Source organism: Neoarius graeffei, chromosome 20, assembly GCF_027579695.1.
Source record: "Neoarius graeffei isolate fNeoGra1 chromosome 20, fNeoGra1.pri, whole genome shotgun sequence".
Classification (NCBI taxonomy): domain Eukaryota; kingdom Metazoa; phylum Chordata; class Actinopteri; order Siluriformes; family Ariidae; genus Neoarius; species Neoarius graeffei.
In genome coordinates this window covers 3,048,886-3,120,974 of record NC_083588.1, presented here as the reverse complement: position 1 = coordinate 3,120,974, position 72,089 = coordinate 3,048,886, and the positions used below count along the sequence as shown (strand labels likewise).

Here is a 72,089-nt window from a genome sequence, read left to right as displayed (position 1 = left end):
CTGTCACTTAGAGCAATGCTCTCAGCGTGTCTGACTGCATCGGATCACGGCTTACTAATGCAGTCCATCTTCTGAAGATGGAAATCCCACACGGAGGGTTTAGTGTGTCGCAAGCAGCCGGGTGTGCATCAGCGCTCGCTTCACAACGCTGCAGAACTCTAATCTGTGCCATGTATATTGTCATGAATTAAATAACAATGCACTTTTCTGACATATTCATGACTCCATGGAAAGGCAGTTTTACAAGCTTCAGCTCTGCTGTAACAGTGACAGTTTACTGAAGAGGAAGTCAGATGACTGCGAGTGTGTTTCCGGTCTGAGCGTCGCAGCAGCCGTAGATTCACTTCTTGTTTTCACTTGCAGGTGAAATCTCATATCCTCTTGTAATTCTTTCTGCTGGTTTAGATCTTCTCTTTACTGAACATGACTGCCTAGCAACCAGATGACCTTTCACCTGCCGAGGACTCCCTCGAGGGGACCAAAAACTAAATCTGAAGGACGTCCGCAATCCTTCATCTGCCCCCCACCACCACCACCTCAGGTTCAAAGCAGTCCACAGGGGTGCATGATTGATTTGTGGTGCATGACTCCACCCACACGTGACTTGCTGGTATGGGATTGGTCTCCTGAAGAATGACATCATCCCTCCAGAGCACTCATTAAAATGCACCGTTGCGCTGCTGGGTTCTGTCGGACTCAGGTCGGACCCAGCGCCATCGCAAGAGCTGGAAACTGGTTCATGTCTGGTGCGTGTGTGTGTTGATGCAAATCAGGGTACATAAGGGAGTGAAGCCAGAGGTCCACCACCAAGACAGTGATCAGACACTAAGACAGGATTTTATTCATAAGACGCAAGAAAGAAAGTAAAATTGCTTCCAATATTTCAAGATTAAGTCATCAAAATATATTCAACCTCCACCATCAATATTACAAGATCTTTCATTGATTTTTCAATAATATTTTGTACATTTGTTATATATTTTCTGAAAATATTTTGATGTCGGCAAAATATTCTCAATTCTTATCCATAGAGGAGACTTTTTCCATGGAATAAAAACACGCGTTCTATTCCCTTCTCGCGGGTTTATTGATAGCATGCAATATCGTTAGCATATCGCTTATCCTACGTGTATTACGTCACTCTACCCAATGGAAAATGAGCGTTGAAGATGGTTTACGATATTGCATGGTTGTCAAGACAACATGACGTCACACGTCGGCGCTGATGCGAATATCCAGTGAGAAAGTTTTCTGCTGCGCATGCGCACAAGCATTTCTTTGTTCGCCGGGAAAGAGAAAGACGCGTTGAACACTCAAAAGGCTACTAAAATTTCATTAGATATTCTTCACACAAATTTACAAGAGAAAAACATACCAACGGACATCAAAAAACAGGAAAAGAGACACGTCGGAGACGTAAAACGTCCGTGCTGTGACAATTTGTAAACAAACATGGCTGCCAGGTTTGCTTCGTTAAATACGGAAGATTTTGAGAGAATTTTGAAAGAGAAAGGTGCGTTCAACGCCTGAAAGGAATGTGTATGCATAATAATAATAATAATAATAATAATAATAATAATAATATTGGCTGGCTTTTTTCGTGGTCTATCAGATATATTCCATTCAGATACTCGTCTTCGACTTGTTCATGCGAGCTGAATGGAATATATCTGATATACCACTCGACGCCAGCCAATATTATTTAAATATACTAACTACCAACATAGCCTTTTTTATTCATTAAAATACATCTTTTCTTTTATTTTATCCAAAACTCAGACAGAACTGTATTATTCTCGGACTTTGATTTCATTCATCTCTCTGAATATCCATTTTTCAAATTCTTTGAAGAAAAGTTGTGGCAAATTGTCCAAGTTTATGACATGGATAATTATAATACAAAGGTTTCGAGGTAACTCATATCTCCAGTGGTTTCAGGTTGAATTGATGATCTTGTACATATACAGTAATTATATCCCTCGCTGAGGTGTTCATTCTAGAATCAAGTCTTTCTCACCTGTTAAATCCATCGTGATGGGTCCAGGAGCTTGATCACATATCAGCGACAGTCTCGTCACCTGAACATTAGGAACACTGGGATCTGAGACGGAAAGAAAAAAAAAACAAACCATGTCTAATCGTGAATCACTCTTCAGCCACTGATCAGCAACATTCATGATGTCGCGATACTAAAGGAATACTCCAGTGATTTTTCACCTTATCTCACAGCATATGAAGCAGATGTGAGGACCACATTCATGAAGTCCTTTGGCAAAAAAAAAAAATCATAATAATCTGTTTACTCCAAAAATCACCAACAATGGAAGTCCAAGGTTGGCGCTTGAATTTCGTTAAAGCATTTCTTTGGAATAGTTTCCTGAATTTTTAAGTCGAAAATATTTGTGTACACTGTAAAATATAATAAGTTGACTTTACTTTAAAAAAATATGCAAAGTCGTTGCCTCAAAAAAAGTCATTTATGTTGATTTAGATAAATTAGATTGGGTTAACTTATTTTTTGTGAGTTTGCAGTACTCAAATTAACTTAGATTAGTTTGATTACATTAACTTATTTATTGTGAGTTTGCAGTACTCATCTTATATAATTTTGATTACATTAACTTATTTATTTTAAGTTTACAGGACTCAAATCAATGGCTTTCAGATATCTTTTTTCATAAATTTAACTTAATATTCATGAATTGTGAAAGCTTAATTCTCTAGTTTTACTCATCCTTCATATTGAGGCCAATTTAACTTTAATTTTCTTGACCAAAGAGTTTTGCGAAAGACAATAGGACACATGCTAATTTAATAAAAAAAAAAAAAAAAACACAATACAAGGTAATGAGCCCCCAAACAAAATGAATGGTGAACACATTGGATTTACTTTGCAATTAACATTTATTTTAAATGCTAAACAACGCATCATTTAAGGCTCTGGAAACATGTTCCACTTTTGTTAATCCTGGTGCATGTGCTGAAAAGACCGCGCGTAGATGGGGCAGGTCTGCGCATGTCTAAACACAACGCCCAAAGGACTCTGGGACAATAAATTATATTTTCTAATTTAACTGAAGTGGAGTACACTAAGTTAAGCGTGTTCTCCAACTTGAAATTAGCAGTTATTTATTTAATATTAGTGTTGACAACAGGTTGATGATTTCTAAGTTTGATTCACTAATCATTTCTAATTAATTTGAATATTTGCATTTACAGTGTACAAGTCTCCATCTGCGAATTTACACTTTGTTTAGTTGTGCGGCTGTGATCGTGTCCCAAGACTAAACCTTCAAGAAAGTGTAAAGTAACCTGAATCAACATTGACTCAAAAACTTGTAACCTGGCCTGTTCTGCCCCTCGGACCTGCTTGATCCATCCTGGTGCCCTGTGTCTGGTCGGAGTTTTATCGCACCGCTCCTGTGAAGGACGGCCCCATGAGGACAGTTGAGGGTTATACCTGTTAAAACTGTTAATATTATAGTCAGGCTGTCTGTTGTTGCCCAAATGAGGATGGGTTCCCTTTTGAGTCTGGTTCCTCTCGAGGTTTCTTCCTCATGTCGTCTGAGGGAGTTTTTCCTTGCCACCGTCGCCACAGGCTTCATCATTGGGGATAGATTAGGGATAAAATTAGCTCATGTTTTCGGTCGTTCAGATTCAGTAAAGCTGCTTTGCGACAATGTTTATTGTTAAAAGCGCTATACAAATAAACTTGATTTGATTTGTAACCATGTTCTCTCATTGATGTTGGCTGTGTTCTTCCAGTTTACTGCTATTACTTTCTTTGCACTCATTAATCCTATGGATATTGCTTTCTTCTTAAAGGGTGGCCATTGCATATTGTCCATGTAGTTAAAAATGCATAGCATGGGGTCTATGTTAATCTTCTCATTAGTAATTTTTGACAGGTTTAATATAACTTTTCCCCAGAATATTTGCAGTTGAGGGCATTCCCATATCATGTGGAAGTAAGTTCCTTTACCAATATTGCAATGCCAACATCTATCTTTATTTATAGGTATACCGTAGGTATCGCTTAGATACCACCAGAAATGGGACTGAGAGCTACAACACTTATTCAACCCTTGAAGCATATCTTGTTTTACAAACCTTTTTTTTTCTTTGATTGACCAAAGACTTAACTGAAGAAATCTGTATATATTGTGTGTTACCCCCGAGCAGAGAAAACTTAATAAAAAAAAAAGTAACCTGAATCACTTTTTACTTTATTGATCCAATTCTGGAACGTTCTATCAAAGTCGATAAGAACAAATTCTAAAAGTTTGTCTCATCCTCGCACCTTTTTTTTTTGTTCTTGTTTTAACAGCTATAAGTTTTGAACAGTCGCATATTTCATATCAGTTTAATCATTAAAATTCAACAATTGCCCTTCGACTTCCTTTTTTCAGTGCAGAGAAACATGCTGAGATTCTCATTTACAATAATCTCACACACACACACACACACACACCCCAGATCCAGCACAGAGAGTTCAGGTAGAAAAACAGCAGCGTATTCACTTCATGTTCTCAGAAATCACCGACCCATCTCTCAGGTCTAACAGGGACGGTGATAAAGCAACCGAGCACACAGATCTGTCCCACACATCACCCAGCTCACTCGGGTGTGTTTTTGCTGCAATGGGAGTTCCCTAAACGCCTTTATACATTCATCACATTGTTCTGAGAGCTGAGATAAGCCTCAAATGGAGTGTTTGTGGAACAGAGAAAGAATACACAGTGTTTCGGAGAGAGACGCGTTCATCATTACGGGCAACGCATGATCATTAATAACTTTTTGGTGCTTCACTGACAGAAATGGACTTCCAGTAATTTAATACCTGCACTTCACTTGTACTAATTTACACGAGCGAGGTCTGTTTCTTTTGTAAATAAAAAATTAATTAATCTGCAATTGAACCACCTTTAAAGCTGGACAGATTAATTTCTCTTCCCGTGTACAGAGCGTCCTGAGCCTGCAGAGCGAGTCCGTTTCTTTAATTGGCTACTTTGCAATGCTTTCCAGCTTATTATCGGATTATTTCTCTGCTTTCTACAGGGACCCGTGGTACACTTTAGCCAATATAACCTTCAGGAGGTTTAAACCTCTCATAATGAATGTATGGGCTCACACTGATGCTGCATTACTGATGTGAGCGATACTTAGAACCAGCCTTGGATGTGTTCACATGCAAAAACGAACTGCATCGGCCACCCACGATGATTTATTGCTCTGTCACAGTCCATATATTACTCCCAGGAAAATCGGGTGACAAATTAATAGACATCAAAAAGAGCTGTGGTGAATTTGCAGAGTCGTTGCTCATCGGGGAAATGACTGAGCGGAAACCCGGAGCGTCTGAGCTCTTTGGAGCAAGTTTTTTGGTTTCATATTTTATATATGTCATCAGATACTGATGACACAACTTTAGGCATTATTTGTTGGGCACTATAAATTTTTCATATCCTGGTTGTAACTGTCATCTTTGGATATCTTGGCTTTCCAATTTATCTTTAAAGGTCCCATGGCATGAAATTTTCACTTTCTGAGGTTTTTTAACGTTAAAATGAGTTCCCCTGACCTTCTTAAGTCACCCCAGTGGCTAGAAATTTCATAATGTGTAAACCAAACTATGCCCAACATTTGAGAATGGCGCATCAAAACGGCGCGTTGATAAGCTCTTCCCTTTACTACGTCAGCAAGGGAGATGATCCCCACGCCCCCCCTCTGGATTCCCACCCACTGTATGGATTGCCCCGCCCAGTTGTAGTGAGGAGACCATAGAGGACACAACAACATGGCATCACCTAAGCGAGCGAAACATGGAAGTTGCGCTGTACATGGATGTGACAACACAGAAAAGAGTCTGTTTTTACTGCCGACGGGAGAGCCCCTGAAGACGCAGTGGCTTAATTTTATTTACTTCAATAATACGCCGTCGAGTCTACCTAAGACGGTGTATGTTTGTCGGAAGCATTTTCCTGAGGAATGTTTCCACAACTTGGGACAGTACAGGGCAGGTTTTGCACATCAACTGTCACTGAAGCCTGGGTCCGTACCAAGCATCCCTGCCGCATCAGCAACAAACACCGAACAAGTAAGTGTATAACTGGTCGTTTTGCCATGATTTAAAATCGGTGCGTTAGCCTAGCAATGGCTACATTAGCTGTGCAGCTAACCGCTTCCTGCAGTTAGCCAGGTAATCTGCGCTACAAGACTAAAGAGCATGCAGCATGCTGTTAAACTGAGTTTAGTCTGGAAATTGACTGTAACTTATGAGCTTATGTTTGACTATTGCTCCGCAATGCATGTCTTCTGTTGGATAAGCGCTATGTTGCTGTAGTTGCTGCTTCTATCCTCTTTGGTTATGGAGTGCGTGTTCAAGCCTAGGGTATTATACGTTCGTAAACTACCACTCCGAACACTCTCACTCTCTGTTCTCTGTGTCACGTTGAGTTTACGAAAGGAGTCCGAGGGAGAACGGGGTTTTGTCTTAGCAGCATGGCTACAGGCGCTGATAGCAGCGAGTATGTGTGTGCGCTGCTTGGTCAAGCCCCTCCCCCTCCCCCCATGGCCCACCCCCACCCTCTACCCTTCCCCGCCTCCTGCTTCTCATTAGCAAAACGACGCACTGGGAAAAGCGCTGAAATGGGGCTTTCTCCCAGGAGGCTATATTTACGTGCTGAGGGTTCATTTCGAGAAAGGCTGCGGATATAACATCCGGAAACCTCCACGAGCCCGTTTAAAGCATCAACAAACCACCATGCCATGGGACCTTTAATGTCGACTCCTGGCTGAGGCTAAATGTGCAAAGATCCCAAGATTCCTTTTTTTTTTTTATCTGTGCAAAGATGGCAAATATTCTCTGTCCAATTTAGTTCTCTCTGAATACAATTGCAACAAACTGAAATGAATGAATAGGGGGAAATAATTCATCTCATCTCATCTCATTATCTCTAGCCGCTTTATCCTTCTACAGGGTCGCAGGCAAGCTGGATCCTATCCCAGCTGACTACGGGCGAAAGGCGGGGTACACCCTGGACAAGTCGCCAGGTCATCACAGGGCTGACACATAGACACAGACAACCATTCACACTCACATTCACACCTACGCTCAATTTAGAGTCACCAGTTAACCTAACCTGCATGTCTTTGGACTGTGGGGGAAACCGGAGCACCCGGAGGAAACCCACGCGGACACGGGGAGAACATGCAAACTCCACACAGAAAGGCCCTCACCGGCCACGGGGCTTGAACCCAGGACCTTCTTGCTGTGAGGCAACAGCGCTAACCACTACACCACCGTGCCGCCGGAAATAATTCAATAAAAATAATAATAATAAACTATTCCTGCTCACCTCTGTTGGACTCTTTAGACTCACGCAAAACAACTTCTGGACACCTTCAAGGTATTCTGCTCCTCACTTTGGGAATATGAGAACTGCTTTTTTCATCAATTTTTGTGTGACGTGAAGCTGTAACAAGTACTAAGTTTATTGTTGAGATGTTTACTGTTCGCTAATCGGTATGGGAAAATCTGCCTCTTATAACTCTGAGACTGAATTAAGTTCCATTCCAGCCATGGGTAAGATTTCTGCAGAGATTATTCTGTGATCTGGTCCTCTCTGAGTCAATTTAAAAAAAAAAAATTCCCAGTCTTTCTGAAGGCCTGATAGTTGCTGCGTCTTCCAATTGATTTTGAATTTGAACTCCTGGCTGGCTCACCAAACGTGAACGTGAACTCCTGGCTGGCTCACCAAAAATGTACAGCTGCTTCAAACCTGTCCCTACAGATTTATTCCAGGAATATCTGTACAAGAATTTCTACCATGAACTTTGGCACACTCAAGGTTTTCATCCCTCACAATGTGAGTGCAAATACATCTCATTTCATCAGTGTGTCTTATCAGTTTTCCTTAACAGACGCAAGACCGCTCCAGTTAACTCCAAAAAGCTCTGTACTGCAGCTTTAAAGAAAAAAATCAAAATCCCACACAAGATTTTTGCAATATCACAACAAGGGCATCCTTTGGGTACTACCGAAATGCTCAATTATGAAAAGAGGGAAGGAATGATTTAGAAATGGAGAGCTCAAAAGAAACATCATCCTTTGCCTGATCACTCATTATAACAAGCTTTTTCAGCGCAAACAAGCAAAACAACGAATCATCAAACAGAGACGAGCGCTGCGGTAAGCCACGGGTCATTCCACTGGATGAGCACTATTTTTAACCTGGCCTAGAAGAAACGTGTGAATCATTTATGAATCAGTCGAGCTGATGTGTAAATGCCCTTGATGCATAAGCTGCATTTGAGAAAACACACTGTGGAGCAATTGATAGCCTGGAAAAATTACACGGGACTTAATCAAGTGAGATGGATGCCTCGTGCCAACAAGAATATACAGTTCAAGTATTTATACTGTGGCTTTAGGTGATGAAGAAAAGCAGGCTCTCGGTCGTTCCTGAACAAATTGAAAGAAAGAGTGTATTTCCATCTGCTGGCACTCTTGATTTTTCAGATTACGAAAAATATTAACATTTATTTTAACAAGCAGAGCTTCATCCTTTCCGTGCGCGTGTGTTCGGAGACGGTCTCTGGAGAGCAGTTCTCCTGCTGTTCTTCTTAAATAGAACATACACCATCTGATCTGCCGTCAGAACAGAGAACGCTGGCTGCCTTCCTCTCGAACACGTCTACTGCATAAATGTAGGCGGTGAACGAGTGATCAGAGACAGAATGCAGGAGAAATAGAAAGAAAGAAGCATCTGGGAAGGATTAAGTGAGGTTTGAGGTAGAGACAAACAGAATGCTTACTCTATCATAAATCTAAGATGGATGGATGGATGGATGGATGGATGGATGGATGGATGGAGGGATGATTGTCGGATGAAATAGATGAATGAATAAAAGATCAATGTGCAGACAGATGGAAGATAATTTAATGAAATGGATGGAAGGATCAATAAATACACAACAGCAGAGATGGCAGAACAGCTAGATAGATAGATAAAATGACATACATATACACACACACGTGTATATATATATATATATATATATATATATATATATATATATATATATACACACACACACACACATACACAGAGAGAGAGACAGACAGACAGACAGACAGACAGACAGACGGACGCATGGATGGAAAGACCGATGGAATGACATACAGACATATATCTCACACACACACACATATATGAGAGAGAGAGACACACACAGATGCATGGATGGATGGATGATGAATGGAATGACAGACAGACAGACGCATGCATGGATGGATGGAAGGAATGAATGATGTATTAATGAACAGATGCTGGGATGAATGGGCGATGGGAATTATTAATATGCAGATGAATGGCGAGAAATTGGATAAAATGAACAGGGGAATAAGTGAGTGCATAGATTGCGCACTGTATGGACATGTATATGGATGGATAAATGGATGGATGGATCAAAGGGTGGATGTATGGATAAATAAACAGATGGTCAGTTGAATAAATAGTTTTAGATAGATAAACGAATGGATGGATGGATAGTTGGATGGAGGAAGCTGTCACACTCACCTGATACTACAGGTCCTGATCCCAGCAGAGTCTGCTTGTACTTGTTCAGACTTTCGTCATCCTTATCAAGCTCCTGGATCTCCTGCAGGCTCTTCTGAGCTGGAGGCTGGTAGTTCAGATCACGCTCATCCTCCTCCTCAGTCACAGGAACTGCGCACTCCTTATCCGCCATGAGGCCTGCAAGAAACCAACATGTTATTGAACAAAGACAAAACACGTGTAATTGTTGATATAGTGGAGTTTTCTGCTCAGTTTCTCCCCAAAACTCGCCACTTTCGCAGATTCGTTGATTTTCATACCCAGAGCCAGGAGTCCTAATTCTCTCAGAGGGACACATTATCCATCTTTAACCATATCAGATGCTTATTTCCGTCCAGTTCATTTGGGAAATGATCCGTGAACAAAAGTGGCCAATGTTTATCTCGGTGCCACAGAGAGACACAATCATGTCTGGCTTTATAAATACTGTAGTGTGAGAAATAGCTCACGATTACTGTGAACAATCCCCAGCTGCTGGATATAACAACTCACAGTTTGATAATCATGTTACACTATGACAGTTTACACTGCTCTCTCGAGAAAAACAGGAATGAAGACGCAGCAAACTGCTTAGGGCGTAATGGCCCAGAACAGTGTTCATTTGTCATATCAATTAACACAAATCCAAGTGCGTGACATTCTGGATAACAGCTGCACACTCGGTGCATGTGGAGCACCATTCCAGATTTACATTTGGTTTTAATAAGGACCAGGAGTTGCACATTTACACACCATGATAAATCTGTTTTCTGGAAATCATTTCAAAACATCAGACTGCCTCCGGTTTCCCCCACAGTCCAAAGACATGCAGGTTAGGTTAACTGGTGACTCTAAATTGAGCGTAGGTGTGAATGTGAGTGTGAATGGTTGTCTGTGTCTATGTGTCAGCCCTGTGATGACCTGGCGACTTGTCCAGGGTGTACCCCGCCTTTCGCCCGTAGTCAGCTGGGATAGGATCCAGCTCGCCTGCGACCCTGTAGAAGGATAAAGCGGCTACAGATAATGAGATGAGATGAACAAATTAAATTTTTTTTTTTTACAAAATAGTCATCATAATCATTAAAAAAACCAAAACAAACAAAAAAAGCTGTCGCAATTTACTTCAGATGTGTTCATGATGCTTCATAAGCCCTTCATAACAACTGCCGCAAATCTACATCCTCGATACAGTGACTGGATAAAGCTGTATTATAAAGCCAAGCAGGCAGACCTGTCACCATGGTGACGGGGAAAACCACGCCTACTGTCAAACTTACTCTTGCTAATCAAGAAAAATATCTTGAATAGAGGTGAAAGTGATTTTTTTTTCTTAAGGCATGATGCTAAAACAATTATTAAACCTGTTTTTAGATTGCCTTTGTCATTTTTAAGCACTTTCAATTCTTTTTAAAATATATTTGGACGATATTAAAAAAACATCGACCTTTCATCATTTTATATTTATTTGATTGTAATAACTTCATGAGAAAACTAAATTTGCCTTTAATTGAGATTTTTCTTCACTGAATAAGGTCTGAATTTTTGCCAGTTGAAAACAGTTCAGAAAAGAAACCTTTTTCAATGCTTTCTCCTTCCTCTGTGTCCGAAAATGAGAAAGTCTTTCAACATTAAGACCGACTGAGTGAAGACAGAAAATCCAGCCTGGTAATGCAAAGCCAAAAGTAGTAATGGAAGGCCAGTGCGGTAAAATATGATCTGCCTCAATCGATACAAGCTTTTTTTTTTTTTTAGCAGACACGAATCTTACTCTCAAGCTCAACTTCCTTCCGCTGGGTCCAAACTCCTGAGCAGACACACTGCTGCAGAGGGAAATCAGCCTGAAAATTTCATATGTTGGAAAGTATCTTAACCGAAACCAGAGAAGTTAATAAACTTAAAATGAACCTGTGGGTTCTGTTTGAATCACACAGAATGCGGTGCCATTTTGGGTTTTCGAAAACATAAGGAATTTAAAATAATAATAATAATAATAATAATAATAATCATACACCTCTGTGTTGTGCTGTAATAGAAAAGTAATCAACAACAGGGTGGTGCGATTACTATAGCAGAGCGACTGTTCCCTCCCTGAAGGTGATTATTTTACTGTCAAAGAATAATAATAAGCCTTTATTTGTCACATGCAGACTCGAGCACAGTGAAATTCATCCTCTGCATTTAACCCATCTGAAGCAGTGAGCGCGCGCACACACACACACACACACAGAGCAGTGGGCAGCTACGCTACAGCGCCCGGGGAGCAGTTGTGGGTTCAGTGCCTCGCTCAAGGGCACTTCAGCCCAAACTCAGGCCATGGCCACCCCATGTTAACCTAACTGCATGTCTTAAGTTTGAACTCTTCTCTTCTTCTTCTTAGCAGAGCTGCTGTTCCCTCCCTGAAGGTGATTATTTTACTATCTCAGTGCATCCTGAAGTGGTTTATTCCTCTGATACCATGGCAGTTTGCATTCAGTTTTATTCATGAATCACACATTGTGCATTTTATCCATTTATGGTCACATTTGACGTTGTGGAACATCCAGGAAACAAGTTCGTTCCTCTTATCAATTGTGTTATTGCAGCTATAAACTCGAAACCATCATTTCCTCACAAGGCTCTCTGTTTTCTCTGTCTTGAAGTTAATTCGACACATTAAAGGAAAAAAAAACCCACCGCAAAGCATAAACTCCTCCATCCTGAATTTGTAAAAAAAAAATTACAGCTTTACTATGACAAAGCACTGACACTGCAGACTCCTTCCATGAGTCTTCAATAAACATCTCTGAACATTTCAATACTTTGAAAGAACATCTGCAGTACGAGTCGCTGTGAGCGAGCTGCTGCCGATCAGAACAAGGGCATTAATATAAACCTGTGATTTGTTAGTCTGGCTAACGCAACTTCAAAGCTCTGCGAGCATTGGTCTGGCATGGATATTAAGCCCAACCGTTTCCCAAAGGCGTGGTTGACCCGCCTCCCTGAAATGCCTCAGTTTGCTACTGGTCAAAGCCAGGAAAGGCTGTGACGAAGCTTAAACCAATCACATCACTCTTTCCTCTGACATATGTGACGCAACGGAAACTGCTTGAGTAACAGGCTGCTCTTTGCTCCATTTTCAATGAGAACTTCCCGTTGAATGCTTTCAATACAGCATCTACCGCTGTGTCAAAGGCTTGACGCTGCTCCATGTCCGTAATGTTTCTAGTGAATGAAGCGCTTCCGGCATAGATTCTGTAAACAATCTATGGCTTCCGGTCGCAGTTCTACTACGTCACTGCCTTGAACATGCCTCTACCCAGGGCCGTTGGAGATGCTCAAAGTTGATTGGCTCCCGATTTCTCGGGAGCTTGGAAGAGCTGGAGATAGCTTGCCTTGCCAGACTAAGTTCGCAACAGCCCCCAGTGTTGCGTCACACTTAGGATGGGCGGGCCCAGGCTAGTGATTTGTAGCCGCACTACGGTCAAGAAAATTCATCAACATCTTCTGACCAATCAGGATCCAGAACTCAGCAGCGCTGTGCAATCAATCAAGAGGTTAAACCGAAGACGATCTCTCACATGCACTTATACACGAGAAATTATTCATGATTTGATGTTGAAATGTCCAGAAGATTGTCAAACAAATCATCCTAAAGCACCGCACTCATTACCGAAACGTGCTAATGAGAGAAGTGATCCGAGCTGTTATAAAATTCACGATCAATCACTTGCAGCCGCTCAGCTCGACCCCAAGGACGTGAATTAAGCACAGGGGTGGAACATGTCATCCAGGCAAGGCCTTATGATGCATCCAAAACGGATACTCTCCACATCATTAGGCAATTTTGTTAATTATCCGTACAAAAGGGGAAAAAAAAAACACACAACTGTACAACACACAAACATATTCTCAGACAATCAAATCCCCTACAGACGTGAACTATATGAGATGAACTGCTTCATCTCCTCCTGAGTCAACTTTTGGGATAATTGGGCAATTTGGAGAGAATTCGAAAGCATTTTTCTCCCCTCACCGAGTTCCTAACAAGGCGCACTGTCACAAATTACAACGCGCACGACAGGTTGTGCAAATTTACAGAGAGAACACGTCGGTTCTGCACAGCAGAAAGCTTCTGATGTGTGGAGTAACAAGAACACCGTCGTCTGCTAGTTACTGTACAAGCTGTTTGAAGGCTTTCAGAACAAAGGGACTGATGCTACCATCGTCTAGCATCCCCCCCCCCACCCCACACACAGAGGTCATTAATGAAGCATCATCTTTATTAATGAGGAAGTAAGCAACATAAATGATGCAGGATCTGCCAAGTTAAATCACAATACTGATTTATTTCAGGATCTGCACCGCATTTTGAATATCTGGGCTATGATCTTCAAAGGAGTCTCCAGACATCACGATTATTATGATTATTATCCTGTTATTTTTTACACTTCGAGACTCCCAAGTGAAATCATTTACATACTGCAGTGTTGCAGAGGTTCATTCTGCATTCATCATGAACAAGTAGTGTACAAAAGTTTGTACACGCACTTTTTTTTTCTCTTTTCTCAAAAAAGAAATGCAAAATCTGCCTCTGGCGCAACCAATCAACAGAATGTTCGGAATGAAAAGTGGGTGTGTCGGGCGACAGGACCACAATCAAGAGCATGACGCAAAATCGACAGACAAATAATCAGAAACGAGGTTTTATAAAGAGCTTCTCGGACACTATTTGACGATCTTTGAAACTTAATACACTCGCTCATGCACAAAGATTCATTTCGCACACACAACCTGAAAATAAATCACTTCTCGAACAGATAATATGTGTGAATTAATACGAACGACGGGCAGGTAATAAACGTGTGGAAACCAGTTCATTTTCTTTTCTCAGTCTGATTTCTGAATATCCCAGCTGCACTCGTGAGGTCAGTTTCATTTGATATCTTCACTGCAAATTTACTCCTTTCATCACAGTCGTGTTTAAGGAGCCTGTTTAAGGGGCTGCTTTTATACCTGATGCTTAATTGGGCATAAATGTTGCGTCTTTGTGATCCAAACTCGTCACACCCAAAAAACTATCGAAATATTATTTTCAGTTATGATTTATCCAAGGGCGGCACGGTGGTGTAGTGGTTAGCGCTGTCGCCTCACAGCAAGAAGGTCCGGGTTCTGTGTGGAGTTTGCATGTTGTCCGCGTGGGTTTCCTCCGGGTGCTCCGGTTTCCCCCACAGTCCAAAGACATGCAGGTTAGGTTAACTGGTGACTCTAAATTGAGCGTAGGTGTGAATGTGAGTGTGAATGGTTGTCTGTGTCTATGTGTCAGCCCTGTGATGACCTGGAGACTTGTCCAGGGTGTACCCCGCCTTTCGCCCGTAGTCAGCTGGGATAGGATCCAGCTCGCCTGCGACCCTGTAGAACAGGATAAAGTGGCTACAGATAATGAGATGAGATGAGGTTTCTTCACCTCTGGCCCTCACCATCTCGAGATCAGTCCCCTCGTGTCACCCAGACGTCTGGGGGTGAGTCGCAGAAAAAAGACAGGAACCCCACAAAGTAGTTCGCAATCTTTATTCGCAAGTCCCCCAATACAACGAGAGAATACAGGGATTTTATATGTGTCTTATCTGTGTGGATGAAATGACATCACTGTTTGATATCTGTCTATATGTGTATGTCTGTGTGGATATGCAGCTATGCTATGTGTGTGTGTATGTGAATGTGTGTGTTATGTGTGTGCATCGTAGGATGTCAGACTATGACAACAGTGACTAGGTCAGTAAACCTTGGACTGAGCAAAACACATCTTAATAAGCAATATATTTCATATCAACGGATGTTTTTTAACAACTCAGCAACTCAGCATTTACGCACGAGATGTTTTTTTTTTTACAACAATTTTAAACAAAGACATGTTTATGTCTAGTCTAGCAAAGAAGTGTGTGTCTTCTCCACCGGAGGAAGGTCACACAGTAACTTTACAGGAAATTATACAGGAATAGGATCTAAGAGGCTGAAATATTAAATTCATAAAGTCTTAACAATCCCAAATCACATTCTGCATTCTAAAACTACAAAACTAACTTAAATCACTTAATGCAGCTTTAAATCTAACATTAAATCTAACATTCAATCATTTCAATTTCAAATTCAACACTGGAGAGACTGGTTAAATCTAACAATCCTAAATCACGTTCTGCAGCTATAAAACTAACTTAAATCATGGCTTTAAATCCTAACAATATTTGTTTTTTTTAATTCATAGTCCATCAAGGCCTACGTTTTGCTCCGAAGAAAGAAAGCCTACACTATAATAATAACAAACCAAAAGTGATCCAAATTTCTGTCCGAGTGTGTTCGTGGAGTCTGATTTTCTGCATTTCTTGCACAATCAAATCTTGTAAATGTCTCCAAGTGGGCATTTCATTCAAAGGAAAGGGTAATGAGTCGACTGAGATGCCTCGAGTGTCATCTCCAAGCAGGTTTGTAGTACTCGAGTCCGACTTGTGCCCTGATTTTAAGGACTCGTGACTTGACTTGGACTTGAGCACTGATGACTCAGACTTGAACTCGGACTCGTGCATTAACTGCATTCGGACTCGTAAATTGGGGATGAGGACTCAGATTTTTTCCTCATTTTTTCTAACATGCCATAATAATTTGGCGCAAGATATTTATAATCTACATTAATTTTTGTACTAACTTCTTCTAAGTGTGTCACACCTGGGCACCTTGGCGTGTCCATCAGATAGACTCTCGGGCACACTCCAGACAGCACATGCACCAGACGGACTCTTGTGCACTCGCCATAAACGACTCGCACCTGCACAGGATTAAGGCGCAATCATTGCGAAGTATTGAGTTGCGTTGCTGACACGTTACCGAGCCTTATTTCCTTGCTTGGTTCCCTGATTTCCTGTTTCTCGTCTTTGATTCTGCCTGTTTGTGCCTCGCTCGACCTATTGCCTGGTTCACCATTTTACGATTTTGTCTGCCGTTCTGGATTCACTTGTATTAATAAACACACCTTCTGCACTTACACCCGTCTCCCAACCATCTCTGACAGAATACTTCACACTCCTTGATAAAGAGAAGCACATTCACCTGTTCATACGGCATGTTCAGGAACAAACTCGAGTTAACGGCGCTGAAACAGATACCGTCACATGGTGCGGTTGGAGTCTTGGCCTTGACTCAGATTAATAGTGGACTCGATTTGGAATTTTTTTAAATGACTCAGACTTGAACACTGGGGACTCGAGACTGGACTCGGACTCGAGGTCTAGTGACTCGACTACAACACTGTCTCCAAGATTCTTGGGAATTATTGTTGATGAAAGTTTGAGTTGGAGAGAACAAACAGACCGGGTTTGTAAAAAACTGAATAAATCGATTGGTATAAAAAGGAGGGTTAGTCCTCTTGTTTCTTATAAACTGTCTCCTTACACTTTACGACAGTTTAATTTATCGTTATCTTTTTACTGTAATATCGTTTGGGCAAGTACTTTTCCTACTACCCTTCACAAAATTCTGGTCCTGCAGAAACATTTTGTTCGAATCGCAACCCGATCAGAATCATATGTTGCATCTAATCCCTTCATTAAAAAACTGCAGGTACTTACGATTTATCTCATCAATATTTTCCAAACATGTTTTTATTGATGAGATTCATTCGAGCAAGGGGAATATCCCTGAGCAGTCTAAAGGGGTGTTCACACGACACATATTTGCATCGATGCTGCACCGATGTATTTTGTTGCGATATATCTTACACCGGTGTAAATTTTGTGGAGCGTTCACACGTCACAACCTGCTTACTAGAGAGAAGCGTGTTAGCACCGGTGCAGCTCCACTTGCATTCACACGGCAGTTTTTGCGACTGTGCTATACGATATTAATAATGCGGAAATGAAATATGCGCATGCGTGAAAATGTACTTCCTTTTCCCGGTTGTCATGGCATCACCAAGTGCCGGGAAAACAACGTGGATGAAGACACCAGTGTTGCCAGATACTGCTGACGTTTTCCAGCCCAAAATATGTTCAAATCCGCCAAAATGCACTTAAAACCAGCCAATCTGGCAACACTGGAAGACACGCAGTTCTGTTGTTGTTGTTGATATTCGCCATTTTGGAAGCGCAAAATACCAGGATGCAAATTATGCAATGCCCGTATGTAATCAACTCTCCTCACGCGTAGCGAGTCTACCCCTGTAGCGTTCAGACGTCCCGTTTTATATGGCTGCTGCCCCGCAAACTAGCATTTACTACGGAGTAAATTTCTTAAACCGCCTCCCGAGCAGGGTTAGATTTGCACCGGTTTAAGCAGCTTTCAGGGGCTACACCGCTATAACTTTGTACCGTGTGAACGCTCTACCGGGGCAGCCCCGGTGCTACACCGGAGTAAAAGTTGCCATGTGAACACCCCTTAAGAGCTGTTTTAAAGCTAATTCACTTGTTCATTCTTATTTAACTCGGCAGTCTACAGATCTTCATCCTTCTAAATTTCTCACCAGTAGAGGACCATTTTCCATCAGATTTACGGTTGCTGAGTTCTGGAACAGCATTTGCTATCTGGCAAAAAAAAAAAATGTTCCTCTATAAAAAGCTTCAAGAGATGTTTAGAAGATCATTTAACTGCTGTGTTGTAATTGATTTTTCTGACATATTTGTTCCCGGATGTATACATACCTGTCAACCCTCCCGTTTTTCCCGGGAAATCCCTTATTTTGACTTATTTCCCGCTGTCTTCCCGTTTTTTTATTTTCCCGAAAATATCCCGTATTTTGACATTATATAAAAGTCCCGTATTTTCACAATATAAAAAAGTCGGTAGGTCCAGAATTCATGACGCGCCTCTGACAGGAGTTTACAGCAGGAAGTCGGGCAATGAATTCACGTCCCCGCCCTCTCAGGCATCAGTAATTACAGAACTACGTCCGGAGGCGAGGCTGAACAAGTGATTAGGTCCAGTGTTGCCAGATTGGGCGGTTTCAAGTGCATTTTGGTGGGTTTTGAACATATTTTGGGCTGGAAAACGTCAGCAGTATCTAGCAACACTGATTAGGTCTGAGGTGAAGATGGCGATGCTAATAGCTAAGAAAAACATTAGCCTTTCTTTCTTTGATGATTTCAACAAGTGCGTGGCTGGAATGTTCCCAGACTCTTCCATCGCAAAGAAATTTTCCATGGGGAAAACGAAAGCCTCCCAAATAATCAAAGGTAAGCTACACATGTTTACATTAAGTATGTCCTGGCTAAGACCTCATAAATAGCCGAGTGTAAACTAATTGGTGTATTAACTGTTTTATCCACTCATTGTCTATTTTATTTTCTATCTGAAACTTACCCATTTTAAATCACTCTTGGTTTAATATCTATCTATCTATCTATCTATCTATCTATCTATCTATCTATCTAGTGTTCCGAGGCCATGACTATGGTAAAACCATAATAAATTGCAATGGAATTGAATTTATTGACTGGTTATATAATGACCTTTCTTATTTTAACATAAGATACGTATTTTAGCCCTTAATTTGGGAAATAACTGGTACCACTGAAAGCAAATCAAAATAAATGTATAGTTTATTCACAAATGCACTCTATAAACCATAAGCATATTGAGTTTGGGTCTTGGCTATCACCAACATGCACCAGAGTACAGGAAATCACAAATACTAGATAGAAAATTGCCCCCCATTCAACTACACACCCACTTTTGGTGAAGGGTATGACTTTCCGAAATTTTCCCTTATTTTGAGTTAAAAATCTGGGAAATATCCCTTTTTTTCAAACCTCAAAGTTGACAGGTATGGATGTATATACTGTACACGCATGTTCTTTTTGGTGATTGTTATTTTTTGCGACCAATGCTTTGCCATCACTATTATGAAGTTTATCTTCACTATTTTCAATACGTTAAAGTAAAATTTTGTAAAATGGAATGAGATTTTGTTCCAAGTGGAGCCTTCGAATGAGCCTGTCGGGGCTTTCTGCCTCTCCCTGCACTATGCTGCTTACTTTGGCTCATGTGCTTTTTAAATTATGCGAAATAAATACAAATGCTCGTCCGCTGGGTAAAGCTATACCGTAAGCCTGGTCTGACTGGAAACACTTCCTCTCCAACCCTGATGTTATATCGAGTGCTCCAGCATTGTGAACGATCCCTCACGATATGTTTCCGTCCAGGATACGATTCTGTTCATCTCCAGCGATCCATCAAACCGGATAAACGTTTAATATGCTGCATTATTGATGAATGGAGCGTTCTGGACTGCTCTGGAGGGTTTTTAACTGACTCTAGAGCCGTCAGTCAGAAAGACAAGACTGTGCTTATTTATTCGGGGGGGGGGGGGGGGGGCGAGGGAACAAGCTGGAATGAAACCCATGTCACTTCTTATTTGCAGAAAGTCTGCAACTTTTCATGGGAAATGGATTCTGGAACACGAAGCAGAAATTTCAGAGCAACTCTCGGATTTGAATTGAAGGTTGGAGGTTGAAGGTGAGGAGCGTCCATCATGTCAAATGGCGCTGTCAGACTGTACGCTTGGATCGCTTTCCCCTACGGGAGGAAGAACGCACCGTCTTTTCGAGCTCCCATTCTCTCCAACATGCCATTTAATTGATTTAGTCTCTTGAACGTGTGTCAGGCTTTGGAGGCTCAGTCATCCATCAACCAAGAATGGAGGAGGCGTGTTGGGGGGAATCGCCCTTCTGCCACCTGCAGCGCTCTTCCACACACACACACTCGTGCTCGCTGTCTAATAGACAACAAAATACACAGCCACTTACACCCAAATGCACGCAGGCAGTGATTTTTTTGCGCATCATTACCTCCCACACACAGTCGTTTCACACTGCAGGCATGAAAATGAGACCAGGAGGAGTGACAGAGCGAGAAGAGGGAGAGGTACGTCACGGTACAAGTCTGAATCCGAGCTTTTCGAGCGAGCCGAAGAAGCGTTGCAGAGTAAAGATCCGATCTAACGTGATTACAAGCGAGCAAGAGGCATGACGATGATGTCACCAGCTGCTGCTCGATCAATAAACTATCGATCAAGACACTTTTGCTTGCCTTAAACACTTTTTGAGAGGAAAAGGGAAAGGTCTCGATGCACAGAGGAAGTTGCCACTCACGACCGAAGCCTGCCATGACTATTTAAACCAGGTCATCTGAGAAAACAGGTGTGACCACGGGTCATAAGGTGCGCTCCGAGATGACAAATCAGGCGTTCGGACGTTTCTCCAAAGATCAAACGAGACACGATTGAGAGATTCTGGACATGCCCAAGAAATGAACAGATGCTCACCTCTGTAACACACTGTTAACCAGAGCAGCTCGAGAAACTGTCCACCGAACTCGCATACGTCCAAGCCCAACATCTCGCCAATGATCGTCTCGCAAGGTTTCCCCAGAAACGACAGCAACAATCGCAAAAAAAAAAAAAAGTGGAAAAAAGTGATCAAGAAAGGTGTCAAAAAATCAAGCAAGCATCCCTGGGTAGTGCCTCTGAACCTGAGCGTGACAGACTCCTCGTTTTGGGTGTGGAGGAGAGAGAGTGAGAAAGAAAGAGGAAGAAGAGGAAGAAGAAAGAGTGAGCAGATGCACGGATACACAAATGATCTGCTTGGTTGGTGAGAAAGAGGAAAGCAAACGTGCGAACGCCGTTCCCGTCTGCAGACTCTATCGATTCACCGGCAAACCCTCCACCACATCACTCATTAGACTGCGATGATCTCATCCTTTTTCTCTCTCTCCCTCCCTCCCTCCCTCCCTCTCACATACACACACACACCACGCACTCCTCCTCTCTCTGACATTCTTTAGCCCCAGGTCTGCTCCACCCTGCCTGCACATCTCTATTCTCCAGAGCCTGCTCCGTATGCCGTCTGCATTCTCTCAGATTTTATCGCATTTCAACCCATTCATCCAATTCAGCTTCCTATTGTCTCTTTATTCACGTCTTATTTCTTTGCATGTCCACTTCCAGTTACTCCTTTCCTTTTTCCTGTTTTTCTATCTTGCCATCTCTCTCTCTCTCTCCCTCCCTGAGGTACTGTGCGCAAGATAAACCGGACCTCTCCCTTCTTTTTCTTCTTCTGAAGCCCCACCCTGTGTCTTCTGTCACTCAGGGATTATCACCCTGTCAGAACCGCCTACTGGGGGGAACCATGGAAACGCCCCTCCTTTTGATCCGACCTTCATAACCTGCTTTGGGTGGTTTAAGGATTTAGTTTCGTCCTAACCATTTCTGGAACCCTCTGTTGGAGGAGACGACCTGAAAGGGTGAAGAAGGTTTCTGGTTGATGGAACCTTTTTTTTCTAAACCTAAAAAAAAGCGACGATGGACCAATCATTTTTTACGTACGTGATTTCGGATCAATCCTACAGCATGTGGTCCAATGTTTGTTCAATTCCCTGCTCACTACTTGAGTTCCTACCAAAATAAAACCTTATAATCATCTTACCTCGGGTGTGTGCGCGCACACATACGTACGGTAGCTAGTACAGTTAGCTTGTTTTGCTATTTGAATCGAAGAATGAAGTTCGGATGAAACCGAGTGCGTCAATCAAACAAACAGTTTTCAGAAATAAATACGATATATGATAAAACCTCTAGCTACTACTGCTTCTCATCAGAACTAAAAAAAAAATTAAAAATGCCGGACAGGCCACGCCCACATGAGACTTGTCACTCGCTAGTTTGAACGAGTAATCCAGAACACAAAGTCGCGCGAAGGTAAAAAGTGATTCCGATGCTCCAAAATGGCTGCCCTGATCACAATCCCATGTTCGTGTCTAGACACACTTGATTCTGTCCACATTCATTGGATATGAGCAATCGCGCGCTCTGATTGGCTACTCTAATCAGATACAAAGCTATCAGCTCATATATCGTGAGTAGAGAAAAACAAAATGGCGGCGCATGCTGCTGAACCAACAGAGGATGAACTATAAACTACTCGAAAACAAAACCCCCCAAAAAAGACAAAAAAATGGAATGAAAGTATTTGATGTTTGATTTGAACATATCTTTTTTTATTTTTCAATAATTATTCTTATCATTATTGTATTTTTCCACAAATTGCTCCTGTCATTTCACTGGTTTGTTTACATTTTTTTTCCTCCGTGCTCTCACGGAAGGCGGTTGCATTTCTCTGCTCTCCTCTCCTTTTTTTTCCTGCTTGTGCTCTTTGTTTCGTCTCGTCTGCCTATACTTTTTTTTTTGAGAGACTCTCTCCGCATTGAATTTCTAAACTAAAAAAGCATGGATTTGATAAACTGGTCTCCCAACGAAATTGACACAGTTTCTGGGTTCGGGGGAACCCACCTGTCCTGCCAGAACGTCTGTGGAGGACATTGAAGATATCTACCTATTTGTAACCATGATTACCGGACTTTTGCTGATTGGATTAGGCATTGCCCTGGTATATCGAGGAAATCAGACAATGGTGACAGCTGTTCAAAGCCCCACAAAGCTGCCCGATATGATTGGAGCGGTGGGCAAAGCTGTCGGCACTCAGACTGTGGCTATTAGAACTTGAACCACAACATGGTTGTCATCTCGGAGACGCTTTTGGCTTTGCAAGGAATAAGTATTTCGGAGACCAAATGGTATTGAATTGAACAGAATGGATGAAATGGACAGATATGGATGAGTGGCGTGGACGTGTAAAGACTGCGTCTATTCAAAAGACCAAACAGTCTCTATCTTATCGACATTCGGCTCCCTGAACAGCACTGGCCTCGATCAAGGCCGTTGCTGGGACAACATTTCCCCCAGAAGGTCACTGCTGGAAGACACTCTCGCATTCTTCGCATTCCTTCCCCAATTTTCCACGGTCACCGTTTTTCATCCCCAGTGTGACAAGCGGGTGCGTGACCAGCGCCCTCATGGCTGCAGGAACGGACGGCTGCTTGCTTGTGCTGGGTTACCTCTACCTCCTCCCCTCCCCTCCTACCCCCTACCCCTGATTGCCCCCTCCTTTCCCCCCCTCAAGTCCCGTGTTTTAAAGTGTACTTGTGTTATTGTGTGCTTGTGCAGAGGTTTTTAAATGCTCCCACACTGTACTCCTGATAGGAGCATGGTGGGGGGGGGGGGGGGGGGGGTATTTTTTTCCTCATGTTACTACTGTGTTTCTTTTTTATTTTATCCCTGTCTTCCTGTCCTGTTGCCCCTCTGTAAGGACAGAATGATGGTCAATTTCACTGGTAACAGTGATAATAAAGGGTTCATTCATTCATTCATTATAAGCAGAAATTATTTTGTCTGACATTTTGTATAAATTGATCAAATTTGCAAAAAAAAACAATAAAAATGCTCTGTTTCTCAAAATCCAGTGAATGTGAGGTCAATCTCGTTGTACAGGGTTTATCGCCGCGATCAGCTCATATACGACTCGGTTTTGTGGAAGAACTCTTCAATAGTCTTTCCGAATGCTGAAAATGCAACCGAATGAAAGTCAGAACAATTCTAACTGTGCATTTTTTTCAAAACATATATATATATATCATGAATGATAACAAGAAATGAATAAATGATTTCTCAGGTGTATTTATTTTTCAAGGAATTACTTTTCCAGAATATGTATCAGACACGGATGTGCCTGTCGAGGTGAACATCATCACCACCACCCTTGAAAAATTTCACACCAGTTCAGGATGCGTGTGCGTGCGAGCCGACTGAGATGAACACCACATCCTCCTGTGCAGTGAAGTCAGGTAGCTCGTGCTGCACATTAAAATGTCACGCTGTAAGCTCGAGCTCCACTGAGACCTGCTGTACACTGGGATTAAACTGGAGATTCCTGCTGACACACTGATAATCATCCAGCTCCAGACAGGTGGATTAGCACGACGCCATGAGATCTATAAAATCTGGAGTTGTTCGTGTTTGTATTCGAGCTGATATCTTGATCAATACAATAATGCATGCTTGCTTGACTTGGATGATCAAGACGTGCAAAGTGACCCGATAGTGATGGTGATTTTTAAGAAGCCACACCCCTTCCGTTTTTCAGAGCTTCTGCGCAACCTGGAACCTGACAGCTCCAGTTTAGTACGCGACTCCTTCCTGTTTCACGGCAGTCACACTTTGTGACACAACTCAGTACATTTTTCAAGAAGTTTCAAGCCGAGTGTTCAGAGATGAACTCGATATGAACCAGTTCCTCCACAAGGCCAGAGGTTATGAACAGCAGGTTGAGGACCAGCTCATGACCATAACACTCAAACGGCGCACAAGACAATAGCCTTTTAAACCGTATTGGTGTTAAATGAGCTTTCAGAAAACGATTTTCTTTGCATTACGAGGCTGTAATAAAGCCATAAACGCCTCTCACGCAGGGCGGGATGGGCCATGCATGCAAATATCAACCATCAAAGAAAATTTTCTTTCTCGAAAGAAAATTACATCTTAGAAATATGATCTCATATTCAACAGATTGAAATGCGATTCAGGAAATCGCAAATGTGTCGTCTCTGCTTGAACAAACGAAGCAGCCGGTGTTGCACCAATGCAGGTGATTCATCATAAACACATTTAAACCAAAGAGTCAGGAAAATAAAGACGCATCACAGATGCACGACGGATTCAATCCAAGACTCGGCAAAAAGGTCAGTGAGCAGACACACGACCAAAAATGTCAGTCTGCGATTAAAAAAAAGAACTGGATTTTCATTTTATTATTAATGAAACCCCATTCCAAATTATCATTAGTTTACTTAAAAAATAAGTTTTTAAAAGTGATAAACATTGCATGATTTAAAAAAAAAAAAAAAAAGTTGAATATATATAATCACTGTGACCAGGAAGTGTTATTGCATCACAAAATATATGCAACAATGGATTACTAGCAGAACTGCATTCGGAGAATTAGATATAAAAGTTTAATTAGATTAGTGAGGTAATAAAGAATATAACAATGATATTATCCAAGATATGGATTATGCAAGACTTTAGGAAACAGTGAAGGTTTTTTTTTTCAATATATATTCGGTTTCAACCAACGAGAAAGTATCATGATGAAATCTGTTCTTCAATTGTGAAACAGAATCAGGTCCAAAAGGATGCTCCTCATCAACATGTTTTTTCACCCCAATAAGTGTTTCTTGAACATTTTCTGGAAGGAGTCTCCAGTGTCAGTGCTTTGTCGCAGTCAGAGCTAAAGCTGGATCTTTACGTTTTCCAACACACAATTATTTCTCAGACGTTTCACAGCATTTCATGGAACTATCCATGGATAAAAACTTCAACATGTTGGTATGGCTTTAGTGTCTGAGACGTCGAGAAGCACCTCGGGATGCGCTTTTAATAATCACGCAAAGAATCAATCATCTGCTTCAACAATGATTCTTTATCTTTTAACAGGAAACACACTGGAGCGTTTTCCTGCTTTCAAATCGCTAAAAACGGTCTTCGTCTCAGCGACTGATGCAGTCGTTCTTTTATTCATCTGCTTTGAACGTTAAGAAGAAATGGCGCTACTTTTTTGTGTGTGTCAAAACAGGATCTCAGTCGTGCAATTTCAAAAGTATAAAGCGGATGTGGTTTGCTCTGGCATTCAGCAAAGACAGTTTCATCCTGCTGATTAAGAAGTACTTGAAACAGTTTAAAAAATATATATATGTACTGCTGAGTGTTAATATTATTCATAACAGATATAGGTTATGAATAATATTAACACTCAGCGGTACAAACTTTGTTACTGCATCATTATCAAGTGCAAAAGGTCCTGAGAACAGTCACACAGGTAGCACACATGAATGTTTAAGCTATTTATTAGCAATATTTTAAAAGTCAAGGTGGAAATTAAAACATTAAAGTTGAACGCGGGAAAAAAGAGGCATGATTATAAAAAGTGGAGGAGATGCATGCATGCGAGCACAAAGCCATGAGGATAATTCTTGACACTGAAACTGCCAGACAATGACTTTGAATGACCTTTAGAAATAAATAAATAAATAAATAAATAAATAACCTTCTCCTCTTCAGGCCTAAATAAATTTGCACCACACTAAACACATAATACTAGTGTTTCATGACTATTTTACATCCACACACACACACTTTCAAGACATCTTTGCATCAAATTAGACCCAAAATCTCTCACCTTCGTCCTGTAGAGACTTGCAGATCTCAAATAGCTCGAATAACAGAGTGACGGGTCTGTGCACAGCAGGAAGTCGTGTTTCTGTAACAGGGCGGAACAAAACTGCTGCTCAACTTCTGCTCCTGTTGCAAAACCCAATGACAGATTTGCATTTAATGCAAGAAAGGTTTACGTTTAGATCGAATCACATCATGCATGCAGATTCATGGTTTTCTATTTTCCTTTTGCTCATCTCATGTTTTTTTTTTCAATTAAATTTTATTTTCTGTATTTCTGCTCATGCATCTCATGTGTTGTTTTTTAAAATACTTTTTTTCTTCTCTCTCTCTTTAATCATGATACATATTCCCCTCTAATCTCCACAAATTGAAGCACTTACTCGTACAATATTTGGCTAATTCGTAACAGTAATAATGTTAATATTGCTCATGTGCATTGGCTCGTCTGTTTTTCCCTCCCAGAGCTCCATTTTCACACTTTACAACTGAACCACAAATAAAATAAAGCAAGAAAACATCACAGATTCAGCCACGATCATGATAAAATGCACCATTTATCTCTGCAGTGATACAGCGGAGTGTGTTGGTCCAAGGTCCCAGGTTTGATCCTGAGCTCAGGTTCTTGTGTGGGTTCTCATGGGGTTTCCTCTGGGTTCTTGGGTTTTCTCCTACGTCCCAAAAAACATGTTGACTGGCTCAAGTTGCGTGTGTGTGTGAGTGAGAGAACTGGTGTCCCAACCAGGGTGTCTTCAAGCCTCATATCCAGCGTTCCTGGGACAGACCCCAGAACCTTTAAAACCGTGATGAAGATAACAGAGGTGGACAGTAACGAAGTACATTTACTCGAGTACTGTACTTACAGCAAGTACACTTTTTGAGTATCTGTACTGTACTTGGGTTTTTTTTTGGAAACTTATGACTTTAACTTCACTATATTTGAAAGGCAAATATCGTACTTTTCACTCCACTACATTTCTATCAAGGTCCTCGTTACTCGTTACTACAAAGCAGCTTTGAAAGTGGATGTTTTTTCTTTTCTTTTCTAAAACGTGTTTGGTTTTTTCGCAGGTGACACTGAGAGCCTATCAGTAATCACTCGGGTCACGTCACGTCCATCGACTGTATAAAATCAAGTTCAGTGATTTCTCCGCAGCGTTATTTGAACACGATCAGTTGATGGCAGAATGGAAGGAGGCGGTTCTTCTGGGGAATGCACACACCCATGGCCATACCGAGACCCCATGTTTCAGTTTTCTGAAAGGATTAAAGATTCGTTTCATTTTAAACGTTTGCTTTGTTTACCGAAAACAAACCAGATCACGGGATACAAAAACTCACTGAAGTTGTCTGTGCTTTTAGAGCTAGCGATAATGTTGCAATAGCTGTGCAGTCTGGTTAGTCAAATGACTTTCTATGGATTTGCCCGCCAAGTTGCCGTAGCCTTGTCCATGGCTAACGTTTACACATAGCTCGTTAACTTGGACACTGTTAGTTAGCATGTAAAAACGGAGTTGCGCTAAGATGAATAACGTTAACTGACCTGAAGTTCTTTTAAAAATACCGTACGTTTGAGCAAAATCTTGCCAATTAAACAATGTAGAAATCTTTCTTTTCTCGTATGATTTCGAGTTTGAAAAGAGTTTGCTCGCATGCCAGGTGGAGTTTCACTGACTAGCTAGCTTAACGTTAAACCACCATGATGCACAGCATGTGTTCATTTTCTGAATTCACATTTCTGTCTTTGGTCACGGCGTTAGGTTTTGTAAGCGTTGTGGCAATAATACAAACAAACAATGCGTTGACAGAAAATGTACTCAAGTATTTTTAAAAGCAAGTACGTCAGTACCAAGGGAGTAACTTTGATTTTGACATTGGTGGGGACACAAAAGTGATCCAAGGCAGAGCTTCCGAAAGGTGCTTTTTTTCCGTTAGCAATCATAATTTCATGTCATACAGATCTTATAGGTTAACGAGGGCAGCCGTGGCCTAATGGTTAGGGAGTTGGTCTTTGGGTTGCAGGTTCAAATCCCACCCTTACCTCTCCCTACATCTCCATCCATGGCTGAAGTGCCCTTGAGCAAGGCACCTAACCCAACATTGCTCCAGGGACTGTAACCAATACCCTGTACCAAAATAGTAATAGTAAGTCGCTTTGGATAAAAGTGTCAGCTAAATGTAATGTAACGTCATGTAATGAAAGTCAAGGAGGCCACTTCAGAGTTCTCAGCTTTACTCATACAACATGTAAGTACACATAAATGAAATGTTACTGATACTCAAACATAAACACAAGCAAATTAGTTTACACTGGTTGCTCCTATTTGAAAGAACCAAACATGCTGCAGTTACCAATATTCGTCTGTAGGTGGCAGTAAAGGACCATGGATTTGTTGTATCTAGCCTAGTAGTAGAAAGAGGTCTCTGTAAAACGGTGAATGCAGCAGACTCGGCAGCTGTCACGCTGTTGATTCTGAAATGCAAGTTGCACATCTGCATGGCCATGCAGTAGCCTACATCTGACTACAGCCTTCTCCCCCCCAATCTGTCCCTCTGAGTTACATGTTGATCCTGGGATTGAGATGCTGGCCTCTTCTGCCCCTCGGACCTGCTTGATCCATCCTGGTGCCCTGTGTCTGGTCGGAGTTTTATCGCACCGCTCCTGTGAAGGACGGCCCCATGAGGACAGTTGAGGGTTATACCTGTTAAAACTGTTAATATTATAGTCAGGCTGTCTGTTGTTGCCCAAATGAGGATGGGTTCCCTTTTGAGTCTGGTTCCTCTCGAGGTTTCTTCCTCATGTCGTCTGAGGGAGTTTTTCCTTGCCACCGTCGCCACAGGCTTCATCATTGGGGATAGATTGGGGATAAAATTAGCTCATGTTTTAAGTCGTCCAAATTCTGTAAAGCTGCTTTGCGACAATGTTTATTGTTAAAAGCGCTATACAAATAAACTTGATTTGATTTGATCTGACTACTTACATTCTGTAAAACCGTTAGGTCTATAAATTTAACATTCATTCATCGAGGATATTATCTAACACCAAGTTACATTGCTCCAGCATTCCTTTTCTCTGCAGCTATGCAGTAGCCTAGCTCTGATGCGTCCTGTCACGTTGCTAAACCTGCCTAAGGAGCCGCAGCAATACTTTTATGAAGGGTTTCCATACATCAAAAGGATTTTGTTGAGTTTTTAAAGCTCGACGGAAACCCTGCACTTACATTCTTGACTTTGAAGAAGAATGAACGAATGTCTCGTTTCTTGGGAGGGGGGGCCGTCGTCCATGATACTCAAGTCAGCATGCGAGTCGTAGGGCAAGCATGCATGGACATCGAAGTCCAGCTCAATCTGTAGGCTGACGGAGAGTGGGGGGTGCGTGGGGTAGGTCAGGTGCGTACGTGTGAGATATGGGGGGTTGATGGGTGAGTAGTCACGGCTGCTGTGGGAAGTGTGCTGCTTTTACAGCAGATGGAGTGACAGCTGGGATAGCCAACCATGTAAGTTAGCGAGAAACCGGTAGCTAATCAGAGAATGATATCTACGTTAGAGGGGGGATTATTAGCAGTGTCATACATTAAACCCTTTGTGGGCCATATAATCATTGCTCAGGTTAGGACATCGGTTTTATTGATCGTGATTACACAGTAGCGGCTGAATATTGGTAGGGACACGTCCCTAGCGTCCCTACCCAAAATTACGCCCTAACTTAAGTAAAAATTTGACTGGACAACTTTCGTTTGTATCGGAGTCACATTTGACCAGCGGGATCTGGACTTTGACTTAAAGGACCCATGGCATGGTGGTTTGTTGATGCTTTAAACGGGCTCGTGGAGGCTTCCGGATGTTATATCCGCAGCCTTTCTCGAAATGAACCCTCGGCACGTAAATATAGCCTCCTGGGAGAAAGCCCCATTTCAGCGCTTTTCCCAGTGCGTCATTTTGCTAATGAGAAGCAGGAGGCGGGGAAGGGTAGAGGGTGGGCCATGGGGGGAGGGGGAGGGGCTTGACCAAGCTGCGCACACACATACTCGCTGCTATCAGCGCCTGTAGCCACGCTGCTAAGACAAAACCCCGTTCTCCCTCGGACTCCTTTCGTAAACTCAACGTGACACAGAGAACAGAGAGTGAGAGTGTTCGGAGTGGTAGTTTACGAACGTATAATACCCTAGGCTTGAACACGCACTCCATAACCAAAGAGGATAGAAACAGCAACATAGCGCTTATCCAACAGAAGACATGCATTGCGGAGCAATAGTCAAACATAAGCTCATAAGTTACAGTCAATTTCCAGACTAAACTCAGTTTAACAGAGTATGCTGCATGCTCTTTAGTTTTGTAGCGCAGATTACCTGGCTAACTGCAGGAAGCGGTTAGCTGCACAGCTAATGTAGCCATTGCTAGGCTAACGCACCGATTTTAAATCATGGCAAAACGAGCAGTTATACACTTACTTGTTCGGTGTTTGTTGCTGATGCGGCAGGGATGCTTGGTACGGACCCAGGCTTCAGTGACAGTTGATGTGCAAAACCTGCCCTGTACTGTCCCAAGTTGTGGAAACATTCATCAGGAAAATGCTTCCGACAAACATACACCGTCTTAGGTAGACTCGACGGCGTATTATTGAAGTAAATAAAATTAAGCCACTGCGTCTTCAGGGGCTCTCCCGTCGGCAGTAAAAACAGACTCTTTTCTGTGTTGTCACATCCATGTACAGCGCAATTTCCATGTTTCGCTCGCTTAGGTGATGCCATGTTGTTGTGTCCTCTATGGTCTCCTCACTACAACTGGGCGGGGCAATCCATACAGTGGGTGGGAATCCAGAGGGGGGGCGTGGGGATCATCTCCCTTGCTGACGTAGTAAAGGGAAGAGCTTATCAACGCGCCGTTTTGACGCGCCATTCTCAAATGTTGGGCATAGTTTGGTTTACACATTATGAAATTTCTAGCCACTGGGGTGACTTAAGAAGGTCAGAGGAACTCATTTTAACGTTAAAAAAAACCTCAGAAAGTGAAAATTTCATGCCATGGGACCTTTAAGTAATGAAGTTGGGTTCTTTGTCCACCTCTGGAAGATAAAGAGCTGAAGGAAAGTGAATGAGGGAGAGATCTGTCCATCTTCTCTTCATCCTGCTCCAAGTCCTGGACACTGTTTTAGAGCAGGTTTCTCAACAGGTGCTTGATGGGTTGCTGCCATCTAGTGGTCACATTAGTAAACGCCTCAAAATAAATTAATAAATAAATAAAATCTGATCTTAATATCGCCCTCAGCGATTTTTTTTTAAATCGAATCGTTTCACCTGTAATAAGTGTAGTTTCACATAAGCTCTACACCCGTCATGTAGTATAAATATGAGGAAAAGTATGAAGACATTCTGTAAAGTAGATTCGCCTTGAAAAATAATTCCCTGAAATATTTCTACACATAAAAATAAGTCGTAAACAGTAAAAAATAATATATATATATATATATATATATATATATATATATATATATATATATATAAAATAAATCAAGTATTTGCCTTTAAAAGTGCCTCAGGAACGTCGTCTGATTCCTTTTCCTCTCCATATTTGAGAGAATCTTCTGGAAGCTTTAGGTGTTTCACTCACTGCTGTTCCTGTGTGAGGAAAAACAAACAAACAAACAAACAAACAAACCCAGAGCTCATGATGTGTTTAGCTGGGGAAAAAAAGTGCTATCTAAATTACTATTAAACTATTATCGTCTACGAATACAGTATTTCTCTTTAAAATGTTATTTCTTTCGACAGTTACTTCAGTATTGTGCAGGTCCTGTGTGGTGTCGGCTACATGAGGCAAAATACAAGTGCATTTTTATAAAATGTACTTCTGGAATAAATCAATTCCAGAGCAAATATCCTTAGAAGAGTGAGCTGTAGATATAAAAAGACTTTTCAACTCACAATACACGCAAAAACAAAACAAATATTTATTAATAAGTGTAAAAAGATCATGCTAGCTCATTAGCAAGAAACTGATTAGCAGAAGTACTGTTAGTATTGCTGTGGTGACAGATAGAGTGCACAGCAGCTTCTGCTTTGAGCACATGTTTCTGGACCAAAATCTCATTAAACATCTCATCTCGTTATCTCTAGCCGCTTTATCCTTCTACAGGGTCGCAGGCAAGCTGGAGCCTATCCCAGCTGACTACGGGTGAAAGGCGGGGTTCACCCTGGACAAGTCGCCAGGTCATCACAGGGCTGACACACAGACACAGACAACCATTCACATTCACACCTACGCTCAATTTAGAGTCACCAGTTAACCTAACCTGCATGTCTTTGGACTGTGGGGGAAACCGGAGCACCCGGAGGAAACCCACGCGGACACGGGGAGAACATGCAAACTCCGCACAGAAAGGCCCTCGCCGGCCCCGGGGCTCGAACCCAGGACCTTCTTGCTGTGAGGCGACAGCGCTAACCACTACACCACCGTGCCACCCCCTCATTAAACATGTTTTATATATATATCACTTTTTTGGCCATGTCTAAGTGCAAAGGCTGATTTGAGGTCCTTCTTATCCTCCTCTTAGTATTAGAACAATAACAAAATGCATTTGTGGGTTATGAAATTGGGTCTTTCTATTTTTAGCTCCATGTGTGATGGTGAACAGGGGTGTAGTGGTAACAAAAAGAGGTGGGTAAACTATAAATTTTGGGATCGGGGGACCACGACGTTGTAAGGGCCAATTCACAGTCGACGCAAGCATGATGCAAGGATGCTACGATGCGTATTGTATGAAACAACTTTTCTGACACATAGGAGTGTGTGTGTGTGTGTGCATGACAGTGCATGTGTGTGTGTGTGTGTGTGTGTGTGTATATGACAGAGTGTTTGTGAATGTGCATGTGTGTGTACTTGTGTGTGTGAGTGCATGTATGTATGTGTGTGACAAGGGTTCCCTGAGGTCTCTACTCTATATCATTCATAAAACAAGATACACAATAAGTATGTTTGAGGTTTATTAAATCTTAATAAAGAGAAATATAATGTCAGTGTGAAAGAATGGCAAATTACACATACCAACAGTAGGCCATATGAAATCCATAAGCTGACAGATATATCACAGCAGTAGACCTTGCACTAGAAGAATGTTAACTTTTGTATGTGTGTGTATGAAAGTGTTTGTGTGTGTGTGTGTGTGTGTGTGTGTGTGTGTGAGTGTGAATGTGCATGTGTGTTTACTTGTGTGCATGTGTGAGTGAGTCCAAGCATTTGTGTGTGTGTGTGTGTGTGTGTGTGTGTGTGTGAGACACCAAGTAGAGTGGTGTTTATGAAATCTAAATAATCAATAAAGAGAGAAAAATAAAGACTGTGTGTAAGAATGGCAAATTACACATACTTTCAGTCCAGATGTGTGGATGGCATCTGATGCTTTCTGATACCGTCTCAGTTTCCTCTGCCTCCATTTCGTCTGTCTCTGCATCTTCTCTGTCTGATTCTCCTCCCTCATTTTCTCTTCCTTCTGTTCCGTCTATTTCTGTTTTTCTTCCTTCATTTTCTCCTCTCTCTGTTTCTCCCTCAGTTTCCTCTATCAAAGTTTCTCTTAAAGGCCTATGTGATTCTCCATCCATTTGCCTTCTCTCTTTTCCTCCCTTTTCTCCTCTTGTAGTTGATCCTGTTTCATCCTCTCTTTGCCCTATTTTCCTCCTCTCACTCTCTCCTCCTTCTGTCTCTCCTCCTGCTGTTTCTCCTGGCCCCGCAACACTGTCTGTCTCTCCACCACTATCTGTAAAATTAAATTAAAACGGCTAAGTACACCAATCATGTGGACAAGTATTTCTGCCCAATCTGAATGCTATAGCCTTCTTTAAAAAATAAACACCCACACACCGAGAAGGGCGGGGAGGAGTGACTTGCCTAACGTTACTTTAGGCTAAGTTCTCTATATTATGTCCGTGACATGAAGCTAGCATGCTGTCATCATGACTTCGAGATTAACATGAAATGACAACTATTTGTCTTACAATGCGCTACAAATACTGAATTTATGTTGATATAATAATTACCAAAAACTTTAGACTGCACTAACAACGTCATTTGTCTGCCAGAAAGGTAGGCTAATTTGTTGGCACAAGTTAACAACCTAACGTTAGTTAGTGGCATGGTTCACAAACCAAAACGATGGGGAGTTTATCCTAAAAACGTGAAGTTCAGGATTCTTTTTGGACTCACTGTGTCGAGACGTTTTGCTGGTATCAGCTGGAAGCGTGATGCTCCGACGCTTCAGAAATCGCCTAATATCCATTTCTTCACCATTTCTTCACACACGTAATCAGTGACTAATGAATCTCGCAGTCTGCTGGCTCCCGCAAGAGGGCGAGCGGTAGACAGACAATTACTACGCGTAGCCGCTACGCAGTGTTGATAAAACCCACAAGAACTTGTGCAGGATCTACTAGGTGTAGGCAATTGAAAAATAACGGAAAAGCTGTTTTAATATCTGTATAAAACAAGAGACATACGTGCGTAAACTGTATTTAGAGGTGGGTAAACTATGCTTGGACGTGCGTAAACTATATTTAGAGGTTCATAAACGCTATTTCCTAAAATCTGGAGGTGGGTAAACGGCGTTTATGTGCGTTTACGCACCACTACATCCCAGATGGTGAAGGTTTGTATTCATCAGGTCAAGCCATGATATCAGAAATTAAACACTTTGGGGTGTGTTGTGAGAAGAAAATCATCAACGATAAGATGGTATGACGAGGCAGAAAGAGCATCAGTGCCAAGCTCACCCCTGTGTTCTATTCCTCTTACACCACAGCAAGTTCTCAGATTACTTCTTTGATTTATTTATTACAATAAAGAAATCACATATTTTCAGTCTTACTTTTCTGCCCCAGCCTCTATTATCCCCTCTCTTGAAGTTAATAAAGGAGAAAAAAAAATACAGCTTATGTTAACAAGAAACCAGAAAAAGTAAACTCTTCTGTCGTGAAGATGGCAGAAGTTCCAGCTTTCCCTCTGACTGGGACAAAGTTCTGACACTGGAGACTCCTTCCAGAAAACGAGTTCCACCTTCTGACACGTATCTCTCTGAGCTGCTTGGAGAATGCACCACTTTAACATCAACCTATGATTTGTAGCTGCACTCATGTCAGAGCTGCTGTGAAAGAAAATTAATCAACAAGTCAAAAATACAACAAATAGTCAGGTTAAATTATTAAGGACCTGATAATAAGATAAGATAAGCCTTTATTATCTCTACTTGAGAGGAATTTGTTTGGGGCAAACAAGAGAGTGTGATTTTACAGAAACATAGAGCTGTGAAGGCCCTATAAACATAAGAATTGTGCACAACATGATAAAAGCATGAAACTTTCAGGGTTTGTTCTCCAGGGCATAACAATTAATTTAAGATCTGGAGGCGCTCTCAGTTTGACCTTGGAGGTCATTTAGAGGTCATCGACCCTTGTTATGTGCAATTTCAATGGACAGGATTAAAAATTGGGGCATTTTATCATATAAGTGTGACAAAAATTGTAATTACATGTGGATTTCCATTTTTCTAGGTCATGAGGGTCCATTTATAGTGATATTACACTTAGAAGTCAAGGTTAAGATGAAGGTCACTCTAAAATATATGTGTTATGTCAATTTCAATAACTTTTATGATTTTGTAGCATATTGCCAAGCAGTATATACTTTGTAATTGTAAAATGACTTCCAAATGAGTGATACAAGTGATACAGGCCTAATGTGAGTATTCTAATCATTGCAGTCTCCAGAACATGCACAAAGGGCAGTACACTTCAATTCTGCCTTTTTGCATTTGCAGTGACCACAACAGCCCTTTTTGCAACCACAATGCAAAAGCTCATAGCACGACTGTGAGGCCTCAGGTAGTGTTGTCCAAAGTGGCTGCCATCCATCGTCACTGTTAACCCATCCCCAGTCTGAAGGACTTGGCAACTGGGGCCTAATAACCAAGGCAAGGTTCCATACATGAGCCTGATACATGGCTCGTTTGATGTGTTGTCTCAAAGCAGCTTGTGTAGGGGGGATGTTTTCCAACGATCTTGACTTTCGTGTGAAAAGATGTTTCCGTGCCTCATTGACACCTACACATGCACTTGTTCTGTCATAAATGAGAACAACAAAGCGTTCCAGCTGTGGCAAAGACAGGTCACTCAGTTCTTGTGGCATTTGCAACGTTTCGTGAAAAGCCTCCGTGACTTCTGGGTACACAAGCCACGTGTCCCAAGCAGTCTTTTTACCACGGCCACAGAATGCTGATGTTGTATCACAGCCAGTGAAAGAATGAAATGCGAGCAAAGCATCGCTAGTGGAAGGACCAAGAGCAGCAACCACCTTGTGGATGCCAATATAGCGGAAAGTGCTACCAGTTCCAAAGGCTATCCACATTTCTTCAAGGTCAACTTTCTGAAATACAGGTACTGCCAAGACGACCACATCTGAATCCACTGTTCTACTGTAACTAACACATTCTTAAGTCCCTTTTTAGCAGCATCTGCCACATGAAGGAATAGCCTTGTGTCTGCCTCCTCTTGAGTGCATGGAACCAAATTACTTACATCACAGTCAACAGGAGAGCTGAGGACATTTTTTTCGTTTGTGGCATATACTTCTTTGCCAGGAGCTAATGCCATGGCAGCAATTTGAACAGAAAGTGGAACAATTCTGTTTTGTTTTCACTAACAGATAAGAAATCCTTCCAGTTTAATGATTAAATTTATGTAGTTTACCTGGGTATCTATCAGTTACAGTTCATCTGCCATTTCCCAATTTTACATTATCATCATTACGTTTTTTGTTTATTTCATTCATTTACCTCTATGGGTGTATATCTGTTTATGTTTATTTACTTGATTATGCCTTAATACATGCATATTTATACTTACTGTACATTTTTAGCAAAATTGCTCCCCAAAACACACCCATTTCAGCTCTCATGCATAGAAATGTCCTATTGATGACCTCAATGACCTCTAATTGACCTCCAAGGTCAAACTAAGAGCGCCTCCAGATCTTAAATTAATTGTTATGCCCTCAAGAACAAACCCTGAAAGTTTCATGCTTTTATCAGCTTGTGCACGATTCATCTGCTTATCTGCTCTACTAATAACATAAATGTAGTATACTAAACAAGTAACATGCAAACATAGATACAGCTGAGTTCATCTGCCTCCACACCAGGCCCGGCGCCATGGGGGGGAGAAAGGGGGCGTCGCCCCCTCGTGGCTACAGCCCCGCCCCCTCAACGGAGACTCAGATCACTTAATTGTTTTCTTATAATGAAAATATAATGTATTATAGACGTATTAATAATTTGCATTTTCAAATACGAATATTAAGTGGTTGCGCATTGCACAAAAATACATTTCACATAAATCACTACTAAAACTGGCACGGTAGAACAAATCTGATTGGTTGTTATGATTCTTACGTTGCAATCGTAGAATTCAACTGTTTTAAGGTAGGATTATTTCAAAAAGCCTGAATTTAATATTAACCCTGTTTTAGACATGTGTATCAATCCTAACTACTGGGGACTAGTTATTGTGGGTGTGTGTGTGAAATGCTGACACAGCCGCGCACACACAGACCTGTGATAAGGACAAGGGGAGGGGTCGTGCGGGCGGGCGGGCGGGGGTTTTACATGCACACTTATAAGTGCACTGTCTCCGCAATATCCTGTAATATGCAGTCAGTTTGCGGGAGTAGTCTTTCCCCTTCCGAATTAAACGAATTCAGTCACAATATTGTGAATCCATTTTCTTTCTTTGTAGGCTAAGTTTATCTCCGTTTATGTTGGTGTATGTGTTCATATATGGTCCGCTTTGTGCGCAAATAGCGTAAGAATATGCGTTGTTGACGTCACCCCCCATGCAGCGGGGGTGAAAATTCATCACTTCAGAGTGTTTAGTCCCCTACACGCCTAAACTGGGGTCGCGGATTAAGTGGTTCGCGTTGACTCGGTGCGAGTCAGGAAGGCTATTACTGGCGCAGCCGCGGGGTCTGTTGAGTTTTTTAAATTATGATTTTGGCCGCCGAGCCAAGTAAGGGAGACCGGGTATGGTTGTAACACATTTTTCTTCAGCACATAAAACTCTCATTTCTTTTTAAACTACAGTTGTAGAACTTTTAGGCAAAGTACCCACATTTGTCTTCTGCAGTTTGCAACCATTTAAATCTCCTCAACTACATCACAAAATTTGTCTGATTATGTCAAATACAGAGTGTACCTTTGTTACAACCTACCCCCACTACTGGGTAGGTTGCAACACGTATTGGGGTAGGTTGTAACAGGTAGTTAAAACACAGAAAAAAAACAACAGAAGTCCATTTCATATGCCGATTTATTGCATGAACATGGAAAATAGATTCACCAACTATGTTGTATGACATACAATCCACTCTCCATATTGAAAATTAAGATCATATTAATGTTATAAACGGTTTCTTGCCACTGCCCTTACAGATGTACCTTTCCTAATCTCTTCTGCTGCTCTTTTTAGTAGTTTAGCATCCACTCCACGAGTTGTTTTCCTCACCCATGTTCTAGGCATTCTGCAGAATTATCAAAATCACAAAAAAATCTTTTTTGTATGTAAGGGGATGGTTGTAACACTTTCAAAAAACTTGTTACAACCTACCCCACCACTGTCATCCATTGCTTAGCTAGCTGTATTAGCATGGTGCTTTGACATTAGCAGGGGATAAGTACACCATTCTTTACCTTAGAGACTGTACACTCACCGGCCACTTTATTAGGTACACCATGCTAGTAACGGGTTGGACCCCCTTTTGCCTTCAGAACTGCCTCAATTCTTCGTGGCATAGATTCAACAAGGTGCTGGAAGCATTCCTCAGAGAGTTTGGTCCATATTGACATGATGGCATCACACAGTTGGCGCAGATTTGTCGGCTGCACATCCATGATGCGAATCTCCCGTTCCACCACATCCCAAAGATGCTCTATTGGATTGAGATCTGGTGACTGTGGAGGCCATTTGAGTACAGTGAACTCATTGTCATGTTCAAGAAACCAGTCTGAGATGATTCCAGCTTTATGACATGGCGCATTATCCTGCTGAAAGTAGCCATCAGAAGTTGGGTACATTGTGGTCATAAAGGGATGGACATGGTCAGCAACAATACTCAGGTAGGCTGTGGCGTTGCAACGATGCTCAATTGGTACCAAGGGGCCCAAAGAGTGCCAAGAAAATATTCCCCACACCATTACACCACCACCACCAGCCTGAACCGTTGATACAAGGCAGGATGGATCCATGCTTTCATGTTGTTGACGCCAAATTCTGACCCTACCATTCGAATGTCGCAGCAGAAATCGAGACTCATCAGACCAGGCAACGTTTTTCCAATCTTCTATTGTCCAATTTCGAGGAGCTTGTGCAAATTGTAGCCTCAGTTTCTTGTTCTTAGCTGAAAGGAGTGGCACCCGGCGTGGTCTTCTGCTGCTGTAGCCCATCTGCCTCAAAGTTCGACGTACTGTGCGTTCAGAGATGCTCTTCTGCCTACCTTGGTTGTAACGGGTGGTTATTTGAGTCACTGTTGCCTTTCTATTAACTCGAACCAGTCTGGCCATTCTCCTCTGACCTCTGGCATCAACAAGGCATTTCCGCCCACAGAACTGCCGCTCACTGGATATTTTTTCTTTTTCGGACCATTCTCTGTAAACCCTAGAGATGGTTGTGCGTGAAAATCCCAGTAGATCAGCAGTTTCTGAAATACTCAGACCAGCCCTTCTGGCACCAACAACCATGCCACGTTCAAAGTCACTCAAATCACCTTTCTTCCCCATACTGATGCTCGGTTTGAACTGCAGGAGATTGTCTTGACCATGTCTACATGCCTAAATGCACTGAGTTGCCGCCATGTGATTGGCTGATTAGAAATTAAGTGTTAACGAGCAGTTGGACAGGTGTACCTAATAAAGTGGCTGGTGAGTGTAGTTTGACCTCATATAACTCATACAACGTTACCTACAATGTGTAAAGCACTAGGAAAAAAAATAATATAAAAAAAAAAAAGTTACTTTCTTACCTCAGACTTTGTTTTTTTCACTTCTCTCCGTGAGAACTTGCGCCAACGATTTCCAAATGTCCATGCGTGGTTGAAAAGGAACTATGAAGAGATTCTAATTGCCACATGACTTGTATCTTATCCCTGATTGGTGGAATTAGTGGCGTTACAACTCCCCCCGTGTTACAACCATACCTTAGACTTGCATTGACGTTTTTTCATGCCGCGGAGCTATTTGTATGTATTTTAAATGTAAAGGACTTGCCTGTAGGTTTGTGTGTGTGGTTTTATGTTTGGCATCTTTCCGGTTGTACCGCGTGTCTGTGAGAAAATTGGAGGGGAGGGTTAACAGGTGGGCACGGGGGCTGATAAAACTGCCCTGGTAATATGCCACATGATTTTCCCGGACTAAAGCAACCTTCGGGGCCGTGGTTTTGTGGTTGGCGCAGTTAATTGTTTGAAACACGTTGTCAGACCACCATCACTACTACACACTATATGAAAAAATATTTGCCCCCTTGCGATTTCTAATTGCCCCCTTAGTAAACTGTTCCTGGTGCCGGGCCTGCTCCACACCCCCCCAAACAGACAGTCCCTTGTATTGCAGTCCATAGGTATTGCACACAGCCATTTCCCTGAGCGACTCAGCACAAACATTGCTCAGAGAGATATTATAATAATAAATATTACACACAAAACAATGATTGCATAAAATTACACCACCTCAACATACTAACCCCCCCCCCCCCCACACACACACGCACACACACCATCACTCACACCACACTAAAACCTACTATTAAGTAGTTTAATTGACCAAGGAACCATTGAGAGTTTGAACCTATTTGTTTTACAGTTTGGGAGCCTATATCTCCTTCCTGAGGGTAGCATTTCATATTCGCCATGCAAAATATGTTCCTCATCCCCTGAGATTTTCAGTCCCTGTCTCCTTACTGCTTCATCAAATAAAGCTTGCAGTGATGTGGGAGGGGGCATGCCCATTATTTTTCCAGCTCTCTTAATAAGAGTATGCAGCTGAGCTTTCAGTTTACCAGACAGGTTCCCAAACCATATTATGATGCCGTATGTAATGATGGATTCAATGGAAGCCCTACAGAAGGCCATCATAATATCTTTCTCAACACCAAACACTCTCAATCTCCTCAGAAAATGAAGACGCTGACTGATCCTTGAACATAAAAAGTCAACATGCTGGCACCATTTTAGTTGAGAGTCAAATAAAACACCTAAATATTTATACGTGGATACCTGCTCCACTGCCCCCCCCCCCCATTTCTCATCTCCCTCATCTCATCATCTCTAGCCGCTTTATCCTTCTACAGGGTCGCAGGCAAGCTGGAGCCTATCCCAGCTGACTACGGGCGAAAGGCGGGGTACACCCTGGACAAGTCGCCAGGTCATCACAGGGCTGACACATAGACACAGACAACCATTCACACTCACATTCACACCTGCGCTCAATTTAGAGTCACCAGTTAACCTAACCTGCATGTCTTTGGACTGTGGGGGAAACCGGAGCACCCGGAGGAAACCCACGCGGACACGGGGAGAACATGCAAACTCCACACAGAAAGGCCCTCGCCGGCCACGGGGCTCGAACCCAGGACCTTCTTGCTGTGAGGCGACAGCGCTAACCACTACACCACCGTGCCGCCCCCCCCCCCCCCCCCCCCCCGCCCCCATTTAATGTCACCAAATTATGGTTACCTATGGATCTGGGGTCAAAGATGATTTGCTCACATTTAAGACCAAGTTATTTGACTCACACCACAACACAACCTTGTCTATTTCTGACTGATAAACAGATTCATCAGAATCCTGTGTCAACTGACTAAGAATGACTGTCATCTGAATACTTGATAATGTAATTGTTTGTGTGATGACTTCTACATATAATGAGGAACAGCAAGATATTAGTCAACTGATTTACAATGTTTATTAGTTCACAAATACATTTAAATTCTATAAAAACTCATCAATAAACCAAGGAAATTCTATTGTTTAAAACAAGCTGTGCATGAAAAGAAATGGTTAATTGTCCTTTGGTTTGGAGTACAGAACAGGAAATAATGGTGGACCGAGTGCTCATCACGTTCACGTCAGATGAAAATACAATAACTTAAAGTATATTTTAAAGGATAAGTCAAGAATTCAAATACTGCTTGAAATAAATCTGTTCAATATCAAGATCAAATTTTCACGATGCATCAAAGGCCTCAGTGGCAGATTCACTCGTGTTCATTTCTTTATTTTAGTGCAAAAAATCAAAAAAACAAAAACACTGCATCATCCAGTCAGTCATCCATGTGCTTTTCGTGAGCTTTCATGTGCAAAATAACTGAAGAACAAGTGGAATTAATCATAAAATGTTGTCGTGTGCAAAAACAACATGTCTTGTGATAGGCACAGAATGGACTGAAATGAATATGATTATCTTACGTGTGACGCTTTCCAATGAACAGAAAGGATTTGGAATGAAGGATACAATAGAGATCGACGACATTCAAAACGACTGACGTTTTAAACCACGGCTTTGTAGATTAAAAAAAAAAAGTGACGTGACATCGAATAAATCTTAAGGCCATTTGAGAGCCACCTGAATCCAAACCTTTGACGAAGATCCAGTCATCCTTGAAGGCACATTGAAATGAAGACGTAAAACACGACCAACATGGCGACATTCCTGTTAAATGGCACACTACCATGATGTCTAAATATTTATCCATCCATCTCTATATAAATAACATCCATTATGCTACAGTAGAATGCAGTTTGGGACGTGACCTACAAGATTTCAGCAAGTATTCCTGAAAACTATGCAATAAATAAAAGATATGATGACACGCAAACCAAACGCATGTGCTTTTTTGGTAAACATACAGGAAAGTATATTTCACGATCCAACCCCTTAGTTTAAGCACTGAATGATGCGAAAGACGAAGATACGTCAAGGAGGAGACATGACAATGTGCCAATCTGCTTCATCAAACACTGAAACGCATCATGAGGTTTCCTCAGCTCGTCACATCCGAGATTGTTCCAAGTCTAAAACTGAGTTCGGGGTTTATGTACTCTGACTTGAGACCCAGTCGATGTGATGGAGCTGCTTTTCCACCAGTAAAGCCAGACAGAACGTGAAGGTCACGGATGAGCCAGGGCCATCTCCTCCAGGCCATACTTGCCCAAGTGGTAACGAGCCAGATCTTTCCTGGTCACCAGACCCATGACCTTGAACACAAACAGTGCATGGTAAGAAAATCCACATTACATTACACACACAAAAAAAATTTAGATTGTATTTATGAAAGAACATGTCGCTTTTTATCCATTTATAGCTACATTTAATCTTGTGGAATTTTCTGTTCTGACTTGCGTTATAGTAGCTATTAACAATCTTTTTCTCTCTCCAAGAAAAAGAACACTGCAGCTTTTCATAAGAGAAAAAACGGCAAGTTTCAGCTTTACAAAATCAGGGACAACACAGGGCAAGTCTGTAAAAAAAAAAAAAAGGATCTTTGTGAACATTACAATTGCACGTCAGTAGTTCCATACCAACAGCATCAACAAGGAACAATAAGTAGCACATTCTATTCTGTACTTTTCCTGATCAGAGATCACAGCCGTCTTGTTTCAGATGGACTCCGTTTCCTCATCAAAGTTGAGCTCAAGTTACATTTTTCCAAGATAACATCAGTACAAAAGTGACTCACAGAAGAAGCAAATGTGTGTCTTTCACATCCCATGCCCTTTCCCCTTCGGTGAATTTTATTTCTATGACTCGCTGAAACAACGCATCTTCAACCTCAGTCTGCAGCTGGGGAGAGTGCCAACCCTCTGGAAGGCATCATGCATCATTCCAGCGAGCTGAACGACTTCCGACCAGTGGCACTCACTTCACATCTGATGAAGACGTTGGAGTGGCTCTTCCTCAGCCTCCTCAGATCCCAGGTGCAACATGCCCAGGACTGTCTGCAGTTTGCGTACCGGGCAGGTATCGGTGTGGAAGACGCCATCCTCTACCTGCTACACCGAACCCACTCGCATCTGGATAAGGGAAATGGCACAGTGAGGATCCTCTTCTTGGACTTCTCGAGTGCCTTTAACACCATCCAGCCCCTACTGCTTCAGGACAAACTGAACAGGATGCGAGTGGACCCCTGCCTGGTCACCTGGATCTCCAGTTACCTCACTGACAGGCCGCAGTACGTCAGGCCGAAGGACATCACGTCTGACACTGTAATTAGCAGCACCAGAGCACCCCAGGGCACGGTGCTGGCCCCTCTTCTCTTCACCCTGTACACCGTGGACTTCTGCTACAACTCGGAGCTGTGTCACGTTCAGAAGTTTGCCGATGACAGCCATTGTTGGGTGCATCAGTGATGACAGAGAGGAGGAGTATAGGAGCCTAGTGAGGGACTTGGCTGTGTGGTGCAACAGGAACCATCTGCAGCTCAACACCTCGGAGACCAAGGAGCTGGTCATTGACTTTCGAAGGGCCAGACCAAGGTCACAACCAGTTCTGATCGAGGGAGTCGAGGTGGAGGCTGTGGATTCCTACAAGTACCTCGGGCTGTGGCTGGACAGCAAGCTGGACTGGACTTGCAACACCAACCACCTGTACAGGAAGGGACAGAGCAGGCTGTACTTCCTTAGGAGGCTGCTGTCCTTTAACATCTGCAGGAAACTCCTGTGGATGTTCTATCAGTCTATGGTCGCCAGTGTCCTGTTTTACACCGTGGTGTGCTGGGGGGGGCAGCACATCCAAGAAGGACACATCCAGGCTGGACAAACTGATCAGGCGGGCCGGCTCTGTGGTCGGCATGAAGCTGGACTCTCTGGTGACGGTGGCAGAGGACTATGGACAAACTATTGAACATCATGGACGACGCCAGTCGCCCTCTGCACACCGTCATCAGCAACCAGAGGAGCCTGTTCAGTGACAGAATGCTCCTTCCCAAGTGCAGGACGAACAGACTCAAAAACTCCTTTGTCCCTCACGCCATCAGACAGTACAACTCCTCTCTGGGGGCGAGGAGGGGGAACAGGAGGACAGAGGACGGGAAGGAGCAGTAGCCTAGCCTGACAATAAGCAATAGCGGACAATGTGCAATATAGAAGTGCAATATCTTTCCTCCCCCCCCCCACACACACTTACCCTAACCCCACTTCTCCCCCCTCCCTCTCTTCCCCATATCATCATCATCTTTTATATTTGTATATGTAAATACTTAATTTATCTAGACGTTTTCTCTATTTCTTTTCTCTGTTTATCTGTAATGATGCTGCTGGAATCTGAATTTCCCTGAGGGAACCCTCCCAAAGGGATCAATAAAGTTTTATCTAATCTAAAAACAGGAGAAAGGATTTAAAAAAAAAAAAACCACCACAAAACAGCAAAGTCTAAATACTGTCTAAAACTGTAAATCTTGCCACCTCTGGAAAAACAATTCATTTTCTAAATGCACTACTTTCAGCCAAGTAACTGACGTAAACACATACAGTGGGGCAAAAAAGTATTTAGTCAGCCACCAATTGTACAAGTTTTCCCACTTAAAAAGATGAGAGAGCCCTGTAATTTTCATCATAGGTACACTTCAACTATGAGAGGCAGAATGGGGGGAAAGCATCCAGGAAATCACATTGTAGGATTTTTAATGAATTAATTGGTAAATTCCTCGGTAAAATAAGTATTTAGTCACCAACAAACAAGCAAGATTTCTGGCTCTCACAGACCTGTAACAACTTCTTTAAGAGGCTCCTCTGTCCTCCACTCGTTACCTGTATTAATGGCACCTGTTTGAACTCGTTATCAGTATAAAAGACACCTGTCCACAACCTCAAACAGTCACACTCCAAACTCCACTATGGCCAAGACCAAAGAGCTGTCAAAGGACACCAGAAACAAAATTGTAGACCTGCACCAGGCTGGGAAGACTGAATCTGCAATAGGTAAGCAGCTTGGTGTAAAGAAATCAACTGTGGGAGCAATTATTAGAAAATGGAAGACATACAAGACCACTGATAATCTCCCTTGATCTGGGGCTCCACGCAAGATCTCACCCCGTGGGGTCAAAATGATCACAAGAACAGTGAGCAAAAATCCCAGAACCACACGGGGGGACCTAGTGAATGACCTGCAGAGAGCTGGGACCAAAGTAACAAAGGCTACCATCAGTAACACACTACGCCGCCAGGGACTCAAATCCTGCAGTGCCAGACGTGTCCCCCTGCCTAAGCCAGTACATGTCCAGGCCCGTCTGAAGTTTGCTAGAGAGCATTTGGATGATCCAGAAGAGGATTGGGAGAATGTATGAAACCAAAATAGAACTTTTTGGTAAAAACTCAACTTGTCGTGTTTGGAGGAGAAAGAATGCTGAGTTGCATCCAAAGAACACCATACCTACTGTGAAGCATGGGGGTGGAAACATCATGCTTTGGGGCTGTTTTTCTGCAAAGGGACCAGGACGACTGATCCGTGTAAAGGAAAGAATGAATGGGGCCATGTATCGTGAGATTTTGAGTGAAAACCTCCTTCCATCAGCAAGGGCATTGAAGATGAAACGTGGCTGGGTCTTTCAGCATGACAATGATCCCAAACACACTGCCTGGGCAATGAAGAAGTGGCTTTGTAAGAAGCATTTTAAGGTCCTGGAGTGGCCTAGCCAGTCTCCAGATCTCAACCCCATAGAAAATCTTTGGAGGGAGTTGAAAGCCCGTGTTGCCCAGCGACAGCCCCAAAACATCACTGCTCTAGAGGAGATCTGCATGGAGGAATTGGCCAAAATACCAGCAACAGTGTGTGAAAACCTTGTGAAGACTTACAGAAAACGTTTGACCTCTGTCATTGCCAACAAAGGGTATATAACAAAGTATTGAGATGAACTTTTGTTATTGACCAAATACTTATTTTCCACCATAATTTGAAAATAAATTCTTTAAAAATCAGACAATGTGATTTCCTGGATGCTTTCCCCCCATTCTGTCTCTCATACTTGAAGTGTACCTATGATGAAAATTACAGGCCTCTCTCATATTTTTAAGTGGGAGAACTTGCACAATTTCTGGCTGACTAAATACTTTTTTGCCCCACTGTATGATCGGCCCCAACAAGCCAGAAGACAGAAATAAAACAGAAACCAGAGCAACAAAACGTCCTTATCTTTTCACATATTTATCACTTCTGTGACGACTTTTTTTTTTTTTTTTTAAGTGCTGGGAATTTCAGTCCGCCAAAATACTTTACTGGAAATCGCAGAGAAAATCGTCGAGAAAGGAAAGCAGAAATAAATCTGTCCTCGGTTCTGTGGTCCCATGGAGATTTTCTGGCTGTGAACACTTACTTCATTATAATTATTTGCAATTTTAACTGAGGACAGTGTTTGGTTTAGAGCATGGTGTGTACCCAGCGCTGAACTAGGTCAATTGCAACAAAAAACATGTGGTTGTAGATACAATACCATCCAGAATTATTCGCACCCATTGTGAAAAGGAGCACAAATTAATATGTAACAAGAACTGGACCGAGTTTCCCATAAACATCATAAAGTTAAGATCGCCTTAGTGAGGAGAGCGAGCGTGCGTTTGCGATGCTCTGCCACACAAAATGAGGTTTGTGTGGCGATGCTTTTGGGAAACTCGATCCTGTACAGAAAACATGCAACACTGACATACTGAGAAGTTCTTTTGTATTAGTGTATGCATTCAATTTTATTTTTGCTCTGTTTGGGCAGGCTGTTAATGAAGAAGAAAAAGTATACATGATGTATACACAGGTTTTGGACTTTATTTTTTATGTTTAAGGCCAAAAACAACAAATCCAATCCTGAGATTAATGTACCTTTATCACGAGGCACAATTAATTTCAACCGATCATTTAACTGCCAAAATTTTCACACTTAAATAAGGTTTCTAGTACTTGCATTTTGGAACTGATGTTTTACTGAAATTCAGAATTATCACCATTTATAATTCTAATTATTTAATAATCGTCAAACATTCAAGTTGACTCAATTATGTCGTCACTCAAAATTATCATTTTGAACTTAAATAACGAAGAATTTAGCCTAGTAAACTAGACCCACCCGCCTAGCGGCCAAAAATATTTTTGCCTACGAGTGGGTCTAGCCTCGCACCAGATAAACAAAAACACCCCGGGCATCAAATCGTGCCCGCCAATCACAACGCAAGGTTTTTGTTTGGATTCTTTGGGCGGGCTTTTGCAGGAGTGACGACAAGGCTGCGCGACGCTGGAGAAAGCACAGCAGGAAAGATGGCTACGGCTAGTAAACAGCGCGCGTTTGACTCCGCTTTGGAATCAGTTTTAGAAGAATTAGACTTGGAGTTTTGGTTGAAACATGAGCAGGAAGAGGCTCTCCGCTCATTCCTTTTCAAGAAGGACGTTTTCGCTGTTTTGCCGACCGGCTATGGCAAAAGTCTGATCTACCAGCTGGCTCCGCTCGTAGCCAAAAGGATGGGGCTAGTTTGTGCAGTACGAAGAATTAATAAACAGCTTTGAAACATTACTTTTTGATTGTTTCTTATTTTCCTGTTATTTTAAATTTAAGGGAAATTATTTCACCAAACACCACTAAATAAAAACTCTCAAAAACAGTTTAAGCAAACCCTTGAAAAACACTTGAAAAAAATAAGAGTGTATGTTAAGTATGTGGTACAGACTCCAAACTTGTGGTCATTATCTCCAAACTTCTTAATATCTAGAACCTGTTTATTAATTAATACGCATTTTGAAAAATTATTTATTTCAAGGCCTCCCCCACTGCTTTCTGTCGCTCTGACTACGTCACAGTCACTGTTGCGCTGATTGGTCAGAGTGTTGGCCTATACGCACAGAGACAGTTTGAAAGACAGCGGGTTGTTCCACCCACACCCTTCAGAAATGTCTACGGATCGAGGCCAGACTAAATATTCACATTTAGTCTGGCTTGCCAGGCTACGAAGAATTAACAATTATCAAATAATTTTCGGGAAAACTGTAAAACCACAAAAGATAAAAATGTCACTGATTGGGAGGGAATATTTCTGTGGTAACTTGATTGAGTTGATTTGGAAGAAGGGGGGGGGGGAACAAAAAGAAAGAGTATTTTCACATCGCTCGTTCCTTACCCTGTTATCTTTATCAACCACCACCAAGTGCCTGAGACCCAACGCCCGGAATAACTTAAACACACGAGGGAGGGATGTTTCCTGAAATAAATTTAAAAAAAAAATAAATCCATAAATCAATACAAATAATTATCATTAGTCTGATCATCTTTAAAACCGAAACGGCAACACTGATGACAGTGAAAGCAGAAATCAGACAGCAGACCTCGGGTATGGTATACGGGGTGGGGTTCATAAACTCCGTCAGGTCCATCATGCACTCTCTCTCATCCTGGGACACGTGGATGGACTGGATGGGAGGGAAACGAGGATACGCATCCCTGAAGTCCTTTAGCTGCAGTCGACGCTTGTAAAGTCGAGAGCGCTGCATCTCCACAAACACCTACACACACACACACACACACACATTCATGTTTCTTTCACTAAAGAATGCACCACCTCCTCCAAACCTTAAAATATATAACCAAAAGTAAATCTTTCAGCTCCTTCAGTATTTTTTTTTTCATAAAATCAGTTTTCAAACGCTCTCAAAATCCTGAGTATTGTCTCTCTCTCTCTCGCACACCTCATCATAGAAACATAGGGTCACAAGAGGAGTTTTGCCATCTCCAGACCTGAAAAAGGTATTTTGCACCTATTTTTAGTCCAAGTGCTCCATTTACAGCGCAGCGCTGTCAAATTCTGATTGGTCAGAAAGTGTTGATTAATTGTTGAGAAGAGCAGCTCTGATAATAGGGCAGCTTCAAACTGCAGGGTTATATTCAGTATATTACATGCATTTGTGATTTTACTGAAATTCTATCCACCCAAGTGTTACGGCAGTCTGTCGAACAGCAGTTCTGACCTTGTGTTTGAGCAGGACGATGAGCTGAGAGCGGAGAATGAGGCCACAGAGCTTCCCAGGCTGTACAAACAAACAGAAAACACACATCGCTCCAGCTCCAGATGGACATGTTACAGCAATCCAAATCGAGAGGAAAAAAGTCAGCTTGCCATCTCCACGGAAATGGCACATACCTCATCACTGGTGCCAGCCTGTATGATCACAGGGAAACCGTTGTGATTGGTAGTCGTGATACTGAGGATGTCCACGATGGTGCCCACCTTCTCCATTTTGTTAAAGCAGGTGACTGGAGAGCTCATGACTTCTCTATTGGACAGAAGGGAACATGAAAAAAAAAAACATTGGGAGTCCTGTTTACGACATCAAAATTTTGACAGACGCCGTACCAAGTACAGTCTCACAGGAACCGGATACCAAAAACAAATATTTAAAAACTCTGCCATGAACCATTCAAGTGCTTCCTCCTGAATACACAAGTCTCAGGAATTCTCAAGTGTACAGAATACTAAATATATCTTCAATAGCACTGTTTCACACAGGAAGCACAATGTAATTTCACTCAACTGTCCCAGCTGCACAAAGAGACGCATTCTGTAGATGTTATCATCATCATCATGTTCAGAATACTGACTTTAAAGCCTGCAAATTAATTTCTCAGTCACTGTATAACCAAGAGAACCTGAATTTATACGGCAGGATGCAAGCGCATCGCATTCTGCATGACAGGAGGATTTAGAAGCGAGCAAGCTTGTTTTTCTTGCTCGGATTGTCAAAGCAGTCCGGTTTTGGGAGGTGAAAAACGTTACGCTACCTGGCAGTCAGCAAGTGAGAAGTCGCAGGGGCTTCCGAGTGAAGGAAAGGAACACTCTGCAGCTTAATGTGTACATCATAAAGGCCCTGTCAATGAGAAAACCACAACATGAGCCACACACGCATTCAGACGACAAGAAACTTAAGTGTGTGGGTGTGTCGGACATCATTAACAATACGCACTTCGACAAAATAATCCCCCACAATCTTGGCGGTCATCAGCACCAGCATGATGGGCAGGCCGTAGGTCACGTTTCCGGTAGCTTCCACCAAGATGACTGTGAGACTCAGGGTCATTCTGACAATTCCTCCTGTGTGTGTGGGGGGGGGGGGGGGGGGGGGGGGAAGAAAAGGAGGAAAAAGAAAAAAAAAAAAGCAAGCTTACATTCTGTACATTCATGCAAACCAGCACAAGGAAGCGGTCATAAATATCACACGTCACCAAAACATCTCTGACTCACCGAGTTGGGCTGCGGCTCCCATCAGGGCGTACTTCCCTGGATCTGCCCAAATCTTAAACATATTAGAAAATTACCTAAGACTCTGCTGATCTTTCAGTCCAGTTACAGATCTTGCACACAAAAGAGGATAAGCTTAGAAAGAAGGAAGGAAGGCAGGGAAAAAAAAGCTAATTCAGGCTTTTAGAACAAACTGAAACAACCTCTTGCGGCACATCAGAAAGTGTTTCATTCTTCTTATTGCATTATTTATCAGAGCATAATTTTTCTCCATTTATATTTACGTGAGGGCGGCACGGTGGTGTAGTGGTTAGCGCTGTCGCCTCACAGCAAGAAGGTCCGGGTTCGAGCCCCGTGGCCGGCGAGGGCCTTTCTGTGCGGAGTTTGCATGTTCTCCCCGTGTCCGCGTGGGTTTCCTCCGGGTGCTCCGGTTTCCCCCACAGTCCAAAGACATGCAGGTTAGGTTAACTGGTGACTCTAAATTGAGCGTAGGTGTGAATGTGAGTGTGAATGGTTGTCTGTGTCTATGTGTCAGCCCTGTGATGACCTGGCGACTTGTCCAGGGTGTACCCCGCCTTTTGCCCGTAGTCAGCTGGGATAGGCTCCAGCTCGCCTGCGACCCTGTAGAACAGGATAAAGCGGCTACAGATAATGAGATGAGAATATTTACGTGAAATGGTGTGGAACATCCACATCACATCACAAATTACTTCCTGTTCTGACTTCAACTACAGCAGCTACAAACAAACAAAAGAATCTCCTCCTGGCCTTTTTTTTTTTTTTTTAAACTCCTTTCATAAACATGAAAAACATCTGATCGAAATCTTCACCATGTCAACAATGATGCACAATTTGAAATGTGTTTGTGTCGTGTCCGCTGTACAATTCCCTGCGAATGTTCTGTTGCTACAGAAACGACAGCAGATCAGAACGACAGTGTTGATATAAACCTGTGAAAATTAATCAACACCTTTTGAACGAGAACATTCGCCATGCATTGGTGCACTTCAAACAGTTCTCTTTCCTGCTCGCCAAGTCGATTATCGCTGTCAGTTTTGACTCCCGTCGGCTTATTTCAACATGGCAAAGAAATATCAGTTGAAATGCTGAACTTTGTTTCTAGCAGAATGTAATTCAAGACGTAAGCCGAAGAAGCCCTTACTTCCTTCTTTCACAAAGCTGAAACTCACTTTACTGGGGGACGATAAGGGGAGCAGAATGCCACAGAGTCGCCCCCACGCTGCCCCGATGAGCAGAGAGGGGATGAAGACCCCTGCTGACACGGTCAGACCGTACGTCCAGCACGCCAGGAAGAAATAAGTCAGGGTGAAGAGTCCCAGAGTCTGTAGGTTATAAGTGCCTGAAAGGAGGAAGAGGGGAAGAAAAAACCCCCCACAAATTAAACAGTGACAGACAAGCAGAATCATCACACCATTACAAATCATATCCCATAACATCAATAAAACGAAACAGACGTCACTTGCATAAAAAAAAAGGAACAATGTTGGAATATTTCCTGCATCACTGCTCTCACTGAGAACATGAAACGCAAATAAAAGTGGTTTCTATGGGCTGGAAATTAATCAAAACGTTCTGACCAAACAATAATGCAGATGCAAATCACAGGTTGATATTAACATGCTTATGAAAAAAGGAAAAAAAAAAAAACCCTGTTTCTATGGTAACAGCTCAATCACAAGGGTTTTCTGAAAGGAGACATTTCTGTCACATTCATGGAAGGAGTCTCCAGTGTCAGAGGTAAAGCTGTAACTTGATGCCAGGACAGAGGAGTTGACCTTCTGCAAAACACACACACACACTCACCAGGTGGACTATGAAAAAGACTCCTCACACTCCTCTCCGGTGTGTTGAAGAACGCCGTTGCCATTGCATTATATTCGCCATCAGCACAAAAGAGCTAAAACGTAAACAAAGACATTCCCTTAACTCTGAACTGTGCTCTGGAGTTTCACTAAAATTATCCTTCAATATTACTTCTTGGATCGCAACACCATGAAAAGACTCCTAGCAGAGATCTTAAAATAACTCTGGAATTCTATATCTACCTGTAGAGGATATTCCTCCGGTGATTCGGTCTTCAGCGGCTGGCAGTCGCTGGAGAAATAAATCATGGTGAAGGACACGCTGGCTGAAACAGCAGCCACCAGCATGGCCTCCATCACCTGCAGGCACCGCTGGTGCACGTACCTGAGAAATGCCGTTCCGTTATGGCTCATCAGTGAACATCTGAATGAATTTTAACAGCTCGACCTTGCGATGCCTTTACCTGAGGATTTACCTGATTCGGAAAATTGTCAGCCAGTAATTGAGGAGGTTGAACAGCGCTCCCAGAATGCCACCTGAGTGAAGGGGAGAAAAAGTGTGTGTGTGTGTGTGTGTGGGGGGGGAATCCAGTCAGTGTTCACACTCGTTATTTAACAGCATTATTTAATATACATTAGGATAACTTTCGCTTACCAATGGCTCCCATGCATATGAATATAGGAATCTCATAGAGATTATACTGCACACTCTGGAGGGGGAAAAAAAAAGGATTTGAAAATTGTTTAAAAAAAAAAAAAAAAAATGTTGACAATTTTCTCCTCAACATCCCTCACTTGTTCGGTACATTCAGGAAACATCAACTCCAACTGGACACAAGGACACCATTGTGGGCATGTCTATTTTATTGGCCACAATACCTCAACTAAAACCTTGATGCAACTTTAATCTTTAAATGAAGCTGACAGGCATGCTCAGATTTGAAGAAATCAAAGAGCAATCCAATTATTTGAGTTAGAGCTATTAAAAAAATAACTTGTTCATTGATTTGTTAGAATGATCCGAGATAAGATTTTGGAGGAATTAGACGCGTCATCGTTCTGACTTATTTCAATTCGCGCCATTGATTTGTGTGTGTTATTTGAGTTAGATATATTTCTCAGATGTCTCAGTTGAGCTGCAAGTTATCAAAGCTATCGGAGTTAGTTATTAAGGGTTATCTGAGTCTTTTTTCCGTACACAGTTATTTAAATTTTTAGTTATGACAGTTATTAATTTTTAGTTATAAGAATTGTTATTTGATCTGCTCAAGTTATGAGACATTTGAGCTAGGAGTTCTTGGAGTTGTTGAGTAATTTCCATTGTTAGGAGTTGAGTTGTTATGAGTCAAGTTTTGTTTTTTGAGTTCGATGAATTGTTCAAGTTACTCGCGTTGCAAGAGCTTTCGAGCTATTGGAGTTGTCTGGTTTGAAAGTGATTTGAATTGCTTTAGTTATAGTTATCGGAGCGATTTGAATTGTGAGTTGTTCAAAGCATGCGAATTACTGAGTTGCTAAAGTTGAGAGACGTATTTGAGTTGTTTGTTATTTCGATTGTTGGAGTTGTTCAGAGTTGTTAGTTTTCCAAATTATTTAAATTGTTAGAGTTACTTGAGTTGTTTGTGATGAGTCGAGTTGTTAGAGTTCTCAGTTTTTCACGGTCTATGAATGGTTCGAGTGACTCGAGTTATTTGAATTGCTCGAGCTTTCGATCTATTCGAGTTGTCTGGTTTGAAAGTTATTTGAATTGTTCGAGCGATTACTTATTTAAGCTGTTCGTTATCAGAGCGATTTGAATTGCGAGAGTTGTTAGGAAGTATGCGAGTTCAAGTTGTTCACAGCGAGAATTCTGTGAACTGAGAGAGAACTTACTTCCAAGGTAAAAATGCCAAAGTTGATGAGACCAGGGTTGGAGAGCTCACCCAGTTTCCCCTTGTAGATACTCATGAAAAAGTTCAAGGTGAAGGTGGAGATCATCGATGCAAAGAACTAGTTTTTGAAAAAGAAAAAACACATTAAGAACTTGAAAATATCCTGACTGGAGGTCGACTCTGTCAGTTCTGAAAATCTGACACTTTAAATACATGACTTTTGCATGTCTTGTGTGTGCAGGTCACAGGGTCAGGAGATTTGAACTTCAGGATATTTGAATGCCTGGACATGGTCTACATCTTGGACTGGATCACAATAAGATATTAACCATACTTGGTTAAATGCGTCACTTGTGACACAGACAGAAATCTGATTTCTGTAAAATGCAAATCCAAAATCATAAAGCCTGACTACTTCCTGTGTTGCGCCTCTCTTCGAGGTCTATGATGTAGGCTGAAGATGACAGCTGCATCTGCAATTCATTTGAAGTAACTGGAGTGATGACTGGATTTTACGGATTAAAGCAAAAAAATCATCTGACTGAAAAAAAAAGCTCCATGTCGTTGGCCCCTACCACGTCAGCGATGCATCAAATTTTAAACACCGTGTTGTCCAATATCCCCTCGGCCCCTACATTTACATAATTTTAACAATGACTAAAGCTAAGGCAAGACTTAACCATTGTCATTACTGGCTATTCATGATGAAACATCAAGTTTTCAGCACAAAGTGCAAATTTATTTCAACAATACTTTAGTAATGCACAGCAGTGGTTAAGAGAAAAGTGCAAGTGCAGTCGAACTTCAACCATGCTTTCAAGGGTGGAACAGAAAGAAAAATAAGAAAATCTGTTGAAATAAAGCCAGGAAACAAGAAAAGTAAAGTGAAAGTTCACTTTTTCTGCTTCTTCGCAGTGAAGCCAAAGGCATCTAGTTTGGCAACACCTGATGCCCGTTTTTGTTTCTTTTTCCTTGGCACAGCAGCAGGAGCTTGCCATTATCGCCCATTTCATTTCGCCAAGCCCATCTCCACTTATTCTTTACCGTTCTGTTGATGTCTGACACATCTGTGCCTTCATTTAAAAGAAGCGCGTCCATGCTGGCAAAACCGAAAGTAATTTGACGCGCTCTAGTGATGGAAATCGAAGGGCCTATGTCCGGTGAAATATGGCCTTATACGCAGTACTCGAGTTGAGGGGGGATGTGGGGGGAGGCATCCCCCTTCTGAAATAAAAATCTCAAATCATCCACCTTATAAAACGGCCATCCCCCCATCACATCCCTTGGGCCATTTTACCAATTAATGTGGAAATTAGCCTACTATTATTTTAACAAATATTACTACCATTTCAACATTAGAGGCTTTGTGCAGTGATAGCCTACATGTAGCCGGATAAAAAAGACGCATATTTATTTATTCGGTTGCACCTCTCATTCACACCTATACGGAGGTTTCAGTCACTGAAAACAGCTACTTTCGCAAACTCTGGGCAGAGTGGAGATTTCTGAAAACTCCATCTTCAGACACTCGTGTAAATCGGGAAAACGAAGCAACAGTGGGCGAGAGGGCGCGTGCGAATATAATGAGTCAGAGGTGTGAATCTTTCACCGAATGCCAATTGTCCCGGTTCTTCATGAAATCGCACGCGCAAATTCATTAGGTTAACTTTCAAATAACTGTTCTTGTGCACTTGCGACACCGGAGCCACTTTCCTGAATTTTGAGCTTTGGAGTATTGGCTTCTTTATCTATTTAATCAATGAATTTGTCACATACATTAAATTACTAACGTAAAACATGAGTAGCCTATTTAAGCAATAGCTGTTTTCTCCACTGTTTTCCGACTTTTTTGAAAATGTAAAATATAGGCCTACGAGATGTTTTTTGGCACTTAATTCGCGTTGGTCCTTCACTATTAATTTTTGAGACTGACGAGGCACTAAATACTGTGGAATTATTTTCTCCTTACTATGAAGTTTGGCATCTTAAACAAGTGTCGGGAAATCTTGCAGCCCGACTCTGCAGCCTCCAATGTTTAAGCGAACTGCTGAAACCATAATGTTTAAAGATTAAATCGTAGGCTAATCAAACCAAAGAAAAACACAGCCTTTCCAGAACATTGTCTGCCGAAGCCTGTTTAACCTACAAAAGGCTTAATAGCATAGATCTTGCTGCGGCTTCAACAGGGCTGTTTAGATTTTTCACCTGATCGCCTTTCAATAGGCAAATATTATTATTATTATTATTATTATTACTACAATAGGCCTAGTATTAGTAGTAGGCAAGTAGTTGCCTAGTAGTAGGACAGCCAGATTGTTTCATCAGTGGAGCCGCCGTTAAAAGGAAACTGATGTGGAGCGCCGCGGCTCGCCTCGGGGTGAATCGCGTTCTGAGGCGTGGGGCTGGCCCGCCCTGGCAGCGCTGGTTCGTTGGGGAGAGGGCAGAGGTCGCTGGCTGCCAAGTTTGGAGAGGCTGGGACCTCCCCTGGCCGAGTTACGAGTGTGCAAAGTCGGGCTGGAGCCGCCGATAGAAATGAAACTCAAGCCGAGCACTGCGGCTCGCTGCCTACGCCGAGCCTCCCCGGGACTAGACAGTAGTGTAGGCTGTATTTATTTATTTAGGCCTATCTAGCGCAACAACTTATTCCTTTACATATACTCAAACATAGCACAAGAAAGGGTTCAACAACAGAATCACAGCAGCTTGGTGAAGTTCTAAATCACATCGGTGTCAGACCTATGGGCCTACCCCCCCTTTTTTCCTCGGATCTGCATCACTCTCATTATTGACCTTTAGCGCTCCCAGTTGACGGAAATCCGTCGTAGCGACGGAAAACTTTAATCCATGGGATTTAGATCTGTTTTAAATGCAGCTGGTGCGTTTACAAATTCAGCATGTTTATGTGGACAATCGGTATAGTATATACACACAATTATAGTGTACTAAGCTGATTGAGATTATAAATACAATTCCAATCTTCATTAATAAATCAGAAACGATCAGCACATCACTCACAATCCTCCAGGTGAGCATCTGATTCCAGAAAGATGCCCCTTCTTCTAAACTGAATAGGACTCCACCTGTATGAAAAAGGAAGGGGTGAGGAGAGAAAAACAAAACATGTGGACCAGAGAAATATGGAAACCTAATATCGCATTGACTGCTGCACCATATGGAAAGGTCCAGATTCTAGTAGAAACCAGTGCAAGTCTCTGAGTGATGCAGATTTAGACTGAAAACTTCATCTGGAAATTACCTTTGCTCTACAGATACATTATTATCCATCATATATCATTAAGGTAATCTTGGACAATGTGAATATCAATCTGCTCCATCATACAACTTCCTGGATCTTACAAAGAGCTTCATTTATCAAATTAGAACTGGGTGCAAATATTTTTAATCAGTCAAGCCAAACTAAAAATCCAACAGATTTAAAAAAAAAAAGTTTGGCTGACATGGAAAAACGGCAGTCATAAATGACCAAAGGTTCACAGCACAGCTGATTTACATTCAGCCACACCCACAAAACTCTATAAAAAGCCAAGAGGTAGAAATGACAAAATGACAACTCAACGGTGAAACCACACCCCCTCAGTGCAGCATATGCAAAATCTTCTACTAAAGCAGCTTCACGATCATACACACACGCTTTCTCCTTTTAAAGGGTGCCATTACTTTTGTCCAAATTGATTGGCGAGTCTGAACTGTCTTAAATTACGGATTTCTTTCTTTCAAGTAATTCATATGAACTGGCAAATGAGTTTTACAAAATTAGAATTTGATTGGTGTGTGAGATCAAAATGAATCTAAACTCGACAGTGTTTAAAAAATTTTTTAAATATAAATAAAGAAAACAGAAACTCATCGCCAATGATACAAGTTGAACCCCATCAACTGAGGTTCACACTCCTCGGCGTCCCAAGATGTAAATTGAAATAGTTTACACACACTTTTTGGAACCATCCAGATTTTCATAAATACTGTACAACATTTCTTGTGTAAATGCTGCTGCAAACAGTTCACGAATAAATGTTTGTATCCAGTTTGGTAAATGAGGTCCAGAGTGCATCAGCATCTCACCAACAGGAGCTCCGAAGGCAGCAGAAACTCCAGCAGCAGCTCCGGCGGACACAAAATCCCTTTTCTCAGTGTCTCTGCGGAAATACTCGAAGATCTGCACACAGTCAGACAATTATGACAAGTAATACGGCCGATGTCTGAATATTATACGCGAACCCAAAAAATTTTGGATCACGCATTACGTTTTTACCTTGAAGTCCTTTTTGAGAGACGTGCTCCTGCCTTGGGACACCCCGGCTGCCACGACAGCTCCTGAGTGGATCATCGGCCCTTCCTGTTAGGAAAAGCAAGACCGGAAAAATCACGTCTCTGGCACCCTCCATCGTGTGGTCACAAATATTTGTAGATGTTTCCCAGTCTTTAATCTGGTAAATGAAAGGGCACGGGGTCCAACTGGCAGGACAACGGTGCCACTCATGAGCCGGATCATGAGATCGAGCGAGCAAGTGGTCACAGCCCAGGAAAATATGTTATGATAACAGCGGTACAGGAAAACAAACTGGATCAAATCACAAGTAAATAAGTCTTCATTTGCAGAGGAAGTGTGAACTGCTTTTTGTCTTACCTTCCCCACAGCAAGTCCTCCAACCACTGAGCAGATCACACCACACACTTTCACGACCAGTGTCTGCGCACACACACACACACACACACACACACACACACACGACATGACCAACTAATTCTAGTTTATAGTTTGCAAAGCACTCAGAAGACCACGATAATACAATATCTGAACCTCAATTCTCTCTTTCTGGCTTCCTCTTTTCAAACAGAAAACATTTATAGGAACAAATTTAAATTTTTAACAGTGCCCTCTTTGTTCCCTTCCTGCAAAAATTTTAGCACCCTACAGGAGAACCACCAAAAAAAGTATCAAATAAACCTTTCAGACAACTTAAAAACTCACGCAAAAAAAAAAAAATCATCTTTCCTCAAATTGAAAATGATTCCAATGAAAAGAATTTAAAAAAAAAATACTCACTGGAATTATTTTCAGTTTAAGGAAAGACGAGTTTTTTGTTTGCGTGCGTTTTTAAATTGTCTGAAAGGTTTATTTGATTTTTTTTTTTTAAATCGCATGTGGCAAAATTGACACCCCAAAACCTTTAAAATATACATCATCATGTTTTAAATAGCCATCAGCATCCAGAAACATGATCATTTCCTTGAATCAAAAACAAGGTTTCCTACAAATCCCTTCAACATCCATCATCCTTGGAATGCAAAATTATTGGCACCCTTCTTGGGCAAAAATGGTTGCATAAACACTACACACGGTAAATTTCAACTTGAAATCAAACATTTAAAAAATTTTAAATAAATAAATAGAAAATTTAAACAACAAAGAGAGAAAAAAAAAACAAAAAAAAAAAAACTCAGAACACGATTTTTGATCACAGAAATGTTGCAAAATTCTGGACTCCCCTGAAAAACAAAACGTTTTTACTCAAATAGAAACCACACGTATTTCCTCAAATTCTCATGTGCTGCTATTTTCTAAAAAGAAAAAAGTAGCAAAAATATTGACAACCTTCAAGAAAGTTCTTGAAAATACACATTTTTTTTATTATTGTTGTTCAGTATTTGTCAAATTTACAGTTTTCTTTGATTTAACATGAAAAATCCCTCCACCACCCACCAAATGGGGCTTTGAAGTGCCCTGTTTGTATATTTACTGCATAAGTATTGGCATCCCAAAGTGTGACACCCCCACTCAAAAAAAAAAAAAAAAAAATGTAAAAACCATATGAATAGCTGTTGACCTGAACAAATCAAATAAATCAATTTAAAAACACAAATTATCGGTTCAATTATCATTAAGCACAATTAGGATCATAATAGTTACAAGTTTATGCACTTGTCAATGAGCCCAGAAAAATCAGAGACGTGATTTTCCTGCTCTCTTTGAGGGAGGGGGGAGCAAATCAATTTCATTTTTTTTTTTCTGTGTTACCTTCTGGCTCTCTCCTTTTAGTTATGCTGTCATAGTTAGTTGCCGGAGTCCCTGCTTGTACTCGGTGCAATATGTATACTGCTCCTACTTATTCAGGTGACATTGGGCATACCTAACAACCGGTGTTTTCTTTCCCTCCCCCCCCAAATCTGTCCCTCTGAGTTACATGGAGTCAACAGGAAATCTTTTGGTGGAGAGGGTGGAGACCTCAACTGGCTATCGTAGCCTGCAGGGAATCGGCCGTCAGACTTTCTGTCGCATGTCCCAGACCCGGTGAAACGAAACTGAATTGTCTTGGCCAGGCCTAAGGGTCCCATCTGCATCTCATCATTGCTGAGGAGTGTGCTCCCATCACCCAATCAAGCATCCAGCCAGAACAGGTCATCATATATTCTTTACCATATTAACATGCCATTGTTGTGTGTTATGCCTGATGTAAAGACTCTCGTCTCTGCGAGCCTACCACACAGATTTAATACTTGTCATTTTTAGAGCATACCTAACATGTGTTTTCTTTCTCCCCCCCCAATCTGTCCCTCTGAGTTACATGTTGGTCCTGGGATTGAGATGCTGGCCTCTTCTGCCCCTCGGACCTGCTTGGTCCATCCTGGTGCCCTGTGTCTGGTCGGAGTTTTATCGCACCGCTTCTGTGAAGGACGGCCCCATGAGGACAGTTGAGGGTTATACCTGAAGGATGCTCTGGACTCTTATGTAATGCTTTTATGGCTGAGGACGACAGTTGTCTTGCTAACTTTCGGACTGCAGTTATCATGAACAGTTTTGCACTCAAGTTTCCATCAACGAAGAGTTTATAACATCAACGAAACTGTCCTTATGTTAAAACTGTTAATGTTATAGTCATGCTGTCTGTTGTTGCCCAAATGAGGATGGGTTCCCTTTTGAGTCTGGTTCCTCTCGAGGTTTCTTCCTCATGTCGTATGAGGGAGTTTTTCCTTGCCACCGTCGCCACAGGCTTCATCATTGGGGATAGATTAGGGATAAAATTAGCTCATGTTTAAAGTTGTTCAAATTCTGTAAAGCTGCTTTGCGACAATGTTTATTGTTAAAAGCGCTATACAAATAAACTTGACTTGAAACTTGACTCTTTAAATAACTCGACAGAATGCCAATACGTTTAAACCTGATTGCATTTTTATGAAGGATGCCAATAATTCTGTCTTTACGTCATAGTGAGTGATCACCTTCAGCCGGACGACTCTTGGGATCTTTACTCCATTGAGGTAACACTTGATCTGTGGAATCCCGCTTCCTGCAGCAATGGGCTACAAATACACAAATCCATGATGCACACAGTGAAACACAAACATCGAGTAAAAATAGTGGATTAAAATGGAGAAAATATAATCCAAAAGCTTTTCTCAGGATATCAGCCGTTACAAAGGAAAATAGTGGACGAGGAGGTTATTAAAGAATATTTCAACATCACTGCAACTGTTTGAACTGATATTTTGTCTTCTTTTCACCATTTTGTAGATTACCGAGACCATTTGTTACGTGATGAAGAAACTTCAGTGAAACAAACAAAAAAAAAAACCACACGAAAAGGTTTTTCGACACAACATGCTATTCTTCATTTGTCCTGAGGGTGTATTTACTTCTGAACCCAACTGAATGGTTAGTAGTCATATTTAGTCCAAGAAAAAAAAATTCTCTTTTAGAATGGCGATTTATCACTACATGGGCTGGATTTTATAATACAGGAGTTTAAAAAAAAAAAAAAAATTGGGTCTTTTTTTTTCTCCCCAAAGAGACACAAAAAAACCCCCCATCAAATCAATGAGTACGAATCGAATCATTCCAGAGCACCAAATTGAGTCAGCTGAATCACTTAAATGAAGGGAATCACAGATAAACATAAACCTCAAAGAAAGCGACGATGATGGCTCCGACCATGACGAAGGCTGAGTTCAGGAGCGCCCACAGGAGCAGAGAGATGGACAGACCACCGTCTTCAGTGAATTTCTCAATGTCTGGTTCTTCAGTTAAAGATGTCGTTATAACTCAGAAGAATTTAACCAAGACGTCCAGAACCTACATTCTGAAAGGTCAGGACGATGAACGTCCTGATTTTGCCGCTTGAGCGCTCCTTCTTGGTTGCAACTTAAATCAAAATTTAAATGGTCCAGAAATCTGTCATGACCAGAAGAGCTCACGTCACATTAGCTCCTGATTCATTAATGCCAATTTTTTTTTAATCGAATGTTATGAAAAAGTTACATACTGCCGCTTTAAATCACAAAGCGCATAGGTGACATTCATTTATTTAATGAATAAGGATACACTCCTTGACCACGTCATACTTCAGGCCAGCCAGTTCCTCCACGACGATGTCGATGAAGCAAGCGATGAGTCCCGTCAGGACGCCGATGAGTCCGCAAATGAACCAGCGACTTATCTCCAGACATCTAAAGCCCTGGACACACACACACAAAATGAGAATTCATACTAAACACATCAAATACCGTAAAAGCCATTTGTATTGCACTGGTTCATCACTGACCATGTAACTCATGCGCCTTTCCTCCTCCAGAAACAACTGATTCTCGCTGTTGTCGTAGTCCAGACTCTGAAACAAACAGCGATGCACGTGTTAATAGCGCGTCTACCACCGTTCGGTTCTGGAGTCTGATTGGTCAGAGAGCACCTTGGGATAGCCAGAGGTAAAGCTGTCACTTTAACGCTTTTTGCCTAATTTACTTCAAAAGATCGAAAAAACACAAGCTGGTGATCGAACAACTATTGACAGCGACACAAATGTAAATGATAACAAGGAACTCGTTTCACGAACATTAAATTTAACAATAAACAAAAGTGTGAAGCGTCATTCGTTAATGAATGAATGAATGAATAAATGGTCATCATTGGAAAACTGCTGTCGCGTGAGAGGAATAAAACACTTCAGGATGTGCCGTGATCGGAAAATCATCAAGTTCAGGACCGTAACAGTAACTCTGAGTGATTATTTTCCGATAACAGCACGACACAGAGCGTTTTACTCTTTCCTGGACGTGACATTTACAGGTCCAAATTTATCAAAACGTTTTTGATGCTCCACACATTTGATTTTCCAAAGGAACTAAAGATCTTTCCTAATTGAAATCATTTCATGACGAAAGTGCCAGATTTTTCAAGCATTCCAAATCAGAGTCTCGTGTCCTCAGCGCTTCACATTTTCAGAGAATTACCTCATATTTGAGTGAGAGGAGATTCTCGTTGTGTGGAATCTCACTCGGTCTGTGCCTCAAAGGGTCCTGCGGGGAGGGGGAGAGAGAAAAATAAAAAAAAAACTATTAGGACATTCAAGGACGGATAGGCGTTTTGGTTTTTATTTATCATTACTGGAAAGTGTTGACAGTTTGATTTGGAATTCTTGCCACCCGATAGATACAGTGCTCATTTTCATCAGGGAGGGGTGCCAATAATTTTGGAATTGGCCATGCATGAGTGATATCTGGAACTTAAATAAATGGAAAGATCATAGTGTTGTGAACCTGACGTACTCTCAAGGCATGCAACTGTGTTCTGTGAAACTCCTGATGCAAAATTATCAACACCCTTAATTTTGCACTCATTCTCAAGAAAGGTGCCAATAATTATGGACTTACTGTCCAAGAGTGAGGGTTTAAACAAACAGAAGGGCTGTGCAGGTTTCTTTGAAATTCAATATTCTTCTCAGGAGTGTAATTTTGTTTGGTTGCTAAAAAAAAAAAAATTAAAGCTCGTTTCAAAATTATTGGCACCCTTTGCAGTTGTCAGGGTTATTCCTTTTTGCTATTTTCATAAAGGGGACCAATACTTCTGAAGAGGCTACTGTGTGAGATTTTGAGTTTAAACATGCCACAGAACACCTGTGTAGATTAAGCTTCGTGTAATATTCGTTAAAAGAGCACAATTTTGTTCAGTCAACAACACGTCACACAAAAAATTTTAAATAAAAATTAGCACCCCACGTGTTGGGTTCTGTCTTGCTCATTTTCACAAGGGGCGCCAATAATTCTGCAGTTGCCACTGTGCACACATTTTAAAATTTTAGGCATTTGGGAACGTTGTATTGTTTTATTTTAATGAAATATTCTTTCAAGAAGCACTTTTGTTCAGGAAAACATTTGGAACAAAATTGCACATTTTCCAGAAGGGTGTGAATAATTCTGGAAATCGCACTGCATAGGCTAAACGGTTTTCAGTTCACGCATACGGAACAGCTCGATTTTAGCGCACTATTCTTTAAAGGGGTGCAATCCTGTCCTGGAAAACATTTATTGCAAAATTACTGACACCCTTCCACGTCTAACAACGTTAGAGAGACTCGGAAAGGATCCAGAACCCGACACGAAGTACTCATGATCTATCTGCAGATTTTTCGCAAGGGGTTTGAGGGCTTTCTATTCAGGCCCCTTTATCACCAAAAATAATTTTGTTCAGAAAAAAAAGACATTTCAAATGAGGTTGAAAATTATAATTAAAGGGTGCCAATAATTCTGAAGCCAACTAATTATACCCACACTCACGCCAGCTAAAAAAGGACGTCAGATGAAATTAGAATGAGACAGTCAGTTTTTTAGAGGAACCATTTCTAAAATGAGAACACTCAGTCAGGTTTTCCTCCAGGAAGTCTGTCAGTGTCTCATAAAGTAAAGCGCTTTAGTTTCAGTGAGAAATAGTCACTCACACAAAGACTCTTTATGACCGTCTGACTGTTCATTCAATACAGATTAGAGCCTGGACTGTGACCTCGAAGTAAAATACATTCCGGAAACATTTAAACGACCCATTCTCGGTCAGCAGCTCAGCTTATTAAAGGCCCCATGAAACAAATTATATGGGAATGTATGTCCTTTTGGAACAGCCTTCACCCAGGACTGTTTCTTCTAACCAGAACGTTGTCTTAGACGTGGAGTGCTTTTCGAGTTCGGCTGGAAGTGTCGCGCATCAGCGCAGTGACGATGGACAGCTGCAGGGTCGTCACCAGGAGACATCTATCGCATCCGAGTCAGCGGTGGATTAAGTAATATTCCTAACGTTTCTTGGTGAAGCTGAGACGTGTATAGACAGAATTCTCCATCAGTCTGAAGTCATGACATTTCAGAAAATTGGTCAAACTTTTTCTGACTTTGGAAAGTCAGAAAATGACACAAACTCCACCCTTCTCCAAATCAAAGAGCTCCAAACATTGATTATGCACAAGAGACGGCTGAATCATGGAAATGCATGCAGGAAGATGCACCACAAAACACACACAGATGAAACGTACATCCTGCAAATGAGCTGCGACTGTACAGCAAGGCACACTGCCTGAGGGGTGGGACATATATTTCCGACAAAGCGTTTCATTGGATGAACTTGAGACAAGTACAGGATAATATCTAACCCCTTTTTTTTTCTCTCAAAAAGAAAGACGCACAATCATACTTGCATCCATGAATCTAAAGCCCTATTCGCACGGGATTAGTATTACCTGTGAACCTATAGTAATTTGTAAATTCCCACCCAACCTCTGTGTTAAATCCCTTGCATTCGCACGGGATAAGCAAAGTCCGTAATTTACTCAATTTACAGACATCATGACCGGATATGTCGTAACATCCTGTACTTCAGAAACACCCATTCAGTCATGTCCCGCCCTCCCGCCACAGTTAAAGACAGCTGACAAATCAGAAACACCCATTCAGCCATGTCCCGCCCCAGTTAAAGACAGCTGACAAATCAGAAACACCCATTCAGTCATGTCCCGCCCTCCCGCCACAGTTAAAGACAGCTGACAAATCAGAAACACCCAGTCATGTCCCGCCCTCCCGCTGCCACTCGGCGAAAGAAAAAAGTGTCGACACAGGCTTTTTAGCTTACAAATTACTATTCTGTTTTTTTTTTTTTCATTATTATTAGAAGGCACACTGAGTTTAGTCCTGCCCTGGCCAGTGCATTCTGAAAGTATGTTTCGGTCTGTAGCCAACAATGCATGTTATTGCAGATCATATCTCTCCACACAAAGTCAGCGCAGATGCTGACTTTTTCACGGCTTTTTCATGGACTGTAACAGCATTTGCTTATGTAGTAATTTTAATACAGAATTTACTCTGATGAAATTATTCAGACACTCCAACGCCCCCCCCCTCAAAAAAAAATCGGATCTGCACGAGCCGTGAAAAAGGCGCGGCGTTTGCATCCCTGTTTAAACTCATAGGTTAACCGACTTTAACCGGCTAATGAGGCTCGGTGGTCGGTCAAGATTTTTTTTTAGTTTTCGCCATCCCTAGTCCATGGAGGATATGGCCTGGCTATAGCTATGAAATATTAAAAATGTTCCTTACCGAAAGCAGCCACACAAGTCATCCAGGTCAAAAATCTCCGAGCTCTCCTCTTGGATTACTTGCTGTTTTTGGGAAGCGGATTCCATGTAGTGTGGTATGGGGCACAACTACCACTTGCCCCTAAAACAGTACTCATGAAAATTTCAACCGTAGCCTCCATTAGCCTACTCACAGTCACCGGAAAAGATATAAAACGCACGCAATTACAATAACAAACACGGACATGCGTATTCACACGGGACTAGTATTGTCACTGGACGTCTGTGTTTGACAAAATATAGTAGGTAATTTGCGGCGGAATTATTACTTTACAAATTACAGACATGGCACATTCGCACGGGACTAACATCTCAGACATTCTCTGCAATTATTACAAATCGCCAGAGGTTCACAGGTAATACTAATCCCGTGCGAATAGGGCTTAAGGAGCAAATACTGCAAGCCCTGAAACAACAATTTCCAGATCTGTGAACCACAAAGAGGAATAAGGGTTAGTCCTGACCATAGAAACTGGTATGTGTGTGTGAGAAAATAGGGATTTACAGTAGTCCTACACTCGGCACTTGGACAAAAAAAAAATAATAATAATAATCTGCCACTTTAACAAAAACGGACAATAAGTGACAGATTCCATCTCCCACCAACTGGAAAACCACGTACACACATGCACTGCTGCGAAAACAGCCCGGACATCTTTTAAACGAAAAACTTGACTCGAGTCGACCAGCGAAAACGTGACAAAATGTGAGATGAAGGGGGCGGAGCTTCCAGAAGGTCAGTTCATGCCGAAGTGTCAATCATTTCAGATTCATCTGTCGATTGGGAAACAAGCCTGCTCTCTCTCTTTTGTTTTTTGCATATTTTTGACTCATAACTCAATGGACTCGAATGCAGAGCATCAACACAAAACGTGGAAAATGTTCACAGGTCTGTATTTGAGGATTATGAGTTCACCTCTTCTGTCGTGATCGCCGCCTCCTCCTCCAGATCCACAGTGCTCATCCTGCCTATGTGAAACATATTGCCTCCGGATGGCTATAAAACAAACAAAAAAAGCATCATGTCAGAGACAGACACTTCCTCCAAACACTTCTGATCATGACCAACTTGAGAGACACTTCTGCAAAAAAAAAAAACCTCTTTTCTTCCAGAGTGCAAATAGGAAGCAGGGATTTGCACTCTGCCACTCCAGGGTTGCAAAACACCTGCTCTTCAGAGTGGAACCTGACAAAATGAAAGTCAGGAGATTTCACAGCTTCAAGGACAAAATGACAAGAGCAAAAGCACGAATTTCTTTCTGCTGAGGGAAGTGGAGGAGTGAGTGAGGGAGTGAGTGAACCCCAGCCTGAGCCCTGCTGGACCCCTGGCTCCATCCCTGCTGGAGGAATTAAACTATTTGCATGAAGGGTAGAAACACGAGTTTTAATAGACTATCATGATAATTTAATCATCTCTCTGAGTGTTACACGCCGAAACAAAGCTCAGTCTGAGGAGCTGCTGTTTGTTTGTTTGTTTGCTAACCTGCCCGCTGTATCTGCTGCTCTCCTCAGCCCCGTTCAGAAGCGGCGTCCCTTCTCCAGACCACGACACCTTCTTCGCGATATTGTTCGCCATGTCGGTTGTGTTTTTAAAAAAAAATATATAGATAAATACAAAACTTTCTTATTTGTTCCTTTTCTTCACGGTGTTAAAATTAGCCAGCTGAGGCTAAAGAAGCAGCAGATCCGCTCCGTCCTCCATCACAAACCAGCATATAAGGTCTCGTGACGGAGCTTGAGACAATCCACGAAGAAGAAACGCGGAAGTGCGAATGACATGACTATATCTGGGAAATGTAGTTTTTGAGCGCTTTTTTTTGTTGTCTTTTGTTTTGTTTTAAAGTGCATATCCTGGACCAATTTAGTGTTTTTTTTAATATGAAAGTATGTCCCTTTACACACTCATCCAGAAGAGTAATTTTGCACAAGGCCATCTGTCTAGCTCATGACCATAGGTGAGAGTCGGAACGTAGATCGACCGGTAAATTGAGAGCTTCGCCTTTTGGCTCAGCTCCTTCTTCACCACGACGGACCGGTAAGGGTAATGACCGAAAGAACAAGATCGCGGATACAAGCGGCTGAAATGAGTTTCCTTCGCAGGGTGGCTGGGCGCTCCCTTAGAGATAGGGTGAGAAGCACAGCATAGACGTCGCCAGACCCATTTTAGGGTAGCTCCAGCCACCCTATCTTATGGCAAAGCCACCCTATATTTTTTTGCCCTTTTTTAAATTATTTTTATTCCCCCCCCCCCCCCCCCCAAAAAAAAGCAAAGGCAGTAAAGCACTGAACATGAGCCATCAAGAACGCAAGTTAATCTGAACAACAGTTTCTGCTTGCTTATTTATTGTTTAATGCAATATTATTAATATCATTATGATTCCTCCTCATTGGCTCTGTGTCAAGCGTCACGTCGAGTGGTAGGCTAGTAGGACTTAAAAAACTACGCGGGCATTCTGCAGCAGGCGCGGTGCGGGCTTCCATTGAGTTGGGTTTGCAGAGAGTCAGAATTCTATGCTTTCATTTGCAGACACACACGGTGAGATTGTAATTTGATGTCAGTGGTTCGCATCTGCTTAACTTTACCTAGGCTATATTGAGCAATGGGTAGTGAGGAAAGATGATATTGTAGCTTTTCTATTTCAACTGTAAATCTGGCACGTTAGCATGGTGAACAAACTTACTAAGCTGTGTGGGTTGTAGCCTACTAGCATTAGTTTTGGCATGGGAAAAGATCATCTGTCTGTCTATCCTTTGGCTAGATGGATATACGAAGATTTTTTAAGAAAGGGAGTCTGGTGAAGTTGCTTCAGCAAGCAATTAAATGATGAAAGCAATTTTAAAATAGAATAGAAATGGTGGGAAGTGTGTCCCCAAGGTGTGATGCTCTTGAAATAATGAATTGATTGACAGCCTTAGTAGGTGCTCTGAAAAATGTTCGGCGCGCGCTGCGCGCGCACAATACCTTTTCTCCTCTGGGTGCTAAGCTACCCCTGTCTCTCAAACCTAGTGACGTCCCTGAAGCACAGTCACTCGGGAGGAGCCCGGAGTAGAGCCGCTGCTGCTCCACATCGAGAGAAATCAGCTGAGGTGGCTCGGGCATCTTTTTCGGATGCCTCCTGGATGCCTCCCTGGGGAGGTGTTCCAGGCATGTCCCCCCGGGAGGAGGCCCCGGGGAAGACCCAGGACACGCTGGAGGGACTATGTCTCTCGGCTGGCCTGGGAACGCCTCGGTGTTCTTCCCGAGGAGTTGGCCGAGGTGTCTGGGGAAAGGGAAGTTTGGGCTTCCCTGCTTAGACTGCTGCCTCCGCGACCCGGTCCCGGATAAAGCGGAAGAAGACGAGACGAGACGAGACGAGACGAGCCATCTGTCTACAGCAGAAAAAAATCTCATCTCATCTCATTATCTGTAGCCGCTTTATCCTGTTCTACAGGGTCGCAGGCAAGCTGGATCCTATCCCAGCTGACTACAGGCGAAAGGCGGGGTTCACCCTGGACAAGTCACCAGGTCATCACAGGGCTGACACATAGACACAGACAACCATTCACACTCACATTCACACCTATGCTCAATTTAGAGTCACCAGTTAACCTAACCTGCATGTCTTTGGACTGTGGGGGAAACCGGAGCACCCGGAGGAAACCCACGCGGACACGGGGAGAACGTGCAAACTCCGCACAGAAAGGCCCTCGCCGGCCACGGGGCTCGAACCCAGGACCTTCTTGCTGTGAGGCGACAGCGCTAACCACTACACCACCGTGCCGCCCACAATGTAACTCATTATGGATAAAGTGTAAACCTGAACTTGAAATGAAATAAAATGCAGGAGAAATAGCTTACTTTTCTGTCTATCATCGGTCTAGCACCGTAGCACTTGTACAGCTCTGCACAAAAGTATCTCGATATGGATGATAAATGTTGTTTTTATCATTCTGTTCATAGACCAGGGAACATCAATATTGCATTATGCATATTATCGTGTTGTGTTTAACAATTGTAACTCCAGTCCGTACCTTCACAT

The 72,089-nt window shown here is 42.0% G+C and overlaps 2 protein-coding genes across 2 annotated transcripts in view; both read right to left on the bottom strand.

Moving 5' to 3' along the window:
- The window catches only part of arhgdig (Rho GDP dissociation inhibitor (GDI) gamma), a 36,776-nt gene extending 9,989 nt beyond the window's left edge, over positions 1-26,787 (bottom strand). Inside the window, exons 1-3 of the mRNA XM_060901115.1 lie at positions 26,690-26,787; positions 9,582-9,758; positions 2,018-2,101 (exon numbers count right to left, since the gene is read on the bottom strand). Coding sequence (XP_060757098.1) covers positions 2,018-2,101; positions 9,582-9,753 — 256 coding nt within the window. The 5' untranslated portion in view covers positions 9,754-9,758; positions 26,690-26,787. The remainder of the gene's footprint in view (positions 1-2,017; positions 2,102-9,581; positions 9,759-26,689) is intronic.
- A 15,867-nt stretch (positions 26,788-42,654) lies between these two features.
- Positions 42,655-69,791, bottom strand: clcn7 (chloride channel 7). The gene is made up of 25 exons (XM_060901102.1): positions 69,554-69,791; positions 68,987-69,067; positions 64,910-64,975; positions 64,225-64,290; positions 64,005-64,137; positions 63,585-63,694; positions 62,906-62,986; positions 60,312-60,374; positions 59,937-60,020; positions 59,747-59,840; positions 58,679-58,743; positions 55,665-55,781; positions 54,451-54,505; positions 54,272-54,332; positions 54,039-54,180; positions 53,797-53,890; positions 53,163-53,332; positions 51,976-52,027; positions 51,698-51,825; positions 51,516-51,601; positions 50,878-51,010; positions 50,705-50,764; positions 50,066-50,242; positions 49,861-49,941; positions 42,655-43,965 (listed from the first exon to the last, which is right to left on the bottom strand). The coding sequence occupies exons 1-25, from the start codon at positions 69,644-69,646 to the stop codon at positions 43,879-43,881; spliced, it is 2,379 nt and encodes a 792-aa protein (XP_060757085.1). The 5' UTR covers positions 69,647-69,791; the 3' UTR covers positions 42,655-43,878.
- Positions 69,792-72,089: the final 2,298 nt, after the last annotated feature.

Excerpts from the sequence above, each read along its gene's own strand:
- clcn7 (XM_060901102.1), bottom strand. The coding sequence starts at position 69,646 with ATGGCGAACAATATCGCGAAGAAGGTGTCGTGGTCTGGAGAAGGGACG. Across the intron at positions 64,976-68,986 it reads CGGCGATCACGACAGAAGAG|GACCCTTTGAGGCACAGACC; the intron begins GTGAACTCATAA and ends CCCTCCCCGCAG. Across the intron at positions 53,333-53,796 it reads TCTTTTTCATAGTCCACCTG|GCACTTATAACCTACAGACT; the intron begins GTGAGTGTGTGT and ends TCCTCCTTTCAG.